We start from the raw sequence: 72089 nt of genomic DNA on the forward strand, positions 1-72089 counted from the left end.
TATATATAAGAATAATTATATGAATATAAATACAGAAAAGTAGTAATCTGTTTTAAATCACTTTCCAAGCTGTAGCTGATTAAACTCTTGCTATTTGGGTCGTACCAATCAAGGAATCATTTACTGGATGAATCCAAATTCTGTTATCTATCTCCTCACCTTATTCATTTATTTATTTTTTCTCTTGTACCTGCGAATATTTCTATGTCGACAGGTTAACTACAAAACAAATACTAAATGAGTCACGTTAGTAGTAATACTGTCTATCAGCCTCTATATCACTCTGTGAGTGCAATTCAATCGAGCACAACAAGAAATCAAATTAAATTCCAATAAAAATGCACGACCCCTATGTTATTGTGACTTTTTGCCCAAACCTCGATTTCGATTGAATTTTACAAAACTAAAAATGTGATTTTGTTAGGAATTGTATATGTAAACTTCCTGTAAAGTTTCAGAGTTCAATTCATCGAATTGAATACTAATTTTGGAGTCAAACTTTTGTGTCAAAAAGTCAAACGTATGAACACTAATCAAATTCGAATTCATATGAACGTTTCAAGGTAAATTGACGATTCCATTAGTTTCTATAAACAAGTTACAAACAAATTCGTGTTATAACCTGTATCTAAATCGTAGCCATTTGAAAAATCAAATTTTTTTTTTTAAACTATAGCAGCGACGTCAATGAAGTTCTAAATTTTATTTTTTCATTTTTTTCTTTTGTGTTTTGTTTCTGTTAGTCACCACAGGTCGTCCCTTATTTGATTTAGGAATCTAAAACTCAGTTTTGATTCAGTTTTGATATTAAGATGAGTTCAAGGTCGAATTGTTTGTCTTGAGAAAGAAGATGAACAAAGAGAAGGAAAGATAATAGTTATATATATATATATTTAAGTGGCTATTAAAACCGAAAAGCAGAACTGGAGGAGTGGTATGGGATGATTTCAAGTGAGCGGGTGGTCGAGGGTTCGAACCTCGTCTTAGGCATATCTTTTTAGAGAAAGCTTGGAAAGGGTATATGTTTTTATCTCATTATTATTATTAGTAGTTAATAATATTATTATTATTATCATTATCGTTATCGTTATCGTTATCGTTATCGTTAATGTTATAAGTATTATTATTGTTATCAATTGTATAAGTATTAAAACTAATATCATTATCATTATTATTATTACCATTATTACTTATTATTAATATTGTCATAATTATTAGTATTATAATAATAATTATTATTATTATTACTATCATAACCCTAGTTACAATATCAATTATTTTTAGTATTATTGTTATTACTAATATTAATATCAAATTAAGTATTATTATTAAGTAATATGAATAATAATAATATCATTATTAATGAGATTTCTATTATTATTATAAGTACTAGTATTAACAAAAATCATTAATAGTATTAATATTAATGAAATTATTATTATTATTATTAGTAAACCATTATTATTATCAAAACTATTTTTTTTTTAAAACAAATAAATTTTCTGTGCATAAAATATACTTATTATGTATACTATAATTATAATAATATTTTACAGAACTATATATATAAAACCTATTAATATCATTTATATAAATACTTACATATAACAAACTATTGATTTTTAAATATAACACTAAACAATTATATATATAAATATGAATATATTAATATAACTATATAAATATTAATCATTATGAATATATACACAAATTAAACATACATAATATATAAATTAAAGATATAATAAATTTATACATATATTGTTCGATTTAAACTATGAATATTAATAAATATACAAATGATATAGGTTCGTGAATCCGAGGTTAACCCTACACTTGTTTTAATGTCGTCATATGTATTTTTACTACAAAATACATTAGGTGAGTTTCATTTGCCTTTTTACCCTTTATATTTTTGGGCTGAGAATACATGGAAAGTTTTATAAATGTTTTACGAAATAGACATAAGTAATCGAAACTACATTCTATGGTTGAATTATTAAACCGAATATGCCCCTTTTTATTAAGTCTGGTAATCTAAGAATTAGGGAACAGACACCCTAATTGACGCGAACTCTAAAGATAGATCTATCGGGCCCAACAAGCCCCGTCCAAAGTACCGGATGCTTTAGTACTTCGAAATTTATATCATGTCCGAAGGAGGATCCCAGAATGATGGGATTATTCTTATATACATATTGTGAATGTCAGTTACCAGGTGTTCAATCCATATGAATGATATTTTTGTCTCTATGTATGAGACGTATGTTTATGAGAAATGGAAATCTTGTGGTCTATTAAAATGATGGAAATGATTATTTATGTTAAACTAACGAACTCACCAACCTTTTGGTTGACACTTTAAAGCATGTTTATTCTCAGGTATGAAAGAAATCTTTCGCTGTGCATTTGCTCATTTTAAAGATATTACTTGAAGTCAGTCATGGCATATTTCAAAAGACGTTGCATTCAAGTCGTTGAGTTCATCAAGATTATTATTAAGTCAATTATAGTTAGATATATTATGAAATGGTATGCATGCCGTCAATTTTTGATGTAATGAAAGATTGTCTTTTCAAAAACGAATGCAATGTTTGTAAAATGTATCATATAGAGGTCAAGTACCTCGCGATAAAATCAATTGTTGTGAATCGTTTATAATCGATATAGACTTCGTCCAGATGGATTAGGACAGGTCTCTACACAAAGAAGGTATCCAGGTGGACCCGACAAAGATCGAAACCGTTGAAAAGTGGAAAACCCCAAAAACTCCGAAGCATATACATCAATTTTTAGGATTGGTTGGTTACTACAGAAGATTCATCCAAGATTTCTCCAAAATAGCAAAACCCTTGACTGCATTAACGCATAAGGGGAAGAAATTTGAATGGAAGGATAACAATAGAAGGCGTTTTAGTTATTGAAGAAAAAACTAACTATGGCACCTATATTGTCATTTCCTGAAGGGAATGATGATTTTGTAATTTATTGTGACGCATCAAAGCAAGGTCTCGGTTGTGTATTAATGCAACGAACGAAGGTGATTGCTTATGCGTCTAGACAATTGAAGATTCATGAGCAAAATTATACGACTCACGATTTGGAATTGGGTGCTGTTGTTTTTGCATTAAAGACTTGGAGGAATTATTTATATGAGGTCAAAAGTATTATATATACCGACCACAAAAGTCTCCAACATATATTTAATCAGAAGCAACTGAATATGAGACAACGCAGGTGGATTGAACTGTTGAATGATTATGATTTTGAGATTCGATACCACCCGGGGAAGGCGAATGTGGTAGCTGACGCTTTGAGTAGAAAGGACAGAGAACCTATACGGGTAAAATCTATGAATATAATTATTCGTACTAACCTTAGTACTCGAATAAAGGAGGCGCAACAGGGGGTTGTAAAAGAAGGAAAGTTGAAGAATGAGATACCCAAAGGATCAGAGAAACATCTTAATATTCGGGAAGACGGAACCCGATATAGGGCTGATAGAATTTGGGTACCAAGGTTTGGAGATGTGAGAGAAATGGTACTTAAGGAAGCACATAAAACCAGATATTCAATACATCCCGGAGCGGGGAAGATGTTTAAAGATCTCAAGAAACACTTTTGGTGGCCGGGTATGAAAGCCGATATTGCTAAATATGTAGGAGAATGTTTGACGTGTTCTAAGGTCAAAGCTGAACATTAGAAACCATCAGGTCTACTACAATAACCTGAAATCCCGGAATGGAAATGGGAAAACATTACCATGGATTTCATTACTAAATTGCCAAGGACTGCAAGTGGTTATGATATTATTTGGGTAATAGTTGATTGTCTCACCAAGTCAGCACACTTCCTGCCAATGAGAGAAGATGACAAAATGGAGAAGTTGGCGCGATTGTATTTGAAGGAGGTTGTCTCCAGACATGGAATACCCGTCACTATTATCTCTGATAGGGATGGTAGATTTGTTTCAAGGTTCTGGAAAATGTTGCAACAAGCATTGGGGACTCGTCTAGACATGAGTACTGCCTATCATCCACAAACTGATGGGCAGAGCAAAAGGACGATACAAACGCTTGAATACATGCTACGAGCATGTGTTATTGATTTCGGAAACAGTTGGGATCGACACCTACCGTTAGCAGAATTTTCCTACAACAACAGTAATCATTCTAGTATTGAGATGGCACCATTTGAGGCACTTTATGGTAGAAAATGCAGGTCTTCAATTTGTTGGAATGAAGTTGGGGATAGACAGATTACGAGTCCAGAGATAATACAAGAAACTACCGAGAAAATCATCCAAATTCAACAACGATTGAAAACCGCCCAGAGTCGACAAAAGAGCTACGCGGACAGTAAAAGAAAAGATATAGAGTTTGAAATTTGATAAATGGTCATGCTTAAGGTTTCACCTTGGAAAGGCGTTGTTCGATTTGGTAAACGGGGGAAACTAAATCCAAGGTACATTGGACCATTCAAGATTATAGATCGTGTCGGACCAGTAGCTTACCAACTAGAGCTACCTCAACAACTCGCGGCTGTACATAACACTTTCCACGTCTCGAATTTGAAGAATGTTTTGCTAAAGAAGATCTCACTATTCCGTTGGACGAAATCCAAATCAATGAAAAACTTCAATTCATTGAAGAACCCGTCGAAATAATGGATCGTGAGGTTAAGAGACTTAAGCAAAACAAGATACCGATTTTTAAGGTTCGATGGAATGCTCGTAGAGGACCCAAGTTCACCTGGAAGCATGAAGATTAGATGAAGAAGAAATACCCGCATCTATTTTCAGAAGATTCGTCATCACCTTCAACAGCTTAAAATTTTGGGACGAAATTTATTTAACGGGTAGGTACTGTAGTGACCCAAACTTTTCCATGTTTATATATATTAATTGAGATTGATATTTACATGACTAAATGTTTCTAACGTGTTAAGCAATCAAACTTGTTAAGGCTTGATTAAATGAAATAAGTTTCATATAGACAATTGATCACCCAAGTTGACCGGCGATTCACGAACGTTACAAATTGTAAAAACTACATGTTGTGGTATATATATAGACATATATATATGATTTACATGAGATTATGATGAGTAAGTATCTCACTAAGTATATTAACAATGTGTGATATACATAAGAAATGAGATTACTAAGTTAAGAAACTCGAAATGATATATATAACGATTATCGTTATGATAACGTCTACTAAATACATATGTATCATATTAAGATATTGATACACTATACTTAACATGATAAAATGATATTTAAATATATCATTAAGTGTGTTAACAATGAACTACATATGTAAAAACAAGACTACTAACTCAAGAATTACGAAACGAGACTTATATGTAACGATTATCGTTGTAACGATATTTTAATGTATATATCATATTAAGAGATATTCATACATCATAATATCATGATAACATAATAATTTAACATCTCATTTTATATAATAAACATTGGGTTAACAACATTAATTGAGATCGTTAACTTAAAGGTTTCAAAACAACACTTACATGTAACGACTAACGAAGACTTAACGACTCCATTAGAATGTATATACATGTTGTGTTTTGATATGTATTCTTACACTTTTGAAAGACTTCAATACACATATCAAAGTACTTCTACTTAACAAAAATGCTTACAATTACATCCTCGTTCATTTTCATCAACAATTCTACTCGTATGCACCCGTATTCGTACTCGTACAATACACAGCTTTTAGATGTATGTACTATTGGTATATACACTCCAATGTTCAGCTCTTAGCAGCCTATGTGAGTCAACTAACACATGTGGGAACCATCATTTGGCAACTAGCATGAAATATCTCATAAAATTACAAAAATATTAGTAATCATTCATGACTTATTTACATGAAAACAAAATTACATATCCTTTATATCTAATCCATATACCAACGACCAAAAACACCTACAAACACTTTAATTCTTCAATTTTCTTCATCTAAGTGATCTCTCTCAAGTTCTATCTTCAAGTTCTAAGTGTTCTTCATAAATTCCATAAGTATAGTTTCATAAAAATCAAGAATACTTCCAAGTTTGCAAGTCTACTTCCAAGCTTTCTAATCCATTCCAAATAATCATCTAAGATCAAGGAACCTTTGTTATTTACAGTAGGTTATCTTTCTAATTCAAGGTAATTTTCATATTCAAACTTTGATTCAATTTCTACAACTATAACAATCTTATTTCGAGTGAAAATCTTACTTGAACTGTTTTCGTGTCATGATTCTGCTTCAAGAACTTTCAAGCCATCCAAGGATTCTTTGAAGCTAGATCCATTTTTATAATTTCCCGTAGTTTTATCCAGAAAACTTGAGGTAGTAATGAAGTTCATAACATCATTCTATTCATACATATAAAGCTATCTTATTCGAAGGTTTAAACTTGTAATCACTAGAACATAGTTTAGTTAATTCTAAACTTGTTCGCAAACAAAAGTTAATCCTTCTAACTTGACTTTTAAAATCAACTAAACACATGTTCTATATCTATATGATATGCTAACTTAATGATTTAAAACCTGGAAACACGATGAACAACATAAAATCAGATATACGCAGTCGTAGTGAAACCGGGGGCTGTTTTGGTTTGGATAATTAAAAACTATGATAAACTTTGATTTAAAAGTTGTTCTTCTGGGAAAATAATTTTTCATATGAAAATGAAACTATATCCAAAAATCTTAGTTAAACTCAAAGTGAAAGTATGTTTTTCAAAATGGTCATCAAGATGTCGTTCTTTCGACGGAAATGACTACCTCTTTAGTAATTGACATGTAACTTAAATTTCTGACTATAAACCTATACTTTTTCTGTTTGGATTCTTAAATTAGTGTTCAATATGAAACCATAGCAATTTGATTCACTCAAAACGGATTTAAAATGAAGAAGTTATGGGTAAAATAAGATTGGATATTTTTAATCATTTTAGCTACGGGAAATGTTTAACAAATCTATACAAATCATATCCTAGCTAACTTATATTGTATTATACATGTATTCTAATATATTATATAATCTTGAGATACCATAGACACGTATGCAAATGTTTTGACATATCATATCGACCCATGTATATATATTATTTGGAACAACCATAGACACTCTATATGCAGTAATGTTGGAGTTAGCTATACAGGGTTGAGGTTGATTCCAAAAATATATATACTTTGAGTTGTGATTTAGCATGAGACGTGTATACACTGGGTCGTGGATTGATTCAAGAGAATATATATCGATTTATTTCTGTACATCTAACTGTGGACAACTAGTTGTAGGTTACTAACGAGGACAGCTGACTTAATACACTCAAATCTTTAAAACATAATAAAAATGGTTGTAATTATATTTTGATCATACTTTGATATATATGTACATATTTGTATAGGTTCGTGAATCGATCCGTGGCCAAGTCTTATTTTCGAGGAAGGAAATATCTGTGAAAGTGAGTTATAGTCCTACTTTTAAAATCTAATATTTTTGGGATGAGAATACATGCAGGTTTTATAAATGATTTACAAAATAGACACAAGTACGTGAAACTACATTCTATGGTTGAATTATCGAAATCGAATATGCCCCTTTTTATTAAGTCTGGTAATCTAAGAATTAGGGAACAGACACCCTAATTGACGCGAATCCTAAAGATAGATCTATTGGGCCTAACAAACCCCATCTAAAGTACCGGATGCTTTAGTACTTCGAAATTTATATCATATCCGAAGGGTGTCCCGGAATGATGGGGATATTCTTATATATGCATCTTGTTAATGTCGGTTATCAGGTGTTCACCATATGAATGATTTTTATCTCTATGTATGGGATGCGTATTGAAATATGAAATCTTGTGGTCTATTGTTACGATTTGATATATATAGGTTAAACCTATAACTCACCAACATTTTTGTTGACGTTTAAAGCATGTTTATTCTCAGGTGATTATTAAGAGCTTCCGCTGTTGCATACTAAAATAAGGACAAGATTTGGAGTCCATGTTTGTATGATATTGTGTAAAAACTGCATTCAAGAAACATATGTCGATGTAATATATTTCTATTGTAAACCATTATGTAATGGTCGTGTACAAATAGTATATTTTAGATTATCATTATTTGATAATCTACATAATGTTTTTAAAACCTTTATTGATAAAATAAAGGTTATGATTGTTTTAAAAATGAATGCAGTCTTTGAAAAACGTCTCATATAGAAGTCAAAACCTCGCAACGAAATCAATTAATATGGAACGTTTATAATCAATATGAACGGGACATTTCATAAAAAGGTCTCAATGTCGAAATCAATTTTCATGTTTTTTTTTTCGGTTAACAGCGACGGTGGGTATGTATATATATATATTTTTTTGTTTGCTATTAACTTGAAAGTAACTGAGGGCCATTCAGTTCCAATTAACATATTTGAACCCAAAAATTTATGGAACGTATATGTTCACTGAAGTCACGGTCGATTTGCTTTTGGTAATGGAAACGGTGCAAACAGAAAAGGGTTCATATTATTTCGGGTTGGGAGTTGTAGTAGAAAAACAGAAGTGGCTTGATGGTTTGAGGGTGTGCGAATTAGCGAGAGGTCTCGGGTTCAAGCCCGGTCTGGGGCGGTTCTTTTTATAAAAAGCTTGGAAAGGGTATACACTCTTATTTATTTCTACCATTATTAATATTAATTATCATGATTATTATTATTATTATTATTATTATTATTATTATTATTATTATTATTATTATTATTATTATTATTATTATTATTATTATTATTATTATTATTATTATTATGATTGTTATTATTATTGTTATTAGTAGTATTATTATTACTGTTATTAGTATTATAATTATTAAAATTAGTATTATTACAAATATATATATTATGATGGAAATCCATTTATAGATACAAATATGAATATCATTACTATTAATGTATTTATTAATATCATTTAAAATATAACTTTAACATTTTACTACTAGTATAACTATTATTATTATTAATATGATTAGGATTATTATTATTATCAACAAAAGTATTATGGATATTATCATTTTTACAAAAATTATTATTTTGTTATCATTAAAACTATTATTATTATTATCATTATTATCAAGTATTATCTATATCATTAGTATTAAGACAATATTGTTTATGAAAATAAAGGTTTTAAACGACGTTGTTAAGATTATAAGTATTAAAAATAAAGATTATAGATATAAAAATATATTTATATTACATAACTTAACTAATTTAATAATTCTATATATAAAATGAAAATATATAAATAATTAATAAAACTTATAAATTATTAAATATAACAAGTACATCACTAATAATAATATATAAATTTACTTGATTACAATTATGTGTGTTAATATATATACAAATGATATAGGTTCGTGAATCCGAGGCCAACCTTGCATTGTTCAGTATCGTCGTATGAGTATTTTTACTACAAAATACAGTATCGTGAGTTTCATTTGCTCCCTTTTTAAATGCTTTTGCAATATATATTTTTGGGACTGAGAATACATGCACTATTTTTATAACTGTTTTACGAAATAGACACAAGTAATTGAAACTACATTATATGGTTGAATGGATCGAAGCCGAATATGCCCCTTTTTAGCTTGGTAACCTAAGAATTTGAGAACAGACCCCCAAATTGATGCGAATCCTAAAGATAGATCTATCGGGCCCAACAAGCCCCATTCTGGAATTTGGAATGCTTTAGTACTTCAAAATTATCATGTCCGATGGGTGTTCCGAAATGATGGGGATATTCTATATGCATCTTGTTAATGTCGGTTACCAGGTGTTCAATCCATATGAATGATTTTTTATCTCTATGCAGTTTGCGAAATGCCTGATACGAGATGTGTATTTAAGAGAAATGAAAATCTTGTGGTATATTAAAATGATGAAAATGATCGTTTATGATAAACTAATGAACTCACCAACCTTTTGGTTGACACTTGAAAGCATGTTTATTCTCAAGTATGAAAGAAATCTTCCACCGTGCATTTGCTCATATTAGAGATATTACTTGGAGTCATTCAAGACATATTTCAAAAGACGTTGCATTCGAGTCGTCGAGTTCATCAAGATTATTATTAAGTCAATTATAGTTGGATATATTATGAAATGGTATGCATGCCGTCAACTTTCGATGTAATGAAAGTTTGTCTTTTAAAAAGGAATGCAATGTTTGTAAAATGTATTATATAGAGGTCAAGTACCTCGCGATGTAACCAAATGTAATGTATTCGTCCAGATGGTTTAGGACCCATCGTTAGAAATATGACACATGAAATGCATAAAAAATGTCAAATATGAGTGATACGGATTATCTCGAATTTAAAAAAAAAAAAAAACTATACGTTACCAGATGAATTTGATACAAAAAAAAAAGGGATTGTTATAAGAATGTTGGCGGTAGTAATGGTGGTTATTATGTAGGTTTAAGATATTGGTGCCCGTGAGGTTCGGGATCTCAGCATTGCCTTTTAAGATATTAAAAATCTATAAAATCAGAAAAATGTTGTGATGTGTGATGCTCTATGCGTGATGCGTGTTGAGTGGTATACCCGTATAATAAGCAACGATGCTCGTAGACACGTATCACGCACGGATTTGCACGCATCATGCGTGGTGCGTGATGTATGGTCACAGAGCATTTTTGCAATTACAGTAATTTAAGGGCATATTATTAAACACTTTCTGAAATCAGCATTTCGACCAATTTTCCCTAGTAACTTATATATTTGCCAATTTTTAGGTAACAATAACAATACCGAATCCAGTACATGAAAGGTCTGGAAGATGCGAGATGTAGACACTTCATCTACTCTAAAATAAAAGAGAAGTCGTGTCTTCACCCACCTGTAGAAAAAGAATTCTCCACCGACATAGAAAGCTATCTCTCTGTTAATTTCTTTTAGGTAAACGACCAAGAAAAAGATTGTCATCACTATTTTCCAATAAATAGAATATTACATTTTATTACGTTAATTTAATGAAAAGTTTCCACCAAATCTCGATATGTGTAATCGTTATGTATAATGTAATATTAAATATGAAAACATAGTTTAAATCAATGAATTATAAATCAGTAAATTATATAGTACTAATCAACTTCACGGTAATTATAAAAATGGAAACATAGTTTAAATCAATAAATTATCAATCAGTAAATTATAGTGTACTCATCAACTTTACGTTTGGTTATCACAACCACTGATCTTGGTACGGAAGACATAATGTTTGTAGAATGAACACTGACGGAACTTGAACTCGAATATAAATGAGACGCGTGTAAAATTTAATAAATTTTTTATTGTCAGCAGGGGTGGTGAACACTAAAAAAACCCTTAATTTTTAGTAAAATTTTATTTTTTTTAGTGTAAAACCCTTTTTCCGTTAAATCTAGGTGGAACAGATACCCCACTATAATCCGCCACTGCATGTGTATATACATATATTATTTAATACGTAAACACAACCACAATCCCAATTTTAGGCGATCAATATCAATAACCGTCACACACAAATATTTAGTTTACCAAAGTTTAAAGTTCACGATAATGAAACATAAAGCGATACATGATCGTTAATTTCGAGACCAAACCATTTTAAATGGGATATGTTATAATAACCTGAATTTTCATAAATACTAATAGTGAATATAAATATTAATAATTATGATAATACTTACTAATGTAATAAAAAAAGATTAATAAACTACGTAATAGTAATTACATACGTATCATGATTGTGAGCTCGTCACCTAAGTTCAATAATTTGATTATTGTTAATGTCCGTACATTAACATATGATTAGTTATATGCTAAAAGGAAAAGAACTAATCAACCTAGGCATGTTGTAAAATTGAATGAGTTTATTACGTTCCAAAATACGTGGATATCAATTTCACAATAAGCCCTCACGTAGCCGATATATACCTATGCTATTATATACACAACCCCAAATTACTCTATTAAAGATAGCTTTCGTTTAACCATTTGGTAAATAGAAATCTAATCTCACATTATTAGCTCAACATTTGAAATCACGAACCCACTAAAGGAATGAAAAAAAAAAAAAAAATATACAGAGATCAAACAAAAGCATAAAACTCTAACATGGGAGGAGGTTTTACTCGTTTCGGTGCATCGCTGTTTCTTTTTAGAAGTATATCTTGATAAAACTCGTGTACTAATGTTTCATTATGCCGTAATAATCATTCCGTGTTATATTTAATCGTAATAGACCAAAACCAATTGTCGAAGCCATCGTTCTTGGTTACAATATCAAGTTATTAGTGCATGTCTCAAAATAAATTGATTATAAATATAAACTAGATATAGTCATATATTAACATTGTATAAATTGGGATATGTAATATGTACGGTAACATCCTAATTTTTAAAAGGGTTTATTTATATTATTTATGTTGTTAGTTAATTTAGTTTTGTTAGAAGAACTTGTGTTGTAAGATAATGACCTAGTGTGCAAAACTCTAAGTTTGGCAAGGGTAAAATGGAATTTGACTCAAATAACACTTATCCAAATCTGGAACAGCCCTCATTTTTGTGTTTTGCTGAAAAACTGTAGAGAGTGTTCTAGAGAGAAGGAGAGTGGCGGTTTTCGAAGATCAAGCCTCATACTCTTAAACTTTCTTCATGCAAGTAATTGTAGTTATGTATCCATCTTCTTAACACTTGCTAGCTCCATTGAAGCCCTAAATTCATCATTGTTCTTGTTTAATTTTGTAATTTGGGGGGTTTTGTAACCCTAATTTGAGGTATGAGCAAATTGCCCTTTTTCATTCGTAATTATGTAGTTTAATGATGTTATTGTTGTTGGAAATCAAGATTTTGGTTACATAGAAACTCTAATCTGAAATTAGGGTTAGGGTTTATGAAATTGATTTTTGTGAAGAAGATTAACTACTCAAATTTAAAGCTAATGATTGGTGACTTGTTTGGTCTAAGATAAAATCTGATTTTACTAGTTGAATATGTAACTTGTTTATTTAAGTTGAAATTTGTAACAGTAAGCATGAAATTGTGATTTAAAAAAAATGGTGAACTTTTGGTTCAATAGCTAGTAACTTAAAGTCACAAATCTAATTGTGAGCATATATTGCTATGAAAATTTGTACAAGTGAGTTTAAAGATATAATGATTAAGTGATGGGTTGGGATGACTTATGATAATAAGTCTTGTGTTTTGTAAATTGAAACTAGTCAAATTGTGTTGAAAATGGGTTTTGTGATTTAAGTAAAACTCGTGAATGGATTGTATGTTCAAGTCTTGAAATCTGAAATTAGTAAAATGATGTTTAGAGTTGTGATTGAGGGTTTAATGATGAACTCCAGATTTGAGTTGGTCTTGAAAGACTAAAATGAATGTGTTGTGATATGTATATGTGTATGCTTGTATGCTAGGTCAAATTGCTTGTAAATTGATTGTGGATCGCGCTTGTTGAAGTTGATATAGTTTTGCATAGAATTTTGCTCGACTGTGCATTTTTATTGATAATCTCTCAACCAAGTGAGCACAATGGGTATGTATATGTATGCGTATTGGGGAAGGCGGGGGTCCTATAAAGCCCCGTAAAGATTTTGAATTGTGGAGGAGTCCTCGGGACATTGGTTACCTACTTAACGTAATGCGTTAAGTCTGAGGTCATGCATCCGAGATGCAGGTGGGGCCTCTAGGGGTGTTCGGTACGTGGCACATTAGAGTGTCCAATTTGGCACTTTGGTGTATTGTTGGAAAGTCTCTATATTAGGGTCGGTACGGGGCACTTCTCGAGCCGGCATCCAGGATGCTGAGGGAGTTTGTATCATGATGATATGGTCAAATCTCGGGGTGACATGAGTTATCCTTGTTTGATGTACGATGATGTATGAGATGGATTGATTGTGGTTAACGGTAAGCATATATATATATATATATATATATATATATATATATATATATATATATATATATATATATATATATTTGTTGTATTCACTAAGCGCTTTGCTTATTCCGTCGTTGTTTACATTTTTGAAGGACCAAGGCAAGATATGGATAAAGATAAACTAGGCATGCAGCTTAATAAATTGATTATGCGATTGTATGCTTTGAGATATGGATGTGTTTTCTATTTGTGAATGCTAGAAGCCTTGGTGGGTACTTCGGGTGGGATAGATATTTCCCAATAATCATGCATCTTTTGGTTGTCAAATTTTAAAATGGGTCAAGTTTACCACTTGATATTGTAACAGATCGATTAAACATCAAGTTGGTGGTTATGATGTAAATTTGTTGATAACGTTAGTTTACAGGTATTTGAAATGTAATATGATTTGATTAAGCAACCGATGTCGATTTGGGTCTTTGGAAATGGGTCAAAATATTTTAAAAGGTTGAAAACTGGTGCAGGACAAGTGTGCATCGCGCACATGCAAATGCATGTCGCGCATGTGGATTAAAATTCGATCAGAAAGTAGGAGTAAAAAATGTGCGTCGTACATATATGTTGTGTATGTCATTTTTGGGAATTGGATTATGGTCATTTCAAGTAGTATCATATTATGGTTTAAAGGATATAGGAGCTTGCATGTAGAGTAGAGTTACCTAGACTTAAATCGTAGAGATTGTGTGCTATGTGAAATTATGTGGGACCGTGTTTGATGATATGACCCGAACTTGTTGTATTTTATGGGCATTGATAGAAGCTTAGTACGTGTGGGATATATGTGAGTACACTTGTGCATATGATTGGTTTGGCACCGTAGTATGCTTTATATTGGTTTTTTGTGGTACGCATGTAACTATGTTTAATGTTTTGGTTTGGTAGGAGGTGGTTGCCTATAGTGAGTAGGTATGCCGAATGAGGAATTACATGTTGATAAGTGTTAATTGAATCCGTGGTGATGACAAGGTATGTGTAAATATGTTTATGCTAGGTAACGATGTTTTGGTAGGAAGTAGTTGACTACTACGAGTAAGTAGTTAATGAGATTGTATGATGTTATGTGCCTTGTGTACGCTATGATGTGAAAGATTGTAGTACCGATTGAAAATAGGTAAGTGAATGAGTTGATTATGTGATTAAATTGCGAATATGAATATGTATGCATGTAATTGCGTATGTGAAATTGTATGTATATAATTGTGTACAGGATTGCGTGAATACCACCTTACTCCATGTAAGTACTTCTTATGTCATGTGAAGGCGATAAGGTACGTGTTTATAATAGTGCTTGATCAATATTATTACAATCGTGTATCTTGTCATACTAGCACGATATATTGAGTATCGAATAGAGGAACGTGACATGGTTAGGAAAGATTTATGGTGAACAGGGAGTCATGTAGTGATTTCTAGATTATAATGACTTGTGAGATAGCGTATTAGAGGATCGGTGGATCCTAGACAATCTTTGGTGTGAAGTCTGTTTGATGAAGAAAGGTTATGATTCGAGAATGTGGTGATGAGTTGATAGGTAGGGTCTTGTAAGGACTCGCCCTTACTCTTATGGGTCTTTGTGATAAGGACAATGGATGTGTATTGAGAAACATTTATGGATGATACCCATTGTCGAGGGCATAGGAAATGAGAGATATATATCGAGGAGTATGTATTTTAGATGAAGTAGACTGACTTTAAGTACGTCTCTAGTGGTAAGTCTGTTATGCTTATCGGACTGCCGAAACCGATAACCATCAAGTAGTGTATTGGTGAAACCGAGGAGATTTTTGTGTTAGTGCTATCCGCAAGGATTATGATGATGTTTGTTTTTCAACAAATTAAATATTGAGGGTATGTTGCAATGTTAACGCTTATTGATCTGTAGGAGAATAGGTGACCTTAAAGTATCTTTAAGGACTTTTCGAGGATGTGTTTAGAAGGGTTCTTTTTGGTTGTAGGTTGTTAGTGGGAAGTAAGGAATCCTCTAATAAGTGTAGTGGGATCTCCATCTCAAACCATGTGAGAATTCTTGATGATGACAGATGTGATTAGTTTAGTTGTCATGCGGAAATTGAGGGGTTCGTAAACCCTGAATTTGACGTCCTAATGTCAAGAATTGTGAAAGAGACTCCATCTGAGTAAAATTTAACCTAAGAATGGCATATCGGCTGAAGATGAATGAGGAACGTACCACTGTCTTAAGTGGGGAAGATGGAAATATAGGTATGTGAAACTGAGGATTTAGATTGTTAAGTGACATTAGATGACAAGGAAAAACATGATGTGGCATCAGATGCCTCACTTTACCTGCTCCCGTATTATTTGTCTTCGGATGCTTTAAGTCAATCGCGGTGTTGCTTGGTTATGAGTACCATGTGTAAATAATTGATTGTATGTAGGGTAGTGTGAAAGTCCTTCGTAATAGTGATTTCCGATAATATAGTTGTTAGTATCATGTTGGATAGTAGAATATGATAGAACTATTGAATGGATGATAATAATTCGCTAAGTGGGGAAGGAAAGGAATAAGAATTAATGTCATACGAAACCGTTGGTGTGCGATCACTAGGTAATGAAAGATAAAGTATGTATAGCGAGTTAAAGAGACGAACAAATCTCGTTGCTCCTATATGTATGAGAACATAAGGTTAACTCAACAGAGTATACCATTGGTGGGTGAAATAAGTTGGGTAGACTGATAAACTTGAATTATATCCATTTAAGTGACGTGTGGAACGATAAATAAAGACCATACTTGATGGCGCTAATGAGAAGGTGTCACGCCTAACGTGAGGTTCGGTCACGTAATACCATGAGAAAGTGACATTACGAGAGACTCGTATATTGAATAAAGACCCGACATTAGGATGAGTAACTAATTATCAAAGAAGAATCGGCCTTGCTAGTGAGAAATAGAGAAATTTTTATCAATAAACGGTCGTAGATGCAAGGTGACTGTTCAAACATCGAACTGTGGATCGGGGTATCAAAGGACAGCCACATAAGTGGAGAAGGGTTACCTTATTTTTGTGATTGCGGTGATGGTAATGGTACTTACTATGATAGGTGATCTCGTTGATTATTTAATGTCTTGTGAATTTCATGTACCAATTGTATAAACTTGAAGTATTCGTTGGCCAAGAAGATCGGAATTACAAACATTGAGGGTGACAGGGTCTTTTTAAAGATCTACGATGTGAAACATAGTACACCTAGACATAGTGAATATTGTGACAGATGCGTTGAGCGGACGAGTTGGTATGAGGATTCAATTAGAGTCCTTTTGGAAAATTCGTTATGATTAGTATCTTTTTGGCATGTTTAAAACTCAGATTAAGAAAATAGCCAATGAAAGGCGCAAAAATAATAAGAATTGCAAGAAGGGTACTTCGTGAAATATTTGAGAGAATTGGTTGTCAGGATATATTAGATCATAAACTTTGAATTAGATGTGAAGCTCAATGTGAACAACTTGAGGAGGCGTGTAAGCTTTAGGATTTGAGATATCAGAGGATACTTAAAATGTACAGTTGATGTCGTACGAGGTGTATATAAAATAGCTTATATTTTACTAGGAAAAACTATTAAATACGATACAATTTTACACAAGATATTTATTTATTTATAGAATGGATATACTTAAACCTTGCTACAACACTTATAGGCAGTGTACCTAATCGTTCACTAGTGTAGTTTTTAGTAAGTCCGGTTCGTTCCACAGGGAAATCTTTAAACAAAGCTCAACGCTATATTAGTTTACTTTTATAAAAATACAAATATATATATAAGTAATATTATTATTATAAAGGGGAGTTTTTACCGTTTAATGACCGGTTTGTCGATTTTAAGATTTTAGTCGCAGTTAAAACCTAATGTAAAATATAAAATAAATACAAGACTTAAATTAAAGCGTAAAGTAAATAACGATAATGAAATTGCGAATAATAAAAATGCGATAAAATAAAATTGCGATAATTAAAAAGTACGATAATTAAAAGTGCGATTAAATAACAATAAATAAAAGTGCGATAATTAGAAGTGCAATTAAATATAAAATAAAGGAAATTAAATATGAAATAAAAGAATTATGCTTATTTAAACTTCCGTAATCATGATGTTTGACGTGTTGATTTTAGTTTTATGCCCATGGGTTAATTGTCCTTTGTCCTGGATTATTTAATATGTCCGTCTGGTTTTTGTCCATAACAGTCCATCAGTCATAAATATAAAGTGCGAGTGTCCTCATCAAATTATTCTTATACCCGAAGTTAAATATTCCAACTAATTGGGGATTCGAATTGTAACAAGGTTTTAATACTTTGTTTAATGAATACACCAGGTTATCGACTGCGTGTAAACCAAGGTTTTACTACTTTGTTAACAATTACACCAATTACCCTTGAATGTAATTTCACCCCTGTTTTAATTATTCTAGTGGTTATTAATCCATTCCCGTGTCCGGTTAAATGAACGATTATTCGTACATATAAATACCCCGCCCATCGTGTCCGATCGAGTGTATATGGTAATTTATAGGGACGCCCAATTGTAAATCTTTATATTAACATTAACAAACTTTCATTTAGTTAAACAAATATAAAGCCCATTAATAGCCCATAGTCTAATTTCCACAAGTGTCGTTCTTTTGTCCAAACCCCAATTATGGTACAAAGCCCAATTACCCAATTTTAGTAATTAGCCTAACATCATGATTACTTCATTTTAAATAAGCATAATAATAACTTAGCTACGAGACATTAATGTAAAAAGGTTGAACATAACTTACAATGATTAAAAATAGCGTAGCGTTACACGGACAGAATTTCGACTTATACCCTTACAACATTCGCTAACATACCCTTATTATTAGAATTATAATTAAAATTAAAATTAAAATATAAATTATATATATATATATCGTATATATTGAGAGATGAGAGAAATAGAATATGAAATTTTGATCAGAATTCGGTTTGCTTTATAGCCAGAGTTGAAATTTGGGGCTCCGCGACTCGCGGCAAAATGCTCTTCAAACTCCGCGAGTCGCGGAGATAGTATTTACAGCTCAGTCCTTGGAGTTTTCTCTGCCGACGGTTTTTTTATATATAAATATAATATATATATAATTAATATAATTAATTATATATTATATTATATTTATATACATAGTTAACTTGTAATTTTTAGTCCGTTGCGTCGAGCGTTAAGAGTTGACTCTGGTCCCGGTTCCGGATTTTCGAACGTCCTTGCGTACAATTTTATATTTTGTACTTTGCGTTTTGAATCTTGTACTCTTGTAATTTCGAGACGTTTCTTATCAATAATTGGAACCTTTTTGATTGTCTTTTGTACTTTTGAGCTTTTTGGTCGTTTGCGTCTTCAATTCGTCGAATCTGTCTTTTGTCTTCACCTTTTATTATTTAAACGAATATCACTTGTAAATAGAACAATTGCAACTAAAAGCTTGTCTTTCTTGAGGAATAATGCTATGAAATATATGTTCGTTTTTAGCATTATCAAATATTCCCACACTTGAGCGTTGCTTGTCCTCAAGCAATATCGTCTTGAAATACTAGAATCACTTCTTTATTCTTCACACTTTGTACATCAGTGATTTCTATACGGCGGTATAAACAATGGTAGTAACGATATGGTTTACAGTCCCACATGACTATAAAAATTTAGATCCATTAAGGAAATTGGATCTTTATGAAAACATTTGATCTTTTGAAATCTAGTTTTTACCCTAGATAAGTTTTACGGAATAACCCTTTACCGGTGTTTGCAAAATATTTTTGTGGGTTTGGTGGGTTTTAGATTTGAAAATTTTAGCTCAAAACTTGCTGTTTTGTGTCACCCACTTGCTAACCTTGTATTTGGAAAGCAACACGTCCAGTTTACTTGTCCCGTATATTACCTTTCGGTAAACTACCGTCCGGTTGAAAGGAAAGCGTTGAACAAGCAACTGTTAAGGCAATGTCCCGTGACATGCTTTTGATTATGGTCTATAACGTGTCGGACGCAATTACTATCCTTGGTAGGAGCAATAGTAAAGCTCACCCTTATAATAATTTTTTTTCGGTCTGGCACAAGGTCCTGTCTTTGACCACTATGCAACCACCGTTCTTACGGTTGACACCCGATTTGGTTAAGGTGACCTAATGAATTCCAGGTGAATTCCTAGGATTTTACGTTCAATGGTAATGAACGCATTGAAAATAGGGTTTTCAGAAAACAAATCGGTTTGTAATTTTGATCAAAATATTTTCTCGTTTAAGCTCGAGTTTAGATATCATTGAATTCCATGAGTTTGAATTCTCAATCTTTAAGGTCAATCTCTAGGATTGAGTAATATCAGTCTTAAAAGCTGATTTTTAATCTTTCAGGAGATTATCCTTTCTGGGGATCTGATTCATTAGTCTTATCCAGCTAATTTGCATGGTGCCCCCCCATTGTACGAGATAAATCCTTCTCATGGTTAGGATAAATCTGACCACTTGGCGACCCTGTTTAATGCTGAGGTCCGTGGATTTCCTGCTGATTTTAGTGATGACTTTTCTAGATTTTTCGTCAACCTACAGCTGGTCTGGACGACAACTTCATGACCTAAATCAAGAAGCGCGTGTCTTTTTCGGAAGACTTTACTTCCTTTTAATGATGGAATTGATTCATCGTGTAGATCCATCTCTTCTTTTCTTTCATCGGGTAAAACAGTTTAGTTTAGTTCAAAGCAAAAGTATTTTCAGTTATTTGTTACAGATATATGTGACATATGTTTAAAATAACTTGGTAAATTTTCCCACACTTGGCTTTTATTTTCCTTTTTATCGTCCTCTATTCCATTTTAAATGATTTTTAACATTTTAGTTTGTTTCTCAATTTATGTCCTTTCCGAGGTAACAATAATTTCGGTGTTAAAACCTAGTTTTATCGTTCATAAATATGTATAAACATGATTTTGAATTCATTTAATTGAAAATTTTGAAAATTTTTACTAGAATTGGGTAGTCAGTATATAAGACTAGGGCTGTTCTTTTTTATCAGAGAGCACTAGATTCTAATACAACTACTGCTTTACTAGTATTTTTAATGGTAACCAAGTGTATAAAGTAAAAAATGTTAAAATCCGAAAGAATTTAACCCCTTCCCACACTTAAGATCTTGCAATGCCCTCATTTGCAAGAAATCAGTAACAATTTAAATTATTGAGGTTGATTTGTGTGAAAATGATTAAATTTTTACCAAAGTTTCCAAATATATTGGCGTTTGTTTGCTGAATGATAAATGGTGCACATCATTTGTTCATTCCGTCTTGTTGTTATTTCACATATATTTTGCATCTTGTCGTCAAAATTAGTTGCTTTTGCTGAACTTAATGCCAGTCTTTGAAAATGCGTTGTTTTACCCTGTTGTGTACATAAGATAAACTGCAAACATATATACATATTTTTGAAGTTTGGTATATTACCCCACATTCAAAAATTATTAAAGTCTAAGAATAAAAGTTAGACAATTATAAAAATGATTACAATATTAACAAAAATATTAAACGTATCAATAATTACAAATTACAAAATAAAAAAAAATAATAAGTAAACTAAGGATGATATTGGTACCAATAGGGGTTCCAGGCATAACCATAAGTGCTATAGAATGCTTCGGCAGGGTCATACGTAGGATATGGTGGCTGCATCTCTATCGACCAAGGAGGGAAGACGGGTTTCGGTGTAGGAATATAGTTTCTACCTATATGTTGGCAATGCGCTATGATCTGGTTCTGATGAACTTGCCAATCTTCAAATGCTCTCTGTCTAGCATTTTCGTATTCCTGAGAAGCTATAAACCTATGCATTTCTTGCATCTCATTCCCCCCTCCTACATTACCTTGCTGCTGGTTTCTCTCCACCTGTGGATGTCTACCATGGTATCGTACTGCGGCGTTATTTCGCCTCTTCAAAACTTTCGCACCATGGTATACATTTAAACCTATAGTGTCGCGGGGTTCCGGCTCTTCTAGTAATAATCCCCCCTGACTTATATCCACACCGAGATATTCACCAATCAAAGTAATAAAAATACCACCTCCTATTATGCTATGTGGACGCATCCCCCGAACCATAGCTGATAAATAATAACCCACACAATATGGTATACTTACAGCGCTCTGTGGGTCTCGAATACACATATGGTAAAACAAATCTTGTTCATTTACCTTTTCTTTGTTTTTACCCCTTTGTGTAATCGAATTATCTATAAACCTATGTATTACTCTTAATTCGGCTCTATCTATATCCAAATAAGAGTAATTTCCCCCTTTGAAACGGTGATGGCTTGTCATTTGACTCCACACACCGTGTGTATCAAAATTCTCATCTATCTTTCTACCGTTTAGTATCAATCCTCTACAATCGGCAGACGCTAACTCCTCAGGCGTATATATACGTAAAGCCTGAGCCATGTCCAGTAAAGACATGTGGCGCATCGAACCGCCTAACAAAAATCTAATAAAAGAACGATCGGTTAAACTAGCTACCCTATCATTCAACTCTATACTACATAACAACTCTTCACACCATACTTTATATACAGGTCTGCGTATGGTGAATAAACATATCCAGTCATTAAAAGAAGAATTACCATACCTCTGTACAAGTAATTCCCTAATTGGCCCAGCCAATTCTACAGCTTCTAAGGGTCCCCATTCTATGACCCTCGGTACCTCAACAACCTTAGAGTGAAGAGTATGCAAACCCCGTTGATATTTTGGATAATCTATCCAAAGTCTGTCAAATCTCAGGTTCGGGTGCAACTCTTCCAAATGCATATCGGAAAAGGTCATGACTGGATGAGGTACATCCTGCTTGTAGTAGTTATCCACCTCCTGTTGTTCCAAATTCTCAGCAGGAGCATTGCGGGCTTGGGATGAAGATTCACCCCTTTCATTCTGCAAAACACATCAAACACAATTTTTGTGCATCCAAATATGCATTAGTGTCAGCAAAATCATCAATCAAAATAATTACAATGACATTATCAATTTATATCAAACTTAAGTTCATTTTCACATTTTTATCAAATCTACACTTTTTCAAATAAGCATATACGAAAATGTTCGCCAAGTTCATAAGCATTCAACTCAAATAACATGTCAAAATAATCATTACTAGCAATTAAACAAGTCTCAAATGGCATTATCTTTCAAAAATCAAGTTCATGAATTTTAGACTTGAAAAAGTCCACTTTAATTCTCAAAATCATGTTTAGGCTCAAAGTTTGGATCATTTAACTACCTAGACATGTTACACTACTCAATTTAGCAACAATTCATGACAAAAATCGGCCATAACCTGTTTATATCAAAAAGCCCCAAATTTGCTCAAGAACACAAACCCTAGATTATTCAAAATTTGAAGTTTAAGGCTTCTAATCATGTTAAACAGCATCAATCTAGGTTATACAAGCATAATACATAAACAATTTAAGTCTAATTACACTAAAAAGCATCAAAATCAAATTGGGGAAAAAATAGCTCAAGAACATCAAATTTCGAATTAAATGGTGTTTAGGTGTAGAAATTTACCGTTTTTCTTGAGTAATTCTTAGATAGCATCCTTCTCAACATGATTTTAGCAAAAAATTTGGTGATTAACGGTTAAAAATTGGGATTTTTGGGGTTGTTTTTCGGGTTTTTTCGCAGCTCTTTTCGCAGTGTTTTTGGGTATTTTTGTGTGGGGGAAGTGAACTGATCGTGCAGCTCTTTTTATTTTTTTTTCTGATTTTTGGTCCCTCCGCGAGTCGCGGAGATTTTCCTTTCAAACTCCGCGAGTCGCGGGGTTTGCTCTTTTTTTTTTTTTTTTTTTTTTTTTATATAATCTTTAACTTATAAAAACAATTAAGAAATTAATTTTAAAATTTTGTTTCCCTTGTTATTTAGGATGAGGTCGTTTCGGATCGATGTCCTAGTCCGTCTCTCGACAAAATTTTAAAATTTGTCTTTTTGTAGCGATTGTTTTAAAAGCTAAGATTTTTGGGTTTTTTCAATGTTTTTGGCATACTCTAATTCAATAAGATTAAAAATAATGATAATAAAAGTTCTCGTCCCTCCCTCGGGTAAAGCAATTTTGGTTCAAAGACCTAGTCTTCAACTTACGACGAATTTTAAAAATCATATTCTTAACTTAATGAGATAAAGTAAATTTTTGTTTTTAAATTCACACAACTTAAATATAAAATTCAAAATTAAAAATTAAAAATTCACACCAAACTCAAAATTTGAAATGCATAAAATTAAAAATTCATATTTTTTAAAAATTAAAAATTCACACCAAACTTAATTTTAAAAATTCATAAATTCATATCAAACTTATATTAATTTTTTTAAATATTTACAATTTTAAATATATTGTTTTTACAAAGTTTACAATATTAATTTAAGATTTAAATATTAATTTTTTAAAAATATGGTAAAAATAAAATTAAAAATCTTTTTGTCTTTTTATCCCACTTTAATCAATCAAATATTATCAAAAATATGCGCCCCTCTTTTCGGTAAAGTAATTTCGGTTCCAAGACCTAATTTAACTCATGACGAATTTTTGAAATATTTTGGGTTGATTGTTTAAAGATATTTATACCTTAAGAATAAACGTTAAATTTCGCAGTGATGTAATAAATTTTTGAACGATATCAATAATTTCGGTCGCCAAACCTAATTTTATTTAATACCAATTTAATACTTTTTAGCGAACAAATTAGCGTTTATTATCAAAAGGTTAAAAAATAAAAATAAAAATAAAAACTGTACAGACATACCTGTGAAATAGATTTCTTAGTTATATGATCTATTCCATTCATAAGATAGTCGGTTTAATTGATTTTCCATGGCTGCATAGGCGTAACCCCGAGCATTCAGTGTCTTTTCTTCTAAACATATGAACGGTCCGTCTCTGCATAAAGTAACAAATTCGGTATTTGAATAGGTTTGATTATTTGAACATTTACCTCCATGTGACCATTTTCCGCATTTGTGACATCTTTCTAGGTGTCGTGCTCTTCTTTTCGCTGCGGATTTTGATTTTCCTTTACCAAATTGTAACTTATTATCTTCGCATCTGGATTCTTTTCTAACTCCGTCCATTCTTTCTCTGATTACTGATACTAATTCGCTCGGTAGTATGTCATTATTACGTTTAGTGATCAAAGCGTGTAGCATTAGACCATGGTTTAGTTCACAGGCAGTCTTCATTTTGTAAAAACCTAAAAAAAATAAAAATTCAGAATGGGGGGAGAAGACTAGTTCTTTAGGGTCTGCTAGGGAAAGACCATTCGGGTTCCATTTTCGAGAATTACACGAAAACAGACAATCTAACTCTAACAGAAATACATATTATCCTTTAAAGACTTGATTCTCCCCACACTTAGTTAGCTGTGTTGTCGAAATTGTGATTAACTTCGTTGTCGACTTCCATCGGACCATGTATGTAATGTTTAACTCTGTGACCATTAACTTTAAATTCAATCCCATTTGAATTTATTAATTCTATCGTTCCGTATGGGAAAACTCTTTTGACTATGAATGGTCCAGACCATCTTGATTTCAATTTTCCAGGAAATAGCTTGAATCGTGAATTGAAAAGAAGAACTCTGTCTCCTTCTTTAAATTCTTTTGAACTTCTGATTCTTTTATCATGCCATTTCTTCGTTCTTTCTTTATAGATTAACGAATTTTCGTATGCTTCATGTCTTAATTCTTCTAATTCGTTTAGTTGACTTAATCGTAGACGTCCGGCTTCATGTAAATCAAGATTACATGTCTTCAAAGCCCAAAATGCTTTGTGTTCAATTTCTACTGGAAGATGACATGATTTTCCATAAACAAGTCTAAAAGGTGTGGTTCCAATTGGAGTTTTGTAGGCTGTTCTAAAAGCCCAGAGTGCATCCTCCAATTTAATGGACCATTCCTTCGGATTTGATCCTACGGTTTTCTCTAGAATACGTTTTAAAGTTCGGTTGGTATTTTCAACTTGTCCACTTGTTTGTGGATGATATGCGGTGGAGATTTTATGAGTTACTCCATATCTTTTAAGAACTTTCTCAAGTTGATTATTACAGAAATGAGTACCCCGATCACTTATTAAAGCTTTCGGTGTTCCAAACCTTGCAAAAAGACGTTTTAAAAAGTTGACTACAACTCGTGCATCGTTAGTTGGGAGAGCTTGTGCTTCCGCCCATTTAGATACATAATCAATGGCTACGAGTATATATAGATTATTATTAGATTTTGGAAATGGACCCATAAAGTCAATACCCCAAATGTCAAATACTTCACATACTTGGATGACATTTTGTGGCATTTCATCACGTTGACTTATTTTTCCGGCCCTTTGACATGCATCACAAGATTTGCAAAGAAGGTGTGCGTCTTTGTAAATTGTAGGCCAATAGAATCCAGCTTCATAAACTTTTCTTGCTGTTAGTTGAGGCCCATAATGCCCTCCTGTTGGTCCTGTGTGACAATGGTTTAAAATTTTACTAGCTTCATCTCCAAATACACATCGGCGTATTATTCCATCGGGACAACTTTTAAACAGGTGTGGATCTTCCCAGAAATAGTGTTTTATATCACTGAAGAATTTCTTTCGTCTTTGGTACGATAATCCTTTTTCAAGGAATCCACAAACTAAGTAGTTTGCATAGTCTGCAAACCATGGGATTTCTTTATAATCTATCTTCAATAGATATTCATCAGGAAAGTTGTCTTGTATGGCCGATTCATTCAGAACTTCTAATTCGGGATTTTCAAGACGAGAAAGATGATCAGCGGCGAGATTTTCTGCTCCTTTTTTATCTCGGATTTCAATATCAAACTCTTGTAAGAGTAAGATCCAACAGATTAATCTTGGTTTAGCATCTTGTTTTGAAAATAGGTATCTAAGAGCAGAATGGTCGGTATAGACCACCGTTTTTGCTAGAACGAGATATGATCGAAATTTGTCAAAAGCAAAGACAATAGCAAGGAGTTCTTTTTCAGTAGTTGTATAATTCGTTTGTGCTCCTTGTAACGTCTTACTAGCATAATATATAGGTTGAAATCGTTTTTCAATCCTTTGTCCTAAAACGGCTCCCATTGCAAAATCACTTGCATCGCACATTAGTTCAAATGGTAGATTCCAATTTGGTGTTATCATGATCGGCGCATTAGTGAGTTTTTCTTTAAGAATATTAAAGGATTTGATACACTCATCTGAAAAGATGAATGGCGCATCCTTTTCTAGGAGTTTATTCATAGGAGTGGCAATTTTAGAAAAATCTTTTATGAAACGTCGGTAAAAACCGGCATGCCCTAGAAAACTCCTAACTCCTCTAACATTTGTGGGATATGGAAGTTTAGCAATTACATCTACTTTAGCTCTATCCACTTCAATTCCTTCTTTTGAAATTTTATGTCCAAGAACGATGCCTTCTTTAACCATGAAATGGCATTTCTCCCAATTAAGTACTAGATTTGATTTTTCGCATCTAATTAGCATTCGTTCCAGATTAACTAGACATGATTTAAATGTATCACCGAAGACTGAAAAGTCATCCATGAATACTTCCATGCATTCTTCTATCATGTCGTAAAAAATCGCCATCATACACCTTTGAAAGGTTGCAGGGGCGTTGCAAAGTCCAAATGGCATTCTTTTGTAAGCAAAAGTACCATAAGGGCACGTGAATGTGGTTTTCTCTTGGTCCTCGGGTGCTATTGGAATTTGAAAATATCCGAAAAATCCATCTAGAAAACAATAGTAACTATTTCCGGCTAATCTTTCCAACATTTGATCTATGAAAGGTAAGGGAAAGTGATCTTTTCTGGTGGCGTCATTTAATTTTCTATAATCAATACATACACGCCATCCTGTTACAGTCCTAGTAGGAATAAGCTCATTTTTCTCATTTGTGATGACAGTCATGCCACCCTTCTTAGGTACGCATTGAACTGGGCTTACCCATGGACTATCAGAAATTGGATATATCAAACCTGCATCTAGCAGTTTAATAATCTCTTTCTTAACTACATCTTGCATATTAGGATTTAGTCTTCGTTGGCGTTGCACATACGTTTTATGACCTTCTTCCATAAGGATTTTATGTGTGCAATACGAAGGACTTATTCCTTTAATATCATGAATCTTCCATGCAATGGCTGGTTTATGAGCTTTCAACACAGAAATGAGTTGTGATTTCTCATTTTCAGTAAGAGAAGACGATATTATTACAGGTAATTCAGATTCACCATGTAAATAAGCGTATTCCAAATGGTTTGGAAGTGGCTTTAACTCTAATTTCGGAGGTTCTTCTATCGATGATTTATATCGATATCTGTCTTCTTCTTTTAGCATTTGAATTTCTTCTGTTGTTGGTTCATATCCATTAGCTATAAGTGTAGCTAACGTTTCAGCTTCATCAATTGGTTCATTACCTTCTCCTAAAGAACATTCTCCTGTTCCTTGTAATTCTGGAAATTCTTCTAATAATTCCGCATGTGCATCTATAGTTTGAATATAATAACATGTATCATCTGCAGATTGTGGTTGTTGCATTGCTCTATCAACTGAAAAGGTAACACTCTCATCCTCTATACTTAGGGTCAGTTTCTTACCGAACACGTCTATCATTGCTTTAGCCGTGTTTAAGAATGGTCTTCCTAATATGAGAGGAACTTGAGAATCTTCTTCCATGTCCAAAACAACAAAATCTACTGGAAATACTAAAGTACCAACTTTAACTAGCATGTTCTCCATTATCCCTCTAGGATATTTTATTGATCTATCGGCTAGTTGTATGCTTATTCTGGTTGGTTTTAATTCTCCAAGGTCTAGTTTATCGTATAGTGAATACGGCATTAGATTTATACTAGCACCTAAGTCTGCCAATGCTTCTATTGAACTAAGACTACCCAGAAAACATGGAATTGTGAAACTTCCTGGATCAGATAGTTTTTCTGGTATCTTATTCAACAGCACTGCTGAACAATTAGCATTCATAGTAACAGCCGAGAGTTCTTCCATTTTCTTTCTATTTGAGATTAGATCTTTCAAGAATTTAGCATATCTTGGCATTCCTGAAATCACATCAATGAAAGGAAGATTTACATTTATCTGTTTAAACATATCCAAGAATTTGGATTGCTCGGCTTCAAGTTTCTCTTTCTTCATTTTACTCGGGTAAGGAAGTGGTGGTTGGTATGGTTTAACATAAGGTTTATCCTTAACTGTGTTACTTTCATTAACCTTTTCAACTACCGGTTCTTTTTCCTTATCTTGATCAGGTTGTGGTTCTTGTGGAGTAGGAATAGTTTCATCAGAAGTTACAGGTATTTCAGGTGGTTTAAGTGTTGTACCACTTCTTGTGGTAATAGCTTTAGCTGTTTCATTCCGGGGGTTAGCGTTTGTATCACTAGGTAGACTTCCCGGTTTTCTTTCACCTATTAACCTTGCTAGGTTACTTACTTCTTGTTCCAGATTTTGAATAGAAGCTTGTTGATTTCTAAATGCTTGAGCATTTTGTTCATTGGTTTGTTTTTGAGATGTGAAAAACTGCGTTTGAGTTTCAACTAGCTTTGTCATCATATCTTCTAAATTTGGCTTTTTATCATCGGTTTGTTGTGGTGGTTTGTTTTGAAAATTCGGTCTTTGCTGATTGTAAGTATTATTGGATACTTGTTGATTGCTAGGACCTTGTTGGTTGTTGTATGGAATATTTCGGTTATAATTCTGGTTTTGATTGTAAATCGGTCTTGGCGGTTGATAATTATTCTGATAATTATTTCCAGGCCTTTGGTTTATGTATGAAATATTCTCTCTTTGTTCCATTGTTAATTCAATACTGAGACAATCTTTTGTCAAATGTGGTCCTCCACACTGCTCACAACTAATTCGTATTGAGTGAATATCTTTAGTCATCTTTTCCATTCGTCTCTCGAAAGCATCTATCTTTGCGGAAATGGAATCTAAGTCATGGCTAGAATCGGCTCTAGCTGCTTTAGATGATCTAATGATATCTTTTTCTTGGTGCCACTCATGTGAGTGGGAAGCAGTGTTATCAATAATTTTGTAAGCATCAGTTTCGGTTTTCTTCATAATAGAACCACCAGCTGCTATATCTATGTCTTTTCTTGTAGTGATGTCGCATCCTCGGTAGAATATTTGTACTATTTGACAGGTGTCTAAACCATGTTGCGGACATCCTCTTAACAACTTTCAATATCTTGTCCACGCCTCATATAGAGTTTCATTTGGCTTCTGTGTGAACGTAACAATTTCTGCTTGAAGTCTTACGGCTTTAGATGCAGGAAAGAATTGTTTAAGAAATTTGTCAATTAAAACGTCCCATGTATCGATCGCCCCTTCAGGTAACGATTCCAACCAATCTTTGGCTTCTCCCTTTAAAGTCCAGGGAAATAACATGAGATATATCTGTTCATCCTCCACTTCTCGTATTTTAAATAGTGTGCAGATTCTATTAAAGGTACGTAGATGTTCATTTGGATCTTCCTTCAGTGCACCACTAAATTGGCATTGATTAGTCACCATGTGTAGAATTTGTCCTTTGATTTCATAATCTGGCGCATTAATGTCTGGATGAGTAATTGCGTGACCTTGGCCAGTGCGTTTAGCTCTCATTCGGTCTTCCATACTTAAAGGTTCCAGATTCTCCATAATTGAATTTATTGAATCGGTATCACTAGATGATTCTGATTTAATGGTTCGTTCCTCAACAATCTCTGTTTGAATGATTGGTGGTTCCGGAGGAAAGTTTAGTGGTTCATGATCTACGAACCGTTCCTGAATAATCTCCGGATTCTCAATTGTGAGGTCGGGTTCAAAAAATGGATTATCGGAAATTTGAACTGAAGTACTTGGTCTACTGGATGACGATTCTAAAGAAAAATCAACGGCGGTTATATTTGCTAAATGTCTTGATCTAGTTACAGGTGGTGAACGTACAAAAGGTGATGAACGTCTTGCTCGGTGCATTCACTGAATATCCTATTAGTTTTAAAAAGGAAAGAAAAATTATAATAAGTTATCCAATCAATAGACTTTTCTGATTTTGCCCACGTTTCGAATAGCCAAAAGATGCAGCAGAGGGGCAGGATTCGTTTGATCTCAATATAATTTAGGACTGTTTGGCTCCAATAACCCGGTCCACGTACAAATCCAACTATTACTACGAACCAGAAAATTTTGATGTCTATTAATTTAACCACTTAAAATAAATTTTCGTAATTTTAAGAAATTTAGATAAGAAGTAGAAAAAATTCTAAGTCCTAAAAACTAGAATGGCGAGAAATAAGAGAGAAAAAGAGTTCGTCGCAAAAGGTCGAAAAAGAAAAAAATGGTTGAAAAATAAAAGGTGACGGAAAAATAAAAGAAACTTATAAAAACTTAAAAATACTTAACTAACCTAACCTTATTACTACAACTAACTTAAAATTATAATCGCAAATTGAAATTACTAATTGGAATGACAATTGGTACATAGTAAAAGGTGTCTAAAAATATTAAAGCTTACAGGAAAAACTAAATCCCAAATGGAAATAACTTAAAAAGAATCTAAAACTTAAAAAGGCGTCGCAAAATTCTAAAGCACCTAAATCTTAGTCTAAAAAAAAAGCACTTAAGGAATTCTACGGCAAAGCCTAAAAATCATAGGAGTAAAAATAACTATAGCAAAAACTAAGTTTAAAATTAAATATGAGCTAAAAATAAAAAAGTTTTGCTACAACGATTAAAAAGGGACAAAATATAAAAATATACAAAAAGTTGTAAAAATTACAATTTTTATAAAAATATTATTTTTATATTATTTATTTAATAAAACTACTAATTTTACAATTTAATAAAACTAATTTAAACTAAAATGTATAAATAAAAAGTAAAAGTAAAAATAAAACTAATTATAATAATAATACATAATTAGGTTTAAATAATAATAATAATAATTAATAACCCGTAATTAATGCAGGATTAGGGTTCTTTGTCGCCTGTCAGAAAGGCTCCGCGAGTCGCGGCATTTATTGAAGAAAACCCCGCGAGTCGCGGGGTTCAGAATTTCAGCTGACAGGTTTGAGTTTTTACGCGTTTTTATTTATTTTTTTTTATTTTCTGTTTTCTGTTTTTTAAATAAATAAAAGATTTTAAAACTTATATTTTTATAAACTAAAATAAAAATAAAGAAACTTATAAAACTTAAATATTTAACAAAATCTTAAAAATACATATATTTTTGTTTTTCTTTTTATATTTTCGAATATTTAAAACGTATTTTTACAAAAGCGAATTTTAATAAAAGTAAACAAAAAATCCTTTTTTTTTATATTAGCGTTGCGCTTCCGGCTTTTAAGATAGTTCCCCGGCAGCGGCGCCAAAAATATACTTGATGTCGTACGAGGTGTATATAAAATAGCTTATATTTTACTAGGAAAAACTATTAAATACGATACAATTTTACACAAGATATTTATTTATTTATAGAATGGATATACTTAAACCTTGCTACAACACTTATAGGCAGTGTACCTAATCGTTCAGTAGTGTAGTTTTTAGTAAGTCCGGTTCGTTCCACAGGGAAATCTTTAAAGAAAGCTCAACGCTATATTAGTTTACTTTTATAAAAATACAAATATATATATAAGTAATATTATTATTATAAAGGGGGGTTTTTACCGTTTAATGACCGGTTTGTCGATTTTAAGATTTTAGTCGCAGTTAAAACCTAATGTAAAATATAAAATAAATACAAGACTTAAATTAAAGCGTAAAGTAAATAACGATAATGAAATTGCGAATAATAAAAATGCGATAAAATAAAATTGCGATAATTAAAAAGTACGATAATTAAAAGTGCGATTAAATAACAATAAATAAAAGTGCGATAATTAGAAGTGCAATTAAATATAAAATAAAGGAAATTAAATATGAAATAAAAGAATTATGCTTATTTAAACTTCCGTAATCATGATGTTTGACGTGTTGATTTTAGTTTTATGCCCATGGGTTAATTGTCCTTTGTCCTGGATTATTTAATATGTCCGTCTGGTTTTTGTCCATAACAGTCCATCAGTCATAAATATAAAGTGCGAGTGTCCTCATCAAATTATTCTTATACCCGAAGTTAAATATTCCAACTAATTGGGGATTCGAATTGTAACAAGGTTTTAATACTTTGTTTAATGAATACACCAGGTTATCGACTGCGTGTAAACCAAGGTTTTACTACTTTGTTAACAATTACACCAATTACCCTTGAATGTAATTTCACCCCTGTTTTAATTATTCTAGTGGTTATTAATCCATTCCCGTGTCCGGTTAAATGAACGATTATTCGTACATATAAATACCCCGCTCATCGTGTCCGATCGAGTGTATATGGTAATTTATAGGGACACCCAATTGTAAATCTTTATATTAACATTAACAAACTTTCATTTAGTTAAACAAATATAAAGCCCATTAATAGCCCATAGTCTAATTTCCACAAGTGTCGTTCTTTTGTCCAAACCCCAATTATGGTACAAAGCCCAATTACCCAATTTTAGTAATTAGCCTAACATCATGATTACTTCATTTTAAATAAGCATAATAATAACTTAGCTACGAGACATTAATGTAAAAAGGTTGAACATAACTTACAATGATTAAAAATAGCGTAGCGTTACACGGACAGAATTTTGACTTATACCCTTACAACATTCGCTAACATACCCTTATTATTAGAATTATAATTAAAATTAAAATTAAAATATAAATTATATATATATATATATCGTATATATTGAGAGATGAGAGAAATAGAATATGAAATTTTGATCAGAATTCGGTTTGCTTTATAGCCAGAGTTGAAATTTGGGGCTCCGCGACTCGCGGCAAAATGCTCTTCAAACTCCGCGAGTCGCGGAGATAGTATTTACAGCTCAGTCCTTGGAGTTTTCTCTGCCGACGGTTTTTTTATATATAAATATAATATATATATAATTAATATAATTAATTATATATTATATTATATTTATATACATAGTTAACTTGTAATTTTTAGTCCGTTGCGTCGAGCGTTAAGAGTTGACTCTGGTCCCGGTTCCGGATTTTCGAACGTCCTTGCGTACAATTTTATATTTTGTACTTTGCGTTTTGAATCTTGTACTCTTGTAATTTCGAGACGTTTCTTATCAATAATTGGAACCTTTTTGATTGTCTTTTGTACTTTTGAGCTTTTTGGTCGTTTGCGTCTTTAATTCGTCGAATCTGTCTTTTGTCTTCACCTTTTATTATTTAAACGAATATCACTTGTAAATAGAACAATTGCAACTAAAAGCTTGTCTTTCTTGAGGAATAATGCTATGAAATATATGTTCGTTTTTAGCATTATCAACAGTGATATAGGAAGTCGTGAGGCGTGGTTTTGATTTTGAAGTTCGCGGATAGAGACATGTGGTTTACTTATCATTCTTGAAGTATGTAACCAATGTTGCGTGAAGTATATCATCCTTCAACGGATAGTCCAAACTAGAGAATGATTCACGTATTGGAAAGTACGTAATGAGACATGCATGGTTGGTCTTGGTGGAGTGATCTGGGTATTTGTCATCGATGGAGTTTTCATACGGCAATAGCCTTATGCTAGTTTTAGGATGTTGCTGCAAGAAATGTATATTAGAGAAAGATGACCAACCGTTTTGTTGGCAAGAATAGTAAAATGTGAAACTCACAGGGACTGATGTTGTGCACGAGATTGGTAGAATATATTGAATTATATGAGAGTAACTTAAAGAGGCTCTGGGTAGACAAAAGTCTTATGCAAATGAGCAAATTTGATCAATTGAGTTTTGCGAGTATAAGGTGATGATGTATAGAGTGTCACCGAGGGAAGAATACTACTCTATTTGAAAGAAAGAACTATTTGGTTCACATCATGTGAAAGGACCCGTCCTAATCCATCTGGACGAATACATTACATTTGGTTACATCGCCAGGTACTTGACCTCTATATGATACATTTTACAAACATTGCATTCGTTTTTAAAAGACAAACTTTCATTTCATTGAAAGTTGACGGCATGCATACCATTTCATAATATATCCAACTATAATTGACTTAATAATAATCTTGATGAACTCGACGACACGAATGCAACGTCTTTTGAAATATGTCATGAATGACTCCAAGTAATGTCTCTAAAATGAGCAAATGCACAGCGAAAGATTTCTTTAATACCTGAGAATAAACATGCTTTAAAGTGTCAACCAAAAGGTTGGTGAGTTCATTAGTCTATCATAATCAATCATTTTAATCATTTTAATAGACCACAAGATTTTCATTTCCATTTCTCATAAATATACTTCCCATGCATAGAGGCAAAAATCATTCATATGGATTGAACACCTGGTAACCGACGTTAAAAAGATGCATATAAGAATATCCCCATCATTCCGGAACATCCATCGGACATGATATAAAAACTCGAAGTACTAAAGCATCCGCTACAATGGATGGAGTTTGTTGGGCCCAATAGATCTATCTTTAGGATTCGCGTCAATTAGTAGACTAGTTTACTAATTCTTAGGTTACCAAGCAAAAAGGGGCATATTCGGCTTCGATCATTCAACCATAGAATGTAGTTTCAATTACTTGTGTCTATTTCGTCAAACATTTATAAAAGTAGCGCATGTATTCTCAGTCCCAAAAATATATATATTGCAAAAGCATTTAAAAAGGGAGTAAATGAAACTCACGATACGATATTTTGTAGTAAAAATATTCATACGACGAAACTGAACAATGCAGGGTTGACCTCGGATTCACGAACCTATATCTAGTATATATATTAACACATATAATCACCATCAAACAAGTTTTTATATATTTTAATTATATAATATATTACTTATTTATTCTAATACTATTTTTGTTATTTCAAATGTTATATATATAGATATATGTTATATTAATTTTATATTAATATAAATAATAATATATTAGTTAATATATTAAAACATATTATTATGTAATATTAGTATACTTGTAATATATAAATATCATTTGTTTGTTTAAATAATAATAATAATAAAAATAATAGTAATTTTGTAAAAATAATTATATAGTTCTTATAATAATAATAATGTTACTAGTAATAGTAAAAATGATAGTAATGGTATTAATGTTAATAATAATATTAATGTTAAAAATAATAATAATAATAATAATAGTAATTATAATAATAATTATAATATTCATAAAATTAATATTTATAATCATTTTCATAAAAATAATAATAAAGATAATAATGATAAAAATAATGATAATTCTAATAATAATACTAATGTTAGTTTTTAAAAATGATAATTTTAATAGTGACGATAATACTACTACTTATCTTTAATAATAATAATGATGTGATAATAATAATATCAATAATAATAATAATAAAAGTAATAATAATAATGATAACAATAATAATAATAATGGTAATAGTAATACTACCTCTTAGAAGTAGTCCTTAAAAAAATGCTCAAGTCCGGGTTTGAACCCGCGACGTCCCGCTAACCCAATAATATCTTTAATTATTACTCCGTATCAGTTCTTCTTCTATTATTATTATTATTAAGGTTTTATTATCTTTTAACTTAGTTTTCCGTTTGGAATCATAATCAATCATTTTAACATCCTTATATCATAACCGTTTCTTCATCATGATCATTATAATACCCATTCTATCATTACTTTTATCATCATCCTACCCATTCATCATTCTTCATAATCAACCCATTATTATTATCATTCCATAATCTCATCATCATTATCTATATCGTAGCATTATCTCCACTATATCATATGATTACCACATCATCAACTTATCATTCAACTCATACCCATCATCATTACCTTAATCATCATATTCTCATCTTCCATTTACATCATGTACCCTCGTTATTTCTTTTGTCATTACAACAGCGTATTATCATCATTATAATCAACCATCATCTGTACCATTACTATCATAATCTCGATCATCTTAATTATCATTTACATAACCTAATCGTGATCATCATCATTTAATATCATCACCATTATCATTATCAAAACTGTCCTCATTATCAATATACTACATCATCATCTTTATAATTCACGTGAAGACTCTCATCAACATTTGATCGTGATTCATTATTTGATATCTATCATCTAAGTTTCAATACAAGTGTGAGGGATTTGTATGCCTTCTTTTTAGTCCATAGCATACACATAGCAGCGACAATCTAGCAACAATCTAATAAAGGCCCAAACAATTTGTAGCCTAACAATTCTATTTAGTTGGCCCAAGTTAAACCCTATTAGCTTTTTAGTCCAATAAGCAAGTTTAAATGGCCCAATCCTCCTTCGGCTCTACTTAGAAAACAAGTATACGGATCTTTTTAGGAAAATTACTCAAATGTTGCAAAACAGATAAGATTAAGAGAATAAGATAATATGTCGGTGGTGTTGGTCATGATTAAAAACAAACAGGAAAAAGGATTACGCCCTATAGCTTTAGCACTAATTTAACTTTAGCTTCCCTCTTCATTGATTGATACAGGGAGAAAATATAGGCGTAGCAAATATCAATTAGAGAGGAAAAAAAAATATAGAGTTCGCCGGTTTGAAGATGATTATGGTTGTGATTGTGATCAGTGGTCGAACAAAGTAGGATAATAGTTACCATTGATGCGTTTAAAGATGAAGATGGAATAGAATGTCACCAGTTTAATGATGATGATCGTTTGATCTTGCGTTTAAGACAGGAAGGATGCCAGTAGTAGACAGGATGCAGTAGCATACGAACAATGTAGCAGTTTTTGTGGTGGTTAATGATGGTATTCGAATATGGTGATGGTGGTGGTTTATGATGGCGTGGAGATGGTGGCTTGATGGAGATAGTCTCGGTGGTGTAGGTGGTGTCTGTGTGATTGTTTGAGCTGGGTCGAACAAGAGACCGAAGATAGTTAATAAAAGGGTCTGTTCTCGGACCGTATACCAGGAAGAGTGGTTTGGTTTTTGTGATACGTCGAACGAAACATAGCTGCAGTAGCCATGGTGAAAATTAACTGATAATGGTTTAATAGAGGTGATCAATTTATGATGAGGATGGTGGTGGAAATTCATGGTGATAACTTGTGATGATTCTTGGCCGTAAACAGCAACCAAAAGTGTTGCTTTTTGGGCTAGGTTGTCAAAACGGAAAACAGTAGTAAGGCTATGGTTCACGATGAAAGGTGATCTGAGTGGTGGTCTTGGTGGTTGGGCAGTTTTTAACACCAAGCCGTATATATGCAGGCAGTGGCGATGGTTCGATAGTTGTGGCCAAAGGTGGTTCTTGGTTTAATTAGTTTAAGAAAAAAAATGCTTTATGGTTGGTGGTTTGTATCCATGATTTGCATAAGTATATATCTATATATAAGTGCAAGTGGTTGTTTTATGGTCACGGCTCCAACAGAAATATATCAAATCTCCACTTGCAAACAAATATAAAGTAATAAGAATATATATCTGTATTACACTAATCTAATAATTATAATAATAATATTATGATAATAAAATTTAAATGTGGAATGAATTAAAGTAACACTGGAAAGCCATCGCTTATTTAGATTATATTACCGACGATTTTAATTACGGATATGATATCGTGGTCATTTGCTAAACAGTTACTGATAAAAGTCTTCAGAAGAATCCCATAATTTTAAATTACATATATTTATTTATTCTGGTCGTTAATTGATTGAAACCTGATCAAAAGGTTCGTATAATATTTATTTTCAGTTTCAAATAATATGTACGGAGTATTATAATTTACACTAAAAAGATAAAATATATCTATCAAACCTAAAATTTTCGTAATCTATTTACAGACTAACTTTTATTTTAAATATTTATAAATTTGTATTAGATCTATATGAGCACTAACGAAATATCAACCGAGTACTACAATTAATTAATAAATAAATTCAATAAACTTTTATATCTATATATAGATTTATTTTAATAATAAATTTTATTATATCTTATATTATTTTATTTTATAAAATTAATTCTAATAACTAAATAATATAATATTTCAAATTATATTTTAAATTAAAAATATATACATATCTATTTACAAATAGTTGTTCGTGAATCGTCGGGAATGGTCGAAGGTCAATTGCATAAATGAAAACAGTTCAAAATTTTTGAGACTCAACCTAACAAACTTTGCTTATCGTGTTGAAACTATATACAGATTAAGTTTAAATTTGGTTGGAAATTTTCGGGTTGTCACAGTACCTACCCGTTAAATAAATTTCATCTCGAAATTTGATCGAGGTCATCATGGCTAACAATAAAAATGTTTTTATGATGATTATGAGTTGATAATAAAGTTTTATCACCGTTGAGTAAAATGAATAAGACAATTCGATTACTCGAAGCGTACGAGTGAAGCTATCACAAAAGAGTGAAAAGTTTCGCCTTAACTTTTGACGTAGTCACGTTTGAATTTAGAAAATAAGGTACGTCTAATCTTTTGACGTTGTCTTGGTTGAATTTCCGGAATTCAAGGGATTAAGGAAATCTTCGAAATTTAAATAAGATCTGAGTCTTCGGAATTTAAGGAAATTAGGATCTTTTTAATTAAATGTGGTCACCTGTCTTGATTGCTACGTCTGATATTTTTATTAAACCCTTCCATTCCATTATTTTCATCACTCCTATACTTTCTTTCTTAATTCTTACTTCTAAAAGATTGTGAAAATGATTCATCCAGTTCTAATACTTGATATTTTCCTAATTATCATTTCTGTCATCCTTCTTTTTAATCTTTCACCAGAAGAATCTGTTTACTTCTACTATTACCTTGGGGTGATACTATTCTTAATTCTACCGTGTCTTTATATTGTTATTCGTATTAATATCCACGGTTTGTAACCTCCGTGTTGTTATTGGGCTTTATATTTTCTCTTATATTTTGGAGCCCTTTGCCTTTTTATTTTCTTCTTGGCCTCTAGTAAAGCGAGTAATGGTCCAGAATTCGTAAGTATGTAGTTTCGAATGAACTTAATGTTCTAAACAAGAAAGAACGTAATAGGACGATTTGATTTGCCAAAATACCAGAATCACTGAGGATAGAACTATCAAGAATATATTTTCTTGATATGTTCAGAAGTTAAACAGAATGAAAGAGTTATGTAACATGACACATAATGACGGTATAGTCTGTGCATCATCATATTTCATTAGAACTTTCAGCATGACTTACTGTACTATAATCACATTGGCCAAGTGTCATTATATTATACTAAATCATGCTCAAATTCTTAACACTTCTCCAGAATTCATTCGTAATTATACTTAGATTTTACAGAAGTTTCCAATGAAATACAGAAAGCATGAAGAGGTATAAAATTTCGGACAAGAATACTTATGAAAATATCCTCAGAAATATCGAGGATATTTATGATGATATTTTGGAATTTCTAAGTTCGAAAGTAGGTGAAGAAAAAAAATTTTGCAAGATTTTTAACATGAGTTCGAAGCAAGATATTCTCTAAAGATTTCATCAGATTCAGAATTATTTGGGTTCTTTGAATACAGAGTTTGATTCTTGTATTTGTCCTTGATCTCCTTCATGGTTTGCCCAATCCGTTTTTCAGTACCAAATTTTTCTATCGAGCGTTCCATTCTTTATCATTAACTTTTGGCCATTAAGATCATCTACAATATGCTGCTTCGTCAGCATTTTCAAAGTTAACGGATCTGGATCATTGGTTATCAAACCGAGGGTTTTCAAAAATATTGAAGGTTTTTAGATGATTAAACGCTGATTGTGATCGTCAAGATACAAAGGATGTTTAAGATGAAATCAAGTGGCAACTTGAAGAAACATTTAGTTTCATATGTTATAATCAATATTTTAATTCATTTTAATTGTCCAATGTTAGTAGTCCACAGTTAGTAATTTAATAATTCATATATAGTTTGATATATAATATTCGAATTAATTAATACGTATCGTGACCCTTTGTATACATGTCTCAGACTCGATCACAACTCAAAGTATATATATTATTGTAGAATTAACCTCAACCCTGTATATCTAACTCCAACATTACTGCATATAGAGTGTCTATGGTTATTCCAAATAATATATATAGATGCGTCGATATGATATGTCAAAACCTTGTATACGTGTCCTGATATTTAAAGTGCGTAAAATAAATAACAAAAATTAAATGACAATAAATAAAATTGCGAGAATTTAAATTCCGATAAATAAATTGCGATAATTAAATTGCGATAAATAAATGTAATAAGGAATTAACAGTTAGCTAGGACTTTGTTAGCGTGGATTCTTAACAGAATTTCTCATAGTTAATTTGTTTGTTTCTAACAAATTTTATTTTTTCCAATGTTTTCTTCATTATGCCACTTGTTGGATTCTGATAAGTCAAAATCAAAATATGAAATTGAATGAAAATGGTTATTCTGTGGTAAACAAATACGTATATCGCTGGATATAAGTAAGATAGTAAATGACTGTTGAATCAGATTCGAAGAATGTACAGTGTAACTTATTAATGTGAAATCTAAATATTCCTCCGGTATTACCTACCCGTTAAAATATTTTCACCATTAACAGTTTGTACAAAAGAATTTTTAATTATAATCCTTATGAAAAACATATATACATGTATATTATCTTCAGATGTAATCATGGATTTATGAGTTAATATGATATTAATCTCATTTGCTTTTTGGTTTCAGCTAAAATAAATAATCTCTAAGACTTTAGAGATTACATAATCGCTGTCTAATAGTTCTCCAATGAAGTTATGAATCAATACTTCATCGTTGATTCTTATTAGTACTCCTTGGTATCTATGGTAAGTACGATGTTGATGCTCGAGGTACAGATTGTGATGTCGAGGTGTGGGATGGGGATGTTGCTGTTGGTGGTACTATTGGTGCTAGTGATGTTGCTGAAGCTGGTACGTTTTGCACCATATTTTCCAAGGCTACAACTCGGGCGCAAAGCTCGTGGACTTATTACTCCGAAATGATTGTCGGTAGGAACGAGCGGATGAATAAGGTTTAGAATTGTGGATAGAATATAATCGTGTCGAGCTACTCTGGAAATGAGGCTGAAAATGGTGTTTCGGATAGGTTCGCCGGTAAGTGCTGCAGGTTCTTCGCCAAGAAGGCAATTTGGTTGGGGGAAAGGATTGCCTTCTTCGCGTGTCCATTGATTAAGTCGACTACAAACCCATCAGATGAATTAGGGATGGCTGATTGATTGATTCATTCTGGTGACGCTGCTTCCGGAGCTTAGGTGAACATCCATGTCGGAATAGCTGTCGGGTTCCGAAGAACTTGAACTAGTGACGAGTTCCATTTCATAAGATTGAGTAAAGGATTTTTCGATATGAATGATTTCCGGCTATCAGATGGTATTCTAATTACATAAATATCTATATATATAGAGCAAAAGATTTCGTAGATTACGGAGGAATTTACGGAATATACTAGGCAAAGTTTACAATAACAAATACACTAAGATATGAATTAGCACATACGCTAAGATATGAATTTTGTCTATACACTATTAATACAGTCAATGCAGTAAAACGTGTCTAGACTAAGAATGATAAGCAGGTAATTTTCTAAGGATGATAAGCAGGTAATTTTCGACAAAAATGATAAGCAAAACTTTCGACATGCAGACACGGTCGAAGTCCAGACTCACTAATGCATCCTAACGACTATCACTTAGACACACTAATGCAGACCTGGTTCGCTAAGACCACCACTCTGATACCAACTGAAAGGACCCGTCCTAATCCATCTGGATGAATACATTACATTTGGTTACATTGTGAGGTACTTGACCTCTATATGATACATTTACAAACATTGCATTCGTTTTTAAAAGACAAACTTTCATTTCATTGAAAGTTGACGGCATGCATACCATTTCATAATATATCCAACTATAATTGACTTAATAATAATCTTGATGAACTCGATGACTCGAATGCAACGTCTTTTGAAATATGTCATGAATGACGCCAAGTAATGTCTCTAAAATGAGCAAATGCACAGTGGAAGATTTCTTTAATACATGAGAATAAACATGCTTTAAAGTGTCAACCAAAAGGTTGGTGAGTTCATTAGTTTATCATAATCAATCATTTTCATCATTTTAATAGACCACAAGATTTTCATTTCCATTTCTCATAAATATACGTCCCATGCATAGAGACAAAAATCATTCATATGGATTGAACACCTGGTAACCGACATTAACAAGATGCATATAAGAATATCCCCATCATTCTGGGACATCCATCGGACATGATATAAAAACTCAAAGTACTAAAGCATCCGCTACAACGGATGAGGTTTGTTGGGCCCAATAGATCTATCTTTAGGATTCGCGTCAATTAGTAGACTGGTTTACTAATTCTTAGGTTACCAAGCAAAAAGGGGCATATTCGGCTTCGATCATTCAACCATAGAATGTAGTTTCAATTACTTGTGCCTATTTCGTCAAACATTTATAAAAGTAGCGCATGTATTCTCAGTCCCAAAAATATATATATTGCAAAAGCATTTAAAAAGGGAGTAAATGAAACTCACGATACGATATTTTATAGTAAAAATATTCATACGACGAAACTGATCAATGCAGGGTTGACCTCGGATTCACGAACCTATATCAAGTATATATATTAACACATATAATCACCATCAAATAAGTTTTTATATATTTTAATTATATAATATATTACTTATTTATTCTAATACTATTTTTGTTATTTCAAATGTTATATATATAGATATATGTTATATTAATTTTATATTAATATAAATAATAATATATTAGTTAATATATTAAAACATATTATTATGTAATATTAGTATACTTGTAATATATAAATATCATTTGTTTGTTTAAATAATAATAATAAAAATAATAGTAATTTTGTAAAAATAGTTATATAGTTCTTATAATAATAATATTGTTACTAGTAATAGTAAAAATGATAGTAATGGTATTAATGTTAATAATAATATTAATGTTAAAAATTATAATAATAATAATAATAATAATAGTAATTATAATAATAATTATAATATTCATAAAATTAATATTTATAATCATTTTCATAAAAATAATAATAAAGATAATAATGATAAAAATAATGATAATTCTAATAATAATACAAATGTTAGTTTTTAAAAATGATGATTTTAATAGTGACGATAATACTACTACTTATCTTTAATAATAATAATGATGTGATAATAATAATATCAATAATAATAATAAAAGTAATAATAATAATGATAACAATAATAATAATAATGGTAATAGTAATACTACCTCTTAGAAGTAGTCCTTAAAAAAAATGCTCAAGTTCGGATTAAACCCGCGACGTCCCGCTAACCCAATAATATCCTTAATTATTACTCCGTATCAGTTGTTCTATTATTATTATTAAGGTTTTATTATCTTTTAACTTAGTTTTCCGTTTTGAATCATCATCAATCATTTTAACATCCTTATATGATAACCGTTTCTTCATCATGATCATTATAATACCCATTCTATCATTACTTTTATCATCATCCTACCCATTCATCATTCTTCATAATCAACCCATTATTATTATCATTCCATCATCATCATTATCAATATCGTAGCATTATCTCCTCTATATCATATGATTACCACATCATCAACTTATCATTCAACTCATACCCATCATCATTACCTTAATCATCATATTCTCATCTTCCATTTACATCATGTACCCTCGTTATTTCTTTTATCATTACAACGGCGTATTATCATCATAAAAACCATCACCTGTACCATTACTATCATAATCTCGATCATCTTAATTATCATTTACATAACCTAATCGTGATCATCATCATTTAATATCATCACCATTATCATTATCAAAACTGTCCTCATTATCATCATACTACATCATCATCTTTATAATTCACGTGAAGACTCTCATCAACATTTGATCGTGATTCATTATTTGATAACTATCATCTAAGTTTCGATACAAGTGTGAGGGATGTGTATGTATTCTTTTTAGTCCATAGCATACACATAGCAGCGACAATCTAGCAACAATCTGATAAAGGCCCAAACAATTCGTAGCCCAACATTTCTATTTAGTTGGCCCAAGTTAAACCCTATTAGCTTTTTAGTCCAATAAGCAAGTTTAAATGGCCCAATCCTCCTTCGGCCCTACTTAGAAAACAAGTATACGGATCTTTTTAGGAAAATTACTCAAACGTTCCAAAACAGATAAGATTAAGAGAATAAGATAATATGTCGGTGGTGTTGGTCATGAATAAAAACAAACAGGAAAAAGGATTACGCCCTATAGCTTTAGCACTAATTTAACTTTAGCTTCCCTCTTCATTGATTGATACATGGAGAAAATATAGGCGTAGCAAATAGCAATTAGAGAGGAAAAAAATATAGAGTTCGACGGTATGAAAATGATTATGGTTGTGATTGTGATCAGTGGTCGAACAAAGTAGGATAATAGTTACCATTGATGCGTTTGAAGATGAAGATGGAATAGAATGTCACCAGTTTAATGATGATGATCGTTTGATCTTGCGTTTAAGACAGGAAGGATGCCTGTAGTAGACAGGATGGAGTAGCATACGAACAACGTAGCAGTTTTTGTGGTGGTTAATGATGGTATTCGAATATGGTGATGGTGGTGGTTTATGATGGCGTGGAGATGGTGGCTTGATGGAGATAGTCTCGATGGTGTAGGTGGTGTATGTGTGATTGTTTGAGCTGGGTCGAACAAGAGACCGAAGATAGTTAATAAAAGGGTTTGTTCTCGGCCGTATAGCAGGAAGAGTGGTTTGGTTTTTTTGATACGTCGAACGAAACATAGCTTCAGTAGCCATGGTGACAATTAATTGATAATGGTTTGATAGAGGTGATCAATTTATGATGAGGATGGTGGTGGAAATTCATGGTGATAACTTGTGATGATTCTTGGCCGTAAACAGCAACCAAAAGTGTCACTTTTTGGGCTAGGTTGTCAAAACGGAAAACAGTAATAAGGCTATGGTTCACGATGAAAGGTGATCTGAGTGGTGGTCTTGGTGGTTGGGTAGTTTTTAACACCAAGCCGTATATATGCAGGCAGTGGCGATGGTTCGATAGTTGTGGCCAAAGGTGGTTCTTGGTTTAATTAATTTAAGAAAAAAATGCTTTATGGTTGGTGGCTTGTATCCATGATTTGCATAAGTATATATCTATATATAAGTGCAAGGGGTTGTTTTATGGTCACGGCTCCAACAGAAATATATCAAATCTCCACTTGCAAACAATTATAAAGTAATAAGAATATATATCTGTATTACACTAATCTAATAATTATAATAATAATATTATGATAATAAAATTTAAATGTGGAATGAATTAAAGTAACACAGGAAAGCCATCGCTTATTTGGATTATATTACCGACGATTTTAATTACGGATATGATATCATGGTCATTTGCTAAACAATTACTGATAAAAGTCTTCAGAAGAATCCCATAATTTTAAATTACATATATTTATTTATTCTGGTTGTTAATTGATTGAAACCTGGTCAAAAGGTTCGTATAATATTTATTTTTAGTTTCAAATAATATGTACGGAGTATTATAATTTACACTAAAAAGATAAAATATTTCTATCAAACCTAAAATTTCCGTAATCTATTTACAGACTAACTTTTATTTTAAATTTTTATAAATTTGTATTAGATCTATATGAGCACTAACGAAATATCAACCGAGTACTACAATTAATTAATAAATATATTCAATAAACTTTTATATCTATATATAGATTCATTTTAATAATAAATTTTATTATATCTTATATTATTTTATTTTATAAAATTAATTCTAATAACTAAATAATATAATATTTCAAATTATATTTTAAATTAAAAATATATACATATCTATTTATAAATAGTTGTTCGTGAATCGTCGAGAATGGTCGAAGATCAATTGCATAAATGAAAACAGTTCAAAATTTTTGAGACTCAACCTAACAAACTTTGCTTATCGTGTTGAAACTATATACAGATTAAGTTTAAATTTGATTGGAAATTTCCAGGTTGTCACAACATGATGGACCTTGTCAATCGTGATTAAAGTTAAAGTTGTGAATAGTGGCATATCGCTTTATATTGCCTGAGAAATTCAAGTGAATACATGATACCTTTCATGTTTTCTATCTGGATGATGGAGTGTTTATAAGATTATGTCGATAACACGAGATGTGGTGAGCGTAGATAATGGGTTCTTGTATTATGAGGTGTTGATTGATGATTAGCATAAGGAGGTACTTGGGATTTGTTGAAGGACATATAAACTATATGGTATCTTTGAAAAGGATTCTAAGTGGATTAGGAGCTGGAAATATGTTATATCAAGTATCATATTGTATGTGGCGTGATCACAGGGACGTGATCTAGTTAAGTTGGGAAGAGTTGTAACATCCAAATTTTTAAAAGGGTTTATTTTTATTATTTATGTTGTTAGTTAACTTAGGTTTGTTAGAAAAAGGACTTGTGGTGTAAGATAAGGACCTAGTGTGCAAAACTTGAAGTTTAGCAAGGGTAAAAATGGATATTTGACTCAAATAACACCTACCCAAATATGGAACAACCCTCATTTTTGTGTTTTGTTGAAAAATTATAGAGAGTGTTCTAGAGAGAAGGAGAGTGGCGATTTTCGGAGATCAAACATCAAACTATTAAACCTTCTTAATGCAAGTAATTATAGTTATGTAATTCATCTTCTTAATATTTGATAGCTCCATTGAAGCCCTAGATTCATCCTTGTTCATCTTCAATTTTGTAAATTGGGAGATTTGTAACCCTAACTTGAGGTATGAGAAAAAATTGCCCATTTTCATTCGTATTATGTAGTTTAAGAATGTTATTATTGTTGGAAATCAAGGTTTTGGTTACATAGAAATCCTAATTCGAAATTAGGGTTAGGGTTTATGAAACTGGTTTTTGTGAAGAAGATTGACTAGTCGAATTAAAGATAATGATTGGTAACTTGTTTGGTCTAAGATAAAATCTGATTTTACTTCTTGAATATGTAACTTGTTTATTTAAGTTGAAATTTGTAAAAGTAAGCATGAAATGGTGATTTTAGAAAAATTGTGAACTTGTGGTTTAATAGCTAGTAAGTTAAAGTCATAAATCTAATTGTGAGCATGTATGGCTATGAAAATTTGTACAAGTGAGTTTAAAAAATGCATGATTAAGTGATGGGTTGAGATGTTAGTAAGTCTTGTGTTTTGTCAATTTGTATTTTCTAAATTGAAACTAGTCAAATTGTGTTGAATATCCGTATTGTGATTTAAGTGAAACTTGTGAATGGTTATATGTTAAAGTCTTAAAATATGAAATTAGTCAAATGATGTTTAGAGTTGTGATTGAGGGTTTAATGATGAACCCTAGAGTTGAGTTGGTCTTAAAAGACTAAGATGAATATGTTGTGATATGTATATGTGTATGCTTGTATGCTAGGTCGAATTGCTTGGAAATTGATTGTGGATCATGCTTTTCGAACTTGATATAGTCTTGCATAGACTTTTGCTCAATTGTGCATGTTTATGGATAATCTCTCCACTAAGGTGAGTACAATGGATATGTATATGTATGCGTATTGAGGAAGGTGGGGGTCCTATAACGCCCCGTAAGGATTTTGAATTATGGAGGTGTCGTCGAGACATTGGTTACCTACTTAACGTTATGCGTTAATTTTGAGGTCATGAATCTGGGATGCAGGTGGGGCCTCTAGGTGTACTCGGTACGTGGCACACTAGAGTGTCCAATTTGGCAGTTCGGTGATTGTTGGAAAGTCTCTATATTAGTGTTCGGTACGGGGCACTTCTGGAGTCGGCATCCGAGATGCTCAGGGGTTTGTATCATGAAGATTGTAACACCCCGCCAAAATCGCCATTGACGCGGATGTTAACTCTGGTCCCAGTGCTTGGCTTGACTTCTAAGTAACAGCAGAGTTCTACAGCGGAAGCAAAGTATCTAAGTACCTGAGACAAAACATGCTTAAAAGTGTCAACCAAAATGGTTGAGTGAACAACATAGGTTTATCAATAATAACCAAGTTTTTAGACCACAAGATTTAATTATAAAGTTTAATCAGTTCGGTAGTAGTGCTGGTGTATATGATATCGATACTAACCATAAGTTACCCTAAACACATCACGTTCGTGTCGTGTGTCATTATTATGTATCCATTGACCAACGGTCATCCGGATAGAGACGTCACTCTCCATAGCTCTATTCACAATAACTAAGCTTACCTTTATACGTAAAAACTAACGATATCATGGTAGGGATTTAGCATGAATCAAAGCATGTTAGCAACAGTTTAAACTAATCAGAATAAAGTTTGAGTACTCGTGTCTAAGCGTAAAACAGTTTAAAAGCAAGCATGTGTCTCACCCTAAAGTTATAAAACAGTTAAGAAATAGTAAAATGAGGGGCTATGAAGTTCACCTTTATAGCAGATAGATATTCCACGCAAGTTATATGATAGGAGTGTTGAACACGGAGATCTCAACCTAGAGATGTTATGTTCGATTAGCTAATGTCTAATAGACATAAAGTTTGTTTATTAATATAGCAAACTATATTAACAGTGACCGTTTTCGAGAAAAGTTATATTTATATAAGTGATAATATACTTAGTGTAATTAAGTGTTACCATATAGATAAGTGTATAAGTTTTAGTAATAATATTATTATTCTTAAATTAATCAACCTTCGTTATAAAAGCTTATCATGTTTTGTACATACATATAATATAATCTCTTTATTTAATATCTATAATCTTATCACTTTATTTATTATTTTATATTATTGTATTTTAAATGACTAGATAAGTTTTTAATTCTTCCACTTTTATCTTATCTAAACTTGCAACCTATGATTTTAAGTTTATCATTATCACCTTATCATAATGGCATAATTATATCATAATACTTTTAAATTCTATAGTTCAAGTGCTATATGTATCTTTTATCAATTAAATCCATTTATTCATACTTATCATATTATTATTAGTCTTACTATCAAGTTATTAGTGATAGTGATACATACATACATAAAATGTTACCTATAGCTTAACCTTCATTATACATGAATCTATCATAACTAAAATTTTATACTTCACATATCTACATACTTAGAATGCATGAAATTTTTCCACTTTTTATAAATCTTCAAAAATTCACAACCATTTAAATGTTCATATCAACATTATTAACCCTATTATTAATCATATTCGTGATCCATATCATTACTTAAGATTTTATTTCATTAATCATCTTCATAAGTTTGTTAACAAATCCCATTCATAAACCATAAGCTTTAACTTATTCAATAATCTTAGTCTTTTTTTTTTTAATCATCTTCATGTTTACATTTACATGATCAATATTAATAACATAATACTTTAAAAAGAACAACTTAAAAAGTATAATTAAATTAGGGTGTTTAGGATACCTCAAAGTGGATTGAAGCAGGAAAAAGATGGTAGCGAACGGTGGTGATTATGACCTGAAACAGAAGCTGAAAATACAGCAGCAGGAGTGACAAAACGGGCGGGTCTTGGGCCTGTTTTGGTCACGCAGAAACAGCAGGAAAGAAGCAGCAACGCAGCAGCTTTGGGGGCTGTTTTGGGGCGGTTTTGGGTGGTGTTTCACAGCTGCAAAAACAGCAGGAAGAGTGGCTAACAAGAGCTGCAAAAAGGCAGTAGAAACATGCTGTGATGGTGGCGGTTTTTGGCGAGCAGGAGCAGCAGAAAGCTGCTGTAAATTGGCGGACAACAGACAAAAAATGTAGCAGCAGTTTTGGGTGGTTCGTGGCTATTTTTGGAGGCCAAATACAGCAGAAAAACTGATGTAAGTGTCGACTAAATAGGGCTGTTTGGGTGTCGGAAAATACAGCAGAAACAGGCAGGAACACAGCTCGATTTATGGGCTGTTTTGGCGTCGACTTGGAGGGCTGCTACAGGAACAAAGTATGGCGACTTAGGGCTGTTTTGGATGGTGGTTAGTCGATGCAAGTGGTGGAGAAGGTTACCAAAACTGCCGTACAAACACAATAAGGAGGAAAAAAAAAATTTGTGAGTTTAATTTGTAATGCTATGAAAAAAGCTAAAGCTATGGATCTCTTTTATAGAGTGGGAATTTGAATTATAATCATACTAGGATTACTAGGAGATTACTTGGAGAGAAAGGATGTGGATTAGTGTAGAGACTTACAACTAGATTAGGATTAGGATTAGCTTAATGATCAAGTTTCTTTTTTTTTTTTATTAATCATAACCGATTTTTTTTTTGTATATACATTATTATAACTTCTATTTTTATTTTTTATTACATAGTTCAGCTCATTTATTTAATTTATATATATATATTTTTTTTTGTAACAATTATCTTAATTAAATTAAATAGCATTTATATAAGTGTAAGTGTATTTTTTTTTACTCTTTTTAAATTAGTCCCTATCTTTTATTAAATATTATTTATTTCCCAAAAGTTTTACATTTATAACTAATGTTACATTTTTATTTTTACATTGCAGATTTTTATTTATAATATCCAAGAAAAACGTAAACTTTAATTAACAGAGAGTGTCGACTAAAAATTTACTATTTGGTCAACGTTTTGTCAATTAAAGTTTACGAGCACACAAAACCCTAAGGTCATATAGTAAAATAAGAATGGAAAAGTGAGGGTCGTTATAGTACCTCCCTGTTAATTTAAACTTCGTTCCGAAGTTTCAGTTGAGAAAAGATGGGGATGTTTCCGCTTCATTTGGTCTTCACGTTCCCAGGTATACTTGGGGCCTCTACGCGAATTCCAATGTACTTTAACAATAGGAATATTTCCCTGTACTAAGCGTTTGAATCTTATGACCCATAACTTATACAGGTTCTTCTATGAAGTGCATTTTATTATCAATGCGGAGGTAATTCAAAGGGATAACATGAGTGTAGGTTTCCTTAAAAGGGATTGTGATATTTTAGTCGTACAAGCATTTCAGTAAGTTGGACACCTGAAATGTGCAACGATCATTACTAAGTTTATTTGAAACCTTGAGCGTTTATGTTGCCATTAGGGAGGACAATCAGAGGGAAGTACTTGGAGACCACAGCCATGTAGTTTGATGCATGACTTGTGTTTGTTAGAGATGGTACCGACTTCAAATTCCAGAAGATAACCATAGACATGATACCTTTGGTTTTCAAGAAATATCTAATGTGAGTAGACGAAATGACATTCCAGCTGAGGAGTCACTAATCAGGCTTATATGAAAAGCATGCCATAATTACTAAAATGCCCTCAAAATGGTATGAAAGATTAACGAAAGATCATAATACATGCGAACTTACCCTTGGAAAGAGTTTTTGAAAGCACCTCTGCTATATGTTGAAACAGAGGTCGAAACTTGACTAGGATAACATCTAGTTGTAACTAGTGAGGAAGAAATGTTTAGTGTAAACACATAAACACCAAAATCATTTAAGGTAACTCCTTTAGAGAGGATAGCGAAGATTATAAATTATATTTCTGATAAGAAACCGCATGAAAATGTGTGATCTCTTAATAAGAAAGACGTTCTCGCTCAGATGGCGAGTCGATCTATCATTCACCTACGAGTTTAAGTACGGATGAAAAGAAATATGAATCATTGGCTACAAAGAATAGTTTACACCGAGTGAGGAAATATCTGAAAAACGCTTTCTTGTGTCAAAAAGATATTAAATCATAGAATTGACGTTTTACGAGGTTGCTGTGGTTTAGCCGTGAGATATCAGAAGTAAAATCCTCTCAACGGTCAACCTTACAAAGGAAAAGTTACTGAGAACATAGAGTTTTGAATGATGAACTCAATGGTATGTTTCGAAGAGCAAGAGGAATTGTGATTACTACGTGGTGTAGAATAATACGAAAATTTTTATATAAACAAACAATGATAATTTTTACAGAAGTTCGAGTCGTTTAAGGTGACAATTTAAAAAGGAAACGAAGTTCTTAGTAAAACTAGAGTTATGTACAACATGTACTATTTTACGTAAAATATTTTTTGAATAAAGATTAATTTATAAAAGTCAAAGCATAATTTTATATGTACTAATCAAAAATAAGTAAAGGTAAATTTTGCTTACTTTATTATATAAATATATACAATTTATAAAATTTGCACGAATGACGGTAAATAAATTTATAAAATTTTGAGAGGATCGCACAGTAAAATAGTGTATGTAAAATTTTGGTAAGCAGAATTTTCAAGTTGGGAAAAGATTGAGTGAAGGATTTTTGAAAATTTCGGGTGATATTTGAGCAACAATGTTACGAGGTATTGTATTTAAATACGGTTGTTGACTATTATTAGGGCATATGTTCTTGGATTTCAAAATGTTCATGTGTGAAGCTATTGCTGACAAGTGAGATATTGACCGTCTCAGCACCGAGAACGTAGTAGTGAAAGTGGTGTTTATGAGATTGACGTTTGAAAATTCAAATGAAATCCTTGCGAGTGGTTGTCGCTTACCTTCAACGGGTTTCCTAATGGGTTTTTGAAACTCTACACTAGGAGCGTAAATGTAGATAACAGGAGGCATGCTTCGAAGAAGTTTCGGGGTGTCACTTGCCTATTGTTAGGACCATTAATATAGGATCATTTAATGATACATTTAACATGCTTTTAACACCGAGGCGAAATCGTAAGATTTTTCATAAAAATGGTTAACGATTCAAGGGTCGCGACTTATTGTTTAGGTACAACAAATCACGAGTTGTTTGACCATAAGTAACGTAATGATAATCATATCAATGCTACCTTTGATCATATGGAGCGTGTGAGGGATTACGTGCTTTTCAATATGGTGATGGAAATATATGTACACTTCAGCCTTAACTGGCCAGGAATGTAGATACTATCCACTAGAGTAGTTTCAGATGTGATTAGGGGGGTTTAGCTCAAGCCGCAGCTCGCAAGAAAATGGAAAAACTTCAGGTCACTTAAGAATATGCATCATTCCTTCCAGCAAGGATGTAATAATTAAGCGTCAAAGAGATAAGTTGTTTAAGAAAGAGAGAATGCAAAGCTTTACAACTTTTATGGCATAGGAGAATTTATTAATCTACTCATGGGTATGAGATATATGGTTTGATCGTAACGATCTCTTCGTATATCTATAAATCAGATGTTGATTAACCTTCATGTAATAACATGAATGGCTTGGAAATTTCTCGTTGATTCACTTTCTATTCCATATGTCATGATATTGGAATTTCTATATGAATTATCGTAATATAATCACGTCGGCCAAGCGTCATTATATTTCACTAATTCATACTTCCACTTCAATATCACCTCATATGGTCAAGACATGTGATCAAAGTTAGATAGTTGACGTTGGAATGTTGAGTCATGAGTGACATCCCTTCGCGTGAGTCAAAAATACTTTGAGCTAAAATGGCGAAGTCAGGTCATAAGATATGTATGGATATGATAACAATCACATACTAGCCGATCCTTTAGGTTCGGGATCAAGCAAGATGATAGGGTTTTGGCTTGACATCCGTAGGAAAAGGATACAGAATATCAACAGAGGTAAAAGCAGGTAGTAAGATGGATTGGCAGTATAAAGATTAAGGGAAAGCACTTATAACTAAGGCAGGAAAGTGTAACATCCCGCCTTTTTCCATTTACTTTTCCGTTTAACTATTTAAGTTCCGTTATATGTTTATAACACATCTCGTTAATACGCGTTTGAATTATCTCGTTTAGGTAATTCCCGTACCCGCTTCCTAAGTTGAGGGACTAAAGTTGCCAAATGGAGAAAGAGATGACTAGGTCAACTAGTCAACTCTTTCCTCTCCATTCATTTTATCACCTCCCAAATAATACTTCACCTTTTTCTCTCAAAACCCTCAAACCTTCAATCATCATCCAAATTCGTTCAAGAAGGATTCGATCAAAACAAATTGCATATTTGAACTCCTCGTGATCTCTTCTTCGCTTCCATACCGATTTCATCAATTTTGGGTAACTTTCTAAAATCACTAATTCTTGTGTTCTTGAGATTTTTAAGTTATAAGGTTGTTAATTAGTGTCTATGGCTCGAGTCTAGTTTGTTTATGTGATTTGTATGCTCGTTTTTGATATTTTGATGTAACTAGTTCATATTGAAAGAATGCTTGCTTAATCTTGAGTTTTAGGTGTTCATATGTTGTTGAATGATGAAAGTTCATGTTTTAATTGTGTTCCTAACATCACTAGCTTCAAATTGGTATGTAGGTTGACATGGATTAGTTTCATGTGCAAGATTGTTGAATTTGTGATTTTGGATTAGGGTTTGATGAGCTTTACATGAACTTTTGATGTGTCAAATGCTATGAGATATTGTTGTTAAGTGTTTTGTTGCAATGTGTGTTTGATTACCTTCGAAACGGCATAACATACATGTAAATTGGTTGCCCGAATCATAAAATGCGTTTTTGGAACTTAAACTTTGATTATGAATGTTTAATTACGGTTTTCGGTTGTTGTAAGTGAAGGTTTGATTGATGATATGTGCTTGGTTGTATTCCTTGTCAAATTACCTTTCCGATGATATAAGATACATATTTTGGTTGCTTGCGGATTGTAAATTGTGCTAGTTTGTGTTTTGATTCGTGCACTTAGGAAATACAGCAAACAGGGCCTGGAAACCCCCTTGGACGCCGTCTAGCCCCTCAGGACGCCGTCCCATCTTTTGAACCGGGACGCCGTCTAGCTCTTCAGGACGCCGTCCCACCTTTTGAACCGGGACGCCGTCTAGCTCCTCAGGACGCCGTCCCGTTTGCCTAAAACTGGCTGTTTGCTTGACCTTTTGACGAAAAATGTTTGGCATGTTCTAGACCTCTAATTTACATGCAATTTGTTTTAAAATGCTTATATATGAATAACTAGCATAGAAAATTTGTCCGAGACCCGACCCGAACCCGTTGACTTTTCCGTTGACTTTGACCCGACCAAGTTGACTTTTAATCAAACTTAACCAAATAATTGTGCAATCGTTCTAACATGTTTTTATACTTGTACCTTGCATGAAACATGACAATTTGATTCACATGCTATTATGATCGAGTCTTAACGAGCCATAGGACTAATTGAACATCTTTACCCTTCGTGACTATCGTTATTGATACAACCTATTTGTTTAGGTCAAGACTAGCATTGTTCTTTGCACACGTTACTTGTCGAAGTACTTTTTGGTTCGTGCATACAAGGTGAGATCATAGTCCCACTTTTTACTCTTTTGAACTTACTTTTGGGATGAGAAAACATAAACGATTCTTTTGAACTAAGTGAACACAAGAACGGGAAAACAAACATTCTACATACGAGTTTAGAACGAAAATCCTCAATCCGATTATCATTAGTTACATCAGATGGTGTAAGCGAGAACTTATGTTATATGGCCATATGGGTTTGACAAACCCTCATTCAAACGGTTCGCTACCGTTTACGAATGAAATATATTTTCGGGAACAGTGTTGTTCTAGCACTAATTGATGGGGTATTCAACGGACGGAACGTTAAGCTTTGATAATTGGGTGCTCGTGAATATTAACTTTTAGAATGTACTATGACTTTATCAATATTGCAACTCTTGTGGTTCAGCTTGCTTTTACTCATTTACTTATTTAAACCTATGATTTCACCAACGTTTTCGTTGACAGATTCTCTATGTTTTTCTCAGGTCCTTGAACTTAGGTGATATATGCTTCCGCTCATTATTTGATACTTGCATTGGATGTCGAGTATACGTGCATTTCATGGAGCGTCTTTTGACTTTACTTAAAACCGTGTCGCCTAGATTTCATTCGTATTATAACGTTGTAACTTATCTATTGGTTGAACAATTCTTGTAAACTTTGAAACAATCTCTATTTTGAAATGAAGGCGACATATTTTGGTCAAAGGTTATCTAAAAGACTTATAATCAGGTAATGGGACCCACGTAGCCGACGCCGTCACTTGACGATTTGTCGGGGTCGCTACAAGTGGTATCAGAGCTTTGGTTGTAGGGATTTAGAGTTCATTGGTGTCAACCCCGAGTCTTAGGGTACATTGGTGAGTCTAGACTACAACCGGCATATAGACTTGACGTAGGAATTACTTGACTATTTGTGCATTTATACTCGAACTCTCTTACTCATATCTACTCTTATCCTATCTAAATCTTGCGTTGTATAATTTAATTGACACGCCACCTTGACTATATGATGTAATGTCGAATGCACATATGAATTAGGGTAATATAATTCCCGGAAATTATATTATGGTGACTCATATGAACATACCGACATTATGACATAAAGAATTTAAGGCGGGTCAAGGATAATTCTCTCTCTATCTTTATCCCATATCACGGTTAGTATCATTTAGAATACTAACCAACGGTATTCTTTTGTTTTGAAGGAACAATGGCTCCTCGTCGTGTACGCCGCAATGAAACTCCCGAACAAGCTCTCGAACGGATGATAGCTACCGCCGTAGAAGCGGCCATGGCCGGTCACTCTTCCAACAACAATAATAATAACAATAACAACAACCACAACAACAATAACAACAATGGGGCCGGTAACTCAAACGAGGGATGCTCCTACAAAGCTTTCATGGGGTGCAAACCTCACACTTATGATGGAACCGGTGGACCGGTTGTGCTTACTCGTTGGTTTGAACAAACCGAGGCCGTCTTTAGCATAAGCGGTTGTCGGGATCAAGACAAGGTCAAATACTCCACCCACACGTTCTCCGGTGTTGCTCTCACTTGGTGGAACACCTATGTTCAATCGGTGGGTACCGATGAAGCTCATGCCCTCTCTTGGACCGATTTGAAGGAAAAGATGATTGTCGAATATTTTCCGCGCGAAGAAACCCGAAAGCTTGAAGAAGAACTAAGAGCTTTGAAAGCGGTCGGAAACGATCTTAAAGCTTATAATCAACGCTTCGCCGAACTATCCTTGATGTGTCCTAATCTTGTTAACCCCGAATCTCAAAGGATTGAGCTCTACATGCTCGGTCTTCCAAAAAGCATCAAACAAGGGGTGATGTCATCCAAACCCACTACTCATCAAGCCGCTATGAACATGGCTCGCCAACTAATTGAAACGGTTGACGAAATCGTAGCGCCGGCTCCTAAGGCCGAGGACAAGTCGGGTGGCAACAAAAGGAAATGGGAAGCCACTCCATCAACCAACTACAACAACAACACCTTCACCAAAAAGCCCTTCAACAACGACGGCAAGAAGGGTTATGTCGGAAACTTACCTTTGTGCAACAAGTGCCACAAACATCATTACGGCGAATGTAACAAGCTAATTTGTCACCGTTGCCAAGGAGTTGGTCATAGGGCCAACAATTGCACAAGCACCGCCCCCGTCGCTCGAAAGGGGCCCAATCCTCCAAGGACGGTCACTTGTTATGAATGTGGTCAAACGGGCCATTATAAGAACGAATGCCCGAAAAAGAAAGCCAACCCCAACAACCGAGGCCGAGCCTTTAACATCAACACCGAGGAAGCCCGAGATGACAATAAACTAGTCACGGGTACGTTTCTTCTCAACAACTCTTATGTTACTTGCTTATTCGATTCGGGTGCCGATAAATGTTTTGTGTCCAAGACTTTAGCTCCTACCCTTTGCACTCCACCACACCCTTTAGATACTACTTATTCCATCGAAGTGGCCGACGGAAAACTCTTAAGTGCCGACACATATTACCGGGGGTGTACTTTGAACATTTTGGGTAAGGAATTTGAAATTGACTTGATACCCATGGAACTAGGAAGCTTTGATGTAATAATCGGTATGAATTGGTTAGTCAAAACGAAATCTCACATTCTTTGTGATCTTAATGCAATCCGAATTCCTATCGAGAATGGTGAACCTTTGATCGTCTATGGCGATAAGAGTTGCACCGGACTCAACCTCGTTTCGAGTATTAAAGTTAGAAAACTACTCCGTAAGGGTTGTTTTGCAATCCTTGCTCACGTTAAGAAAGTCGAGTCCGATGAGAAGCACATCGATGATGTGCCAATTGTTAGTGACTATTCCGATGTATTTCCCGACGAATTACCGGGTCTTCCACCTCATCGACCGGTTGAATTTCAAATCGATCTTATTCCAGGAGCCGCACCCGTAGCGCGTGCACCATATAGACTCGCTCCATCTGAAATGCAAGAATTGCAAAGTCAAATCCAAGAACTACTTGATCGTGGTTTTATCCAACCTAGCCATTCACCTTGGGGCGCTCCGATTTTGTTTGTTAAAAAGAAAGACGGATCCCTACGAATGTGCATTGATTATCGTGAACTAAATAAATTGACGGTTAAGAACCGATATCCTCTTCCTCGCATCGATGACCTCTTTGATCAACTACAAGGGTCTTGTGTATATTCGAAAATCGATCTCCGCTCGGGTTATCATCAATTGAGGGTTAAGGGGGAAGATGTCTCCAAAACCGCTTTCCGAACTCGTTATGGTAGTTATGAATTCCTTGTCATGCCATTTGGTCTCACTAACGCACCGGCGGTGTTCATGGATCTTATGAACCGCGTGTGCAAACCGTATCTCGATAAATTCGTTATTGTGTTCATCGATGACATATTAATCTATTCTAAAAATGAAGAAGAGCACGAACAACATCTCCGACTTGTGCTTGAACTTTTAAGACAAGAACAACTCTATGCCAAATTCTCCAAGTGTGAATTTTGGTTAAAGGAAGTTCAATTTCTTGGTCATGTTGTAAGTGACCAAGGTATTAAAGTCGATCCAACGAAAATCGAAGCCATTAGCAAATGGGAGACTCCTACTACTCCTACTCACATTCGTCAATTTTTGGGTCTCGCCGGGTACTATCGTAGATTCATCGAAAATTTCTCTTTGGTTGCACGTCCTCTAACCGCATTGACTCACAAGGGAAAGAAATTCATTTGGGCGACCGAACATGAATCCGCATTCCAAATCTTGAAAACGAAGCTAACCACCGCTCCTATCTTGTCACTTCCCGAAGGCAATGATGACTTTGTTGTATATTGCGATGCCTCAAAACATGGTTTTGGGTGTGTATTGATGCAACGAACGAAAGTCATTGCTTATGCTTCTCGACAACTCAAAATTCATGAACGAAACTATACGACACATGATCTCGAACTCGGAGCCGTTGTCTTTGCACTTAAAATGTGGAGACACTATCTTTATGGAACCATGAGTACTATCTTCACCGATCACAAAAGCCTTCAACACATTTTCGATCAAAAGCAACTAAACATGAGACAACGAAGGTGGATTGAAACCTTAAACGATTACGATTGCGAGCTTCGTTACCATCCTGGGAAGGCAAATGTAGTAGCCGATGCCTTAAGTCGAAAAGAAAGAGCGGTGCCTCTTCGTGTCCGAGCCTTAAACATCACTATCCACACAAACCTTAATAGCCAAATTCGGGTAGCCCAAGATGAGGCTCTCAAGGATGAAAACCTTTCACACGAGCTCTTGAACATTCTCGTCTCTCGATTCGAAATTAGGGAGACCGGACTCCGATATTACGCCGGAAGGATTTGGGTGCCTAGTTATGGGGACCTACGAAGTCTTATTTTAGACGAAGCCCATAAGTCACGATACTCGATTCACCCCGGTGCCAATAAGATGTACCACGACCTTAAACAACTATATTGGTGGCCGAACATCAAAAGGGACGTAGCTACTTATGTTTCCAAATGTTTGACATGTTCCAAAGTCAAAGCCGAACACCAAAGACCGTCCGGACTACTTCAACAACCCGAGATCCCGCAATGGAAGTGGGAAAGGATAACGATGGATTTTATCACCAAGCTACCAAAAACGACGGGCGGTTTTGATACCATTTGGGTTATTGTTGACCGTCTCACCAAATCCGCACACTTCCTTGCCATGAAAGAAACGGACAAAATGGAGAAACTTGCACAACTTTACATTAAGGAGATCGTAGCCCGACACGGTGTACCATTATCGATTATCTCCGACCGAGATGGCCGTTTCGTTTCTAGATTTTGGCGTACATTGCAAGAAGCGTTGGGAACGCGTTTAGACATGAGCACCGCATATCATCCTCAAACCGATGGACAAAGTGAACGTACAATTCAAATCTTAGAGGACATGTTACGAGCTTGCGTGGTTGATTTCGGAAAAGCTTGGGACAAGCACTTACCTCTCGCCGAGTTCTCTTACAACAATAGTTATCACGCGAGTATTAAAGCCGCACCTTTTGAAGCGCTATATGGCCGCAAATGTCGTTCACCTCTTTGTTGGGCCGAGGTAGGCGACGTACAAATCACCGGACCCGAACTCATTCACGAAACCACCGAGAAAATCATTCAAATTCGAGATAGGCTTAGGACGGCCCGAAGTCGTCAAAAGAGCTATACCGACAAACGACGCAACGATCTTGAATTTCAAGCCGGTGACCGGGTAATGTTAAAAGTCGCACCTTGGAAGGGTGTAATCCGTTTTGGGAAACGCGGGAAGCTAAATCCGCGGTATATTGGTCCTTTCGAAATCTTGGAGCGTATTGGAACCGTTGCTTATCGTTTAGATCTTCCGCCTCAATTGAACTCCGTTCATCCTACTTTCCATGTATCCAGCTTGAAAAAGTGTCTTGCCGAACCCGATATCGTCATTCCTCTCGAGGAGTTTACCATTGATGACAAACTTCATTTTGTGGAGGAACCGGTTGAAATTGTGGACACCTCCGTCAAGACATTGAAACAAAGCCGAATCCCGATTGTTAAAGTCCGTTGGAACGCCAAAAGGGGACCCGAGTTTACTTGGGAAAGACAAGATCAAATGCAAAGGAAGTATCCTCACCTATTCGTGAATTCGGAAACGCAAGATCTCGAGGAAGAAACAACGACTACTACGCCTACTTAAATTTCGGGACGAAATTTCTTTTAAGGTGTAGGTAATGTAACATCCCGCCTTTTTCCATTTACTTTTCCGTTTAACTATTTAAGTTCCGTTATATGTTTATAACACATCTCGTTAATACGCGTTTGAATTATCTCGTTTAGGTAATTCCCGTACCCGCTTCCTAAGTTGAGGGACTAAAGTTGCCAAATGGAGAAAGAGATGACTAGGTCAACTAGTCAACTCTTTCCTCTCCATTCATTTTATCACCTCCCAAATAATACTTCACCTTTTTCTCTCAAAACCCTCAAACCTTCAATCATCATTCAAATTCGTTCAAGAAGGATTCGATCAAAACAAATTGCATATTTGAACTCCTCGTGATCTCCTCTTCGCTTCCATACCGATTTCATCAATTTTGGGTAACTTTCTAAAATCACTAATTCTTGTGTTCTTGAGATTTTTAAGTTATAAGGTTGTTAATTAGTGTCTATGGCTCGAGTCTAGTTTGTTTATGTGATTTGTATGCTCGTTTTTGATATTTTGATGTAACTAGTTCATATTGAAAGAATGCTTGCTTAATCTTGAGTTTTAGGTGTTCATATGTTGTTGAATGATGAAAGTTCATGTTTTAATTGTGTTCCTAACATCACTAGCTTCAAATTGGTATGTAGGTTGACATGGATTAGTTTCATGTGCAAGATTGTTGAATTTGTGATTTTGGATTAGGGTTTGATGAGCTTTACATGAACTTTTGATGTGTCAAATGCTATGAGATATTGTTGTTAAGTGTTTTGTTGCAATGTGTGTTTGATTACCTTCGAAACGGCATAACATACATGTAAATTGGTTGCCCGAATCATAAAATGCGTTTTTGGAACTTAAACTTTGATTATGAATGTTTAATTACGGTTTTCGGTTGTTGTAAGTGAAGGTTTGATTGATGATATGTGCTTGGTTGTATTCCTTGTCAAATTACCTTTCCGATGATATAAGATACATATTTTGGTTGCTTGCGGATTGTAAATTGTGCTAGTTTGTGTTTTGATTCGTGCACTTAGGAAATACAGCAAACAGGGCCTGGAAACCCCCTTGGACGCCGTCTAGCCCCTCAGGACGCCGTCCCATCTTTTGAACCGGGACGCCGTCTAGCTCTTCAGGACGCCGTCCCACCTTTTGAACCGGGACGCCGTCTAGCTCCTCAGGACGCCGTCCCGTTTGCCTAAAACTGGCTGTTTGCTTGACCTTTTGACGAAAAATGTTTGGCATGTTCTAGACCTCCAATTTACATGCAATTTGTTTTAAAATGCTTATATATGAATAACTAGCATAGAAAATTTGTCCGAGACCCGACCCGAACCCGTTGACTTTTCCGTTGACTTTGACCCGACCAAGTTGACTTTTAATCAAACTTAACCAAATAATTGTGCAATCGTTCTAACATGTTTTTATACTTGTACCTTGCATGAAACATGACAATTTGATTCACATGCTATTATGATCGAGTCTTAACGAGCCATAGGACTAATTGAACATCTTTACCCTTCGTGACTATCGTTATTGATACAACCTATTTGTTTAGGTCAAGACTAGCATTGTTCTTTGCACACGTTACTTGTCGAAGTACTTTTTGGTTCGTGCATACAAGGTGAGATCATAGTCCCACTTTTTACTCTTTTGAACTTACTTTTGGGATGAGAAAACATAAACGATTCTTTTGAACTAAGTGAACACAAGAACGGGAAAACAAACATTCTACATACGAGTTTAGAACGAAAATCCTCAATCCGATTATCATTAGTTACATCAGATGGTGTAAGCGAGAACTTATGTTATATGGCCATATGGGTTTGACAAACCCTCATTCAAACGGTTCGCTACCGTTTACGAATGAAATATATTTTCGGGAACAGTGTTGTTCTAGCACTAATTGATGGGGTATTCAACGGACGGAACGTTAAGCTTTGATAATTGGGTGCTCGTGAATATTAACTTTTAGAATGTACTATGACTTTATCAATATTGCAACTCTTGTGGTTCAGCTTGCTTTTACTCATTTACTTATTTAAACCTATGATTTCACCAACGTTTTCGTTGACAGATTCTCTATGTTTTTCTCAGGTCCTTGAACTTAGGTGATATATGCTTCCGCTCATTATTTGATACTTGCATTGGATGTCGAGTATACGTGCATTTCATGGAGCGTCTTTTGACTTTACTTAAAACCGTGTCGCCTAGATTTCATTCGTATTATAACGTTGTAACTTATCTATTGGTTGAACAATTCTTGTAAACTTTGAAACAATCTCTATTTTGAAATGAAGGCGACATATTTTGGTCAAAGGTTATCTAAAAGACTTATAATCAGGTAATGGGACCCACGTAGCTGACGCCGTCACTTGACGATTTGTCGGGGTCGCTACAGAAAGGTTATAGTCCTAAAGATTGCTAAGGCACCCACATAAGGCACACATAAAATGCAATCCTGGTTCTCTATAATAAACCTTGGCTCTCCTAAATTACATAATGAGATAGGTATGGTGGCGTTCTATCGTTGGAATACAAGTAAGTTATGGCCCTTATTCTAAGAGTCAGACGTGTAAGTATAGTTCATGTAGCAAAGTGTTTTCTAACGATTTGAATGGTATTGGAATTCTAGGCATAACAAATATAAGTGAACTTAATGCACATAATCTAGAATGTAATGCAAATAATCAATGCAAATGAACAACTCGGTTATAGACTAGACTCACTAATGCATCCTAACTATTCTTGTTAGTCACACTAATGTAACCTAGTTCCCTATAACCAGAGCTCTTATACCAACTGTAACACCCCGCCAAAATCGCCATTGACGCGGATGTTAACTCTGGTCCCAGTGCTTGACTTGACTTCTAAGTAACAGCAGAGTTCTACAGCGGAAGTAAAGTATCTAAGTACCTGAGACAAAACATACTTAAAAGTGTCAACCAAAATGGTTGAGTGAACAACATAGGTTTATCAATAATAACCAACTTTTTAGACCACAAGATTTAATTATAAAGTTTAATCAGTTCGGTAGTAGTGCTGGTGTATATGATATCGATATTAACCATAAGTTACCCTAAACACATCACGTTCGTGTCATGTATCATTATTATGTATCCATTGACCAACGGTCATCCGAATAGAGACGTCACTCTCGATAGCGCTATTCACAATAACTAATCTTGCCTTTATACGTAGCAACTAACGATATCATGGTAGGGATTTAGCATGAATCAAAGCATGTTAGCAACAGTTTGAACTAATCAGAATAAAGTTTGAGTACTCGTGTCTAAGCGTAAAACAGATTAAAAGCAAGCATGTGTCTCACCCCAAAGTTATAAAACAGTTAAGAAATAGTAAAAAGAGGGGCTATGAAGTTCACCTTTATAGCAGATAGATATTCCACGCAAGTTATATGATAGGAGTGTTGAACAAGGAGATCTCAACCTAGAGATATTATGTTCGATTAGCTAATGTCTAATAGACATAAAGTTTGTTTATTAATATAGCAAACTATATTAACACTGACCGTTTTTGAGAAAAGTTATATTTATATAAGTGATAATATACTTAGTGTAATTAAGTGTTACCATATAGATAAGTGTATAAGTTTTAGTAATAATATTATTATTCTTAAATTAATCAACCTTCGTTATAAAAGCTTATCATGTTTTGTACATACATATAATATAATCTCTTTATTTAATATCTATAATCTTATCACTTTATTTATTATTTTGTATTATTGTATTTTAAATGACTAGATAAGTTTTTAATTCTTCCACTTTTATCTTATCTAAACTTGCAACCTATGATTTTAAGTTTATCATTATCACCTTATCATAATGGCATAATTATATCATAATACTTTTAAATTCTATAGTTCAAGTGCTATATGTATCTTTTATCAATTAAATCCATTTATTCATACTTATCATATTATTATTAGTCTTACTATCAAGTTATTAGTGATAGTGATACATACATACATAAAATGTTACCTATAGCTTAACCTTCATTATACATGAATCTATCATAACTAAAATTTTATACTTCACATATCTACATACTTAGAATGCATGAAATTTTTCCACTTTTTATAAATCTTCAAAAATTCACAACCATTTAAATGTTCATATCAACATTATTAACCCTATTATTAATCATATTCGTGATCCATATCATTACTTAAGATTTTATTTCATTAATCATCTTCATAAGTTTGTTAACAAATCCCATTCATAAACCATAAGCTTTAACTTATTCAATAATCTTAGTCTTTTTTTTTTAATCATCTTCATGTTTACATTTACATGATCAATATTAATAACATAATACTTTAAAAAGAACAACTTAAAAAGTATAATTAAATTAGGGTGTTTAGGATACCTCAAAGTGGATTGAAGCAGGAAAAAGATGATAGCGAACGGTGGTGATTATGACCTGAAACAGAAGCTGAAAATACAGCAGCAGGAGTGACAAAACGGGCGGGTCTTGGGCCTGTTTTGGTCACGCAGAAACAGCAGGAAAGAAGCAGCAACGCAGCAGCTTTGGGGGCTGTTTTGGGGCTGTTTTGGGTGGTGTTTCACAGCTACAAAAACAGCAGGAAGAGTGGCGAACAAGAGCTGCAAAAAGGCAGTAGAAACATGCTGTGATGGTGGCGGTTTTTGGCGAGCAGGAGCAGCAGAAAGCTGCCGTAAATTGGCGGACAACAGACAAAAAAAATGCAGCAGCAGTTTTGGGTTGTTCGTGGCTATTTTTTGGCGGCCAAAGACAGCAGAAAAACTGCTGTAAGTGTCGACTAAATAGGGCTGTTTGGGTGTCAGAAAATACAGTAGAAACAGGCAGGAACACAGCTCGATTTATGGGCTGTTTTGGCGTCGACTTGGAGGGCTGCTACAGCAGCAAAGTATGGCGACTTAGGGCTGTTTTGGATGGTGGTTAGTCGATGCAGGTGGTGGAGAAGGTTACGAAAACTGCCGTACAAAAACAATAAGGAGGGAAAAAAAATTTTGTGAGTTTAATTTGTAATGCTATGAGAAAAGCTAAAGCTATGGATCCCTTTTATAGAGTGGGAATTTGAATTATAATCATACTAGGATTACTAGGAGATTACTTGGAGAGAAAGGATGTGGATTGGTGTAGAGACTTACAACTAGATTAGGATTAGGATTAGCTTAATGATAAAGTTTCTTTTTTTTTTTATTAATTATAACCGATTTTTTTTTATATACATTATTATAACTTTATTTTTATTTTTTATTACATAGTTCAGCTCATTTATTTATTTATTTAATTTATATATATATTTTTTTGTAACAATTATCTTAATTAAATTAAATAGCATTTATATAAGTGTAAGTGTATTTTTTTTACTCTTTTTAAATTAGTCCCTATCTTTTATTAAATATTATTTATTTCCCAAAAGTTTTACATTTATATCTAATGTTACATTTTTATTTTTACATTGCAGATTTTTATTTACAATATCCAAGAAAAACGTAAACTTTAATTAACAGAGAGTGTCGACTAAAAATTTACTATTTGTGTAGTGACCCGAACTTTTTCATGTTTATATATATTAATTGAGATTGATATTTACATGACTAAATGTTTCCAACGAGTTAAGCAATCAAACTTGTTAAGACTTGATTAAATGAAATAAGTTTCATATAGACAATTGATCACCCAAGTTGACAAGCGATTCACGAACGTTACAAAATTGTGAAAACTACATGTTGTGGTATATATATATATATATATATATATATATATATATATATATATATATATATATATATATATATATATATATATATATATATATATATATATATATATATATATGGTTGACATGAGATTATGATGAGTAAGTATCTCACTAAGTATATTAACAATGTGTGATATACATAAGAAATGAGATTACTAAGTTAAGAAACTCGAAATGATATATATAACGATTATCGTTATGATAACGTCTACTAAATACATATGTATCATATTAAGATATTGATACACTATATTTAACATGATAAAATGATATTTAAATATATCATTAAGTGTGTTAACAATGAACTACATATGTAAAAACAAGACTACTAACTCAAGAATTACGAAACGAGACTTATATGTAACGATTATCGTTGTAACGATATTTTAATGTATGTATCATATTAAGTGATATTCATACATCATAATATCATGATAATATAATAATTTAACATCTCATGTGATATAATAAACATTGGGTTAACAACATTAATTGAGATCGTTAACTTAAAGGTTTCAAAACAACACTTACATGTAACAACTAACGAAGACTTAACGAATCCATTAGAATGTATATACATGTTGTGTTTTGATATGTATTCTTACACTTTTGAAAGACTTCAAGACACATATCAAAATACTTCTACTTAACAAAAATGCTTACAATTACATCCTCGTTCAGTTTCATCAACAATTCTACTCGTATGTACCCGTAATCGTACTCGTACAATACATAGCTTTTAGATGTATGTACTATTGGTATATACACTCCAATGATCAGCTCTTAGCAGCCCATGTGAGTCACCTAACACATGTGGGAACCATCATTTGGCAACTAGCATGAAATATCTCATAAAATTACAAAAATATGAGTAATCATTCATGTCTTATTTACATGAAAATAAAATTACACATCCTTTATATCTAATCCATATACCAACGACCAAAAACACCTACAAACACTTTCATTCTTCAATTTTCTTCATCTAAGTGATCTCTCTCAAGTTCTATCTTAAAGTTCTAAGTGTTCTTCATAAATTCCATAAGTATAGTTTCATAAAAATCAAGAATACTTTCAAGTTTGCAAGTCTACTTCCAAGCTTTCTAATCCATTCCAAGTAATCATCTAAGATCAAGGAACCTTTGTTATTTATAGTAGGTTATCTTTCTAATTCAAGGTAATATTCATATTCAAACTTTGATTCAATTTCTACAACTATAACAATCTTATTTCGAGTGAAAATCTTACTTGAACTGTTTTCGTGTCATGATTCTGTTTCAAGAACTTTCAAGCCATCCAAGGATCCTTTGAAGCTAGATCCATTTTTCTCATTTCCAGTGGTTTTATCCAGAAAACTTGAGGTAGTAATGATGCTTATAACATCATTCAATTCATACATATAAAGCTATCTTATTCGAAGGTTTAAACTTGTAATCACTAGAACATAGTTTAGTTAATTCTAAACTTGTTCGCAAACAAAAGTTAATCCTTCTAACTTGACTTTTAAAATCAACTAAACACATGTTATATATCTATATGATATGCTAACTTAATGATTTAAAACCTGGAAACACGATGAACACCATAAAATCGGATATACGCCGTCGTAGTGAAACCGGGGGCTGTTTTGGTTTGGATAATTAAAAACTATGATAAAATTTGATTTAAAAGTTGTTCTTCTAGGAAAATGATTTTTCTTATGAACATGAAACTATATCCAAAAATCATGGTTATACTCAAAGTGGAAGTATGTTTTTCAAAAATGGTCATCTAGACGTCGTTCTTTCGACTGAAATGACTACCTTTACAAAAATGACTTGTAACCTGTAATTACGACTATAAACTTATACTTTTTCTGTATAGATTCATAAAGTTAAGTTCAATATGAAACCATAGCAATTTGATTCACTCAAAACGGATTTAAAATGAAGAAGTTATGGGTAAAACAAGATTGGTTATTTTTGCTTGTTGTAACTACGTGAAAATTGGTAACAAATCTATATTAATCATATCCTAGCTAACTTATATTGTATTATACATATATTCTAATATATTATGTAATCTTGGGATACCATAGACATGTATGCAAATGTTTTGACATATCATATCGACCCATCTATATATATTATTTGGAACAACCATAGACACTCTATATGCAGTAATGTTGGAGTTAGCTATACAGGGTTGAGGTTGATTCCAAAAATATATATAGTTTGAGTTGTGATCTAGCCTGAGACGTGTATACACTGGGTCGTGGATTGATTCAAGATAATATATATTGATTTATTTCTGTACATCTAACTGTAGACAACTAGTTGTAGGTTACTAACGAGGACAGCTGACTTAATACACTCAAATCTTTAAAACATAATAAAAATGGTTGTAATTATATTTTGATCATACTTTGATATATATGTACATATTTGTATAGGTTTGTGAATCGATCCGTGGCCAAGTCTTATTTTCGAGGAAGGAAATATCTGTGAAAGTGAGTTATAGTCCCACTTTTAAAATCTAATATTTTTGGGATGAGAATACATGAAAGTTTTATAAATGATTTACAAAATAAACACAAGTACGTGAAACTACATTCTATGGTTGAATTATCAAAATCGAATATGCCCCTTTTTATTAAGTCTGGTAATCTAAGAATTAGGGAACAGACACCCTAATTGACGCGAATCCTAAAGATAGATCTATTGGGCCTAACAAACCCCATCCAAAGTACCGGATGCTTTAGTACTTCGAAATTTATATCATATCCGAAGGGTGTCCCGGAATGATGGGGATATTCTTATATGTGCATCTTGTTAATGTCGGTTATCAGGTGTTCACCATATGAATGATTTTTATCTCTATGTATGGGATGTATATTGAAATATGAAATCTTGTGGTCTATTATTATGATTTGATAATATATAGGTTAAACCTATAACTCACCAACATTTTTGTTGACGTTTTAAGCATGTTTATTCTCAGGTGATTATTAAGAGCTTCTGCTGTTGCATACTAAAATAAGGACAAGATTTGGAGTCCATGCTTGTATGATATTATGTAAAAACTGCATTCAAGAAACTTATTTTTGATGTAATATATTCTTATTGTAAACCATTATGTAATGGTCGTGTGTAAATGGTATATTTTAGATTATCATTATTTGATAATCTACGTAATGCTTTTAAACCTTTATCGATAAAATAAAGGTTATGGTTGTTTTAAAAATGAATGCAGTCTTTGAAAAACGTCTCATATAGAGGTCAAAACCTCGCGACGAAATCAATTAATATGGAACGTTTATAATCAATATGAACGGGACATTTCAGTTGGTATCCGAGCGTTGGTCTTAGAGAACCAGAAAATTTGCATTAGTGTGTCTTATCGAGTTTGTTAGGATGCATTAGTGAGTCTGGACTTCGACCGTGTTTTCTTTAAAAATGATTGTTTAACATTTTTATTGGAAACTATATATTATTAACATGTAAATATTATGTGATATATTAATCTCTTAACATGTTTGATATTGTGTGATAGATGTCTACCTCTAGCACAAATCCCATTGACTCACCTAATAATAACGAAGAGTCGAATATATATTGGCAAGATTCACAAGTTCCCGAAGAATCGGAAGAAGAGGAAACGGAACCGGAAGAAGAGGAACCGGAAGAAGAGGAACCAGAAGAAGAGGAACCGGAAGAAGAAGAGGTTCCGGAGGGGGGAATAGTAGGCACCACAGAAAATCGGTCAAATAAAAGAAAATCCTCGACCAATGGACCAAAGTTAATAATGGTCAATGGTGTTTCCGCTAAGGAAGCAAAAAAATAGGAAAATGAACCAATTTTTCGATGAATCGGATCCCGATGAGGATTCCGATGATGTTATAGAAATTACCTCGACCCAATTTAATGAGGCAAAAGAAAATAATAAGGGAAAAGGCATCAAAATAGAGAAATCTGATTCCGACCCCGATGAACTTTATATGTACCGTCAACACCCGTATTTTCAATATCGTGACAATAACCTGGGAACCTCTAAACCACCAGGTTTTTCTAAATCAATGTGGAAAACGACGACTCGTATTAGAGGAACATCATATATCCCTAGAAGATTAGGAAAAAGAACCAAGTTCGAAGAAGAAGAAACCAGTGATTCAGATTAGAGGGGTGTGAGCATGTTGTGTAATAAATGTAT

Source organism: Rutidosis leptorrhynchoides, chromosome 3 (genome assembly GCF_046630445.1).
Source record: "Rutidosis leptorrhynchoides isolate AG116_Rl617_1_P2 chromosome 3, CSIRO_AGI_Rlap_v1, whole genome shotgun sequence".
Taxonomy (NCBI): domain Eukaryota; kingdom Viridiplantae; phylum Streptophyta; class Magnoliopsida; order Asterales; family Asteraceae; genus Rutidosis; species Rutidosis leptorrhynchoides.